At 39.4% G+C, this 67388-nt stretch overlaps 3 protein-coding genes across 3 annotated transcripts; all 3 read left to right on the top strand.

The window, feature by feature from the left end:
• The first annotated feature begins 29416 nt into the window (after positions 1-29416).
• Positions 29417-30346, top strand: LOC100347383 (olfactory receptor 5AK2-like). Its single transcript, XM_002709152.4, has one exon. It carries the CDS (start codon positions 29417-29419, stop codon positions 30344-30346), a length of 930 nt encoding a protein of 309 aa, XP_002709198.3.
• Positions 30347-39798: 9452 nt separating this feature from the next.
• Positions 39799-40740, top strand: LOC100356606 (olfactory receptor 5AK2-like). The gene has a single exon (XM_002708963.3). It carries the CDS (start codon positions 39799-39801, stop codon positions 40738-40740), a length of 942 nt encoding a protein of 313 aa, XP_002709009.2.
• Positions 40741-60251: 19511 nt separating this feature from the next.
• On the top strand, positions 60252-61181 carry LOC100347881 (olfactory receptor 5AK2-like). The gene has a single exon (XM_002709154.2). The coding sequence runs from the start codon at positions 60252-60254 to the stop codon at positions 61179-61181; it is 930 nt and encodes a 309-aa protein (XP_002709200.2).
• The last annotated feature ends 6207 nt before the right edge of the window (positions 61182-67388 follow it).

Here is a 67388-nt window from a genome sequence, read left to right as displayed (position 1 = left end):
TGCAATGTTGTAAAGCAGATATCTGGAAATTATTATTCACCTTATGTAAATGAAGCTATACCCATTACTCTTGGCACCTTTAACAGACTTTCTGAAAACCAAAGTTTTAAATTTTCTGGACTTTTGACATCTCCAGGCATTATTTATCAACTAACAATTGCCCATCACTCCCAGCTCCTGTCAACCACTTTACTATTCTTTGCTTCTATGAGTTAGACACTTTTAGATCTCATATTATTAAAATCATACAGTATTTGTTATTCTGTGATTGGTTTATTTCACTTTGTGTCATGCTTTTAGGGTTAATTCATGTTGCCACATACAGCAGGATTTCTAGTTCTTAGATATTTATTTATTTATTAAAAGATAAGGTGATGAAGAGAAAGGAGAGACAGAGAGAGGTCTTCCATCCACTGGTTCACTTCACAGATGCTCACAATAGCCAGGACTGGGCTAGGTACAAGCTAGGCACCCAGAACTTCATCTAGGTCTCTCATGTGGGTGGCAGGGACTCAAATACTTGGGTATCAAACAAAAGTAGCCAGGACTCTGGCACATACTTGGATATAAGATGCAGGTATTCCAAGCAATAGCTTAAACAATTAGTTCACAACATCCAACCCAGATTTCCATTTTTGAGGCTGAATAATATTCCAATGTATGCATAAATATATACCACATGTTTTTAATTATTTATTTATTTAATTATACCACATTCATACATTGATGGAGATGGAGATTCTTTCCACATCTTGGACATTGTAAATAATACTGTAATGAACATGAAGATACTATATATCCTTAAGATCCTGTTTTCAATTTTTTTTATTAAATACCAGAAGCAGGATTGCTGGGTAAAATTCTTACCAATACTTATGAGCATTGTGAGTATTAATCAATAAATACTGAGCCATACACCTAGTGGGTTTTATTCCATTTAATCCTCATAATAATATCAAGGTAAAGGTGTTATGATTAACTCATTTTATCTTAAATGAAAAACCCAGGAATTAGGGAAGCCAATCAATTTGCTTAATTTCACAGATAGAAGTTGAATGAGTAGTTTCAGGCCCAGGAATATCTGACTCAACATCCAGAGCCCATTAATTCCAAAGTCAAAGATCCAAAATCAAGAGAAATTAATAAGCTCTAAAATATGGGGCATTGGCATTTTTGGAATATGTCTAATAGCTTCCTAGGAGCTGATAGAATGATCATTACAGTAGCTAACCCTCCACCCTAGCACATTCCACCAGAACAGGGACCTGGGCAGGGTAACACAAGAGGAGCCTCTAAGAGTCACAAAAGCAGCCTAGAAATAATTCCATTGACCATCTCCTACTCAATAATCTTTAAAGAGTAACCAGTCAAGGGAAATTTCAGTTGAAGACAGTGAAGGTGAGGTTTAACATTTCAAAAGAGACAGACACAGCATTAAACATGAAAGAACAGCGTGGAGGGATTGATTTGACATTTTGAAGTGGCATTGCATGGATTTAGTCCATGGAAAATTCATCTTCCCTGTGGATATCTTCACATGGCTTTTTCTGATATCCTATTTCCTCTTAGGCCTCACAATTCTTGGCAAAATTAAGCAATGAAAATTTGCCTATTTTTCCAGTTGGGAGTTAATTAGGGGTGACTGGATTAAAAGTCAAGAACCTAGTTTTTAATTTCAGCTCAATAATTTAGTAGTACTTTATAAGGCACTTGGCTGGGTGGCTTACATTATACCACAAGCTCTGCTTCCATAAAACAGGTGTGGTGCGTATTATGTGGCAAATGCATGCATCAAAGCATGGTTGTAATAGTCAAATGGAGGAAGATAAATGGAATGGTTTCATAACCAGGAACACCCATTCAGATTCTGATTATTGTTATTACTCTAATGAGGGTTTCTCTCATCACAGGCCTACCAAAAGCAAGAAAGGCCGTAGAGTCACACAGATCCAACAAATGGAAGGACACCGAATCATTTTAACAATGACAGGGCCAGCTTTCCCCAGATGAAAGGCTTGTGAGTCATAAATGAGACAGTGATTTCTCCTGTTGCAATGAGTAACACCCCCGAGTCACCTTCCACTTCCGACTGTATTAAATCTCCTAGAACTAGCATCCACATCCTGGGCTTGTGCAGCAGTAAAGAGCCTGAGTTTAATGATCCAAACTTCCAGTTAAACACGGTGCACAACTCTCATTGTTGGAAATCTTGCTAAATATACCATGTGTTGCTTAATTGAGGTCTATGAAGGAGTTTCTTAATTGTTCCCTTGTTAGTCATCCACCCTCTTGATACAGTCCTAGAGATGCGGAAAATATAAGGCATTGATGCTAAACTCTACTGAGGGCAGGAATATACGCAGGTGCTTTTTCTTTCCCAAAATTGTTTATATGATTTTGTAGCCAGCAGCATTGAGAGACTATCACAGTGAATACTTATGCAGCCATCACTAGATTTCAACCTTAACATTTTAGTAAATTTGTTTCCTTCTACATCTATCCATCTATTCACTTGATCTACCCATTGGCTTATCTTATTCTTTTGTGTACTTCAAAGTAAATGTCCAGAAATTTTTAATAATAAATTTCAGGTTCTGCAGAAAGCAAGACGTTTCTCCTCCTCAATGAAGAATGGCTGAACATTGTGCACCAGCTTCATATATAAGAGAATATTATACAGTTACTTTTTCTGCAAATCAATTAACTCAGAATCAATTTTGTATTCTTTTTTATTTATTCATGTATGTTTCACTTATATTCATCATGTCCTTTCATCTGGCAACATTTATTGAACACCTACCAGGTGTCAGGCATTGGGCCTGGTGAAGCCATCAAGAGAGGCAGAAATCCTGCCTCTAGTGGAGAAGGCAGTCAACAAACAAGTAAATGGAAGAAAAACCAAGAAAATTACCCGTAAGCAAAATAAACCAGGGGATGTGAAGAGAATGACAAGCAGGAGACTAGACTAGTTTAGGGAGTCTAGGAAAGGTGAATCTGAGATGAAGGCTGAGGAGGCTGCCATAGGATCCTGCTAAACAGGACTATCAGAGTTAATTACAAAGGCCCTGGAGCAGGAACCACCTTCTGTTCAAAGACTACAGCTGCTGTGGAACAGCATTCAAAGTTGTTTCCTCACTATAATTTAAACTTCATTTATTCATACGTGTAGTTTTCCTTGACTTCTCAAGAGCATCCAAATAATTTTCCATTATTTCTACAAACATAGTTTTCTCTGGGAATTCCCAGATTTATCTAACCTGATTAATTCTCTCTATATAAATTCTTGTGACACAGCTGGTCTCTGCCTGTATCACTTAATGGACCATAACCTCCATGAGCACAGTGACCCTGATGCTATTATTCGTCATTTTACCACCAGTCCCAGTCCACTGCATGCAGAAAGTGGGTATTTAATAAATGCCTTAATGTATAACTAATTATTTTGTTAGAGCCATGGCAGATAAGTCTGGAAAGTTAAATGTATTTCATATTGAAAAAAAAAAACATCCAAAATGTTAGTCTGGAAAGTATACACTCAAGGTGTAGTAGACCACATGGGTCTCCAGAGATGAGTGTGAAAGAACCTGTCTTGAGATACTGATTGGCAGGTGTCGCTCCCCCTCTTCATGGAGGAACGACACTGGACCCTGCGCTGTTCTTTTGTCTGCTCGGCCCTTCCTGGGTTTGCTGCTGGTCCTTCCCGGGTTGGCTGCTGGTCCTTCCCGGGTTGGCTACCGTCCCTTCCACCTCCGTGGAAGGACGGTTCCCCCTGCCACATTCCCCACTTCCGCAGGGGAGCGGCACACTGCCGGCCGGCTCTCTCGGGGGCTGCACAGGTGTTCCCCTTAGATGTTCCTGGTGCATGCCGTCTCTCTCCTCCTTTATAGTCCTCCTCTGCCAATCCCAACTCGGCTGCCCACACGCCGAGTACGCTGCTCTCCTCCAATCAGGAGCAAGTCCTACAGTTTATTGGCTGAACTGGAGGCAGCTGTGTAGAAGCTGTTTTCTCCTCTCCCAGCGCCATATTGTGGGAGAGCAGATGCATAGAATAAGTCTTAATTCCAGTAACAGTATAGTCCGAGTTGCTCCCCACAGGCAGGATCTTCAGAGGTAAATGCAACAGCCTTTGAGCTGAGCAGTTGTAGAACTGGAATCAGGTCCCAGAAAGATCTGGGTTGAAAGTACATAACGGAAAGAAAATATTAAAAGAGTAAGTTGCAGGTGGCGAGATCAGACATGTGACTGTTGAAAGAACCTGGGGAAAAAATAATAACAACTTGGTTTGCACATTTCACCCTTCTGTATTGGAGACCGAGTTTTCAGGGTCTTTATGGGTAATTTTGCTCTTTTCAGGCTGCCTTGGAGTACCTAGAGAGTCCAACACGCACCTTTCTCCAAAATCCAAACACCTCAGAGCTGTAACTAGCCTGCTATGGGCCACCACAAAAGCCCCATCCTTGAACGTGGAGTCTTTTTGGAAGTCTACTAAAATAAATTCTTAGTATTCAGCCTCCCATTCCATCTGCCCATATATGTTAACAAAGGACCTTAGCAACTTCACTCTCAACCCTACTACCAAAGTCCCTTCCCTGTACCAGAAGATCCAACTCAACAGCCTTCCAACTGAACAGCCTGACAAACATAAGATGTTCCAGATCAGAGGTAGCTTGTCCAACAGGAGGAGAGAAGTGAGACCATCATTAACTGAGTGGAGAGAAAGGCTTGTGAAACTGAGATACTTCTTCATGAAAAGATATTCACAACTTTAAAGAGAATGCAGAGACGTTGATATTTAAGGAATTCAGGGTGAATCAAGGTGTGAGCCATTTAAATGTAGCTTCAGGATGAGATCCTTCCAAGAATGCTAGGATAGGAATTCATTGTGACACAGAGTCAATTTTGGCATAAGCCTTACACTGTTCTGCTGGTAATTTTATGTAGTATATAAAGCTATTCTACTTTAAGGTAGACTTGTATATCAATAATTCTGATAACTTATCATATGAGTTCTATGATGTCTTTCTTTTCCTACCTTGATACCAATAATTTTTTTTAAAGATTTTATGTATTTATTTGAGAGGTAGAGTTACAGACAGTGAGAGGGAGAGACAGAGAGAAAGGTCTTCCATGCATTGGTTCACTCCCTAAATGGCCGCAACAGCTGGAGCTCTACAGATCCGAAGCCAGGAGCCAGGTGCTTCTTCCCAGTCTCCGATATGGGTGCAGGAGCCCAAGGACTTGGGCCATCTTTTACTGCTTTCCCAGGCCACAACAAAGAGCTGGATTAGAAGAAGAGCAGCCGGCTCTAGAATCAGCGCCCATATGGGATGCCAGAACTGCAAGCAGAGGATTAACCTACTGCATCATGGCGCCAGCCATGATACCAGTAATTTATTAGTTTAAATGTATTTGAATGATTTCTAGTATACTTTAGTATTTTTTTCTTTGACCCAAAGAAGCACCAGTAAGTTCCAAGTATTCCCAGTAAGTTCCAAGTATGAAATAAGATCCATCACTAAGATCTGAAGTGCAAAGTAAGTTGTAGGAAAGGAATGTAAAGAAAACATTGGATATTTTGACTACCACATAATAATCAGCAGATAATTAGATTTTCTGGTTTTCAAATGTTCAAATTATAATAACCAAAATTTTTGATGTGTTGCTTCAATTTTCAGTAGCTAATAAATGTGTATCTAGAGGAACTTATTAAAATCAACCTATTTGGGTTTTTGAAAGAAAAAAAGAAATATTAAGAACTTATATGTGACTGGTCATACAAGTATGAAATGTAAGAGAATAAGCAGAGACACTTTGTAGAAATTGGATCTGTATAATACAGTAATTAAACACTGGGAGAAACTGAGAGACTATACAAAGTTTGGATACTGGTGATTTTAACCAAGGAGGAAAAGCAGATGGAGCAAAATTGAGGATTTGCATTTAAACATCTTTTATGGTATTAAAAGGAAATTCCGTAGGAACATTTTCTCTAATAATCTGCTAGATATCACCCACTTTCTTACAGCAAAATAACTTTGTTTTGATTGTATTTTACATGACCTTTTTGAAGCACCCTTTCATGTCATCATTTTTGAAAACACAGATAAATATATTTCCATACCACAAAAAATTATTTCTGAAACGGCACAAACATAAAATTATAAAGTTTATATGAAGTATGTGGTTAGGTGGAATAGGACACTCATCTCCCACGGTGATCAACCTAGGAACTGTAGCTGTCCCAGGCCCCATATGCGGACAAGGGGATCAATATTGGCATATCAAGATGTCCCAGCACACAGGATGGAAAGTTCTAGTCTACACCATAGAAAGTGAACATGTCTAGATTTTGTTGATAGTCCTACTTGCATGTAGATTATTTAATAATTCATCTGTATCAGTTATTAAAATATTAAGATGCTACAATGTTGGTTGGTAAATCACCACTACCCTAAGTCCTACAATTCCTTCTTCCTGTCAATACATCCCTTCTTCCAGGACTCCCTTCACCCCCATCAATCTACCCTAGAATGTGAGTAGTGGGGATTATTTTCTATAGATTTTAGGCCCTGTTCAATGTACTAAGAGAGCGATTTACTTGCAAAAGTCAAAAATCCTAGTCAAAACCAAATTTAAACTGGGTCTCAGATGATCTGAGCTTGACCACTTCAGCCTGACCCACAAAAACCTCCAATTAAGAGCAACAATCAAAGTCACAAAATGTCAAAACATAATGCCAGAGACAACAAATAATCTGTCTTCTCAGGCCAAAGCATTGCAGATGTTCCTGATAATGGCTGCCCAGTGTCCAGCTGTCATTCAGAAGCTCACTGCTCAGTAGGCAAGTAGGTTCTCACAATAGCCATAAGCTGGTCTCTCCACCTACAACTTCCTCACTCTTCTAATTTGTGCTTTGTGAAACTTCAAGACGAATCTTCCTGGAGTTCCAACCTGAGTGGATGGAATTTTTAAAGCCTATAATTTGGAGTGTTTGCTCATTCAGTGGAAGAAGTTTCACAAGAGTGATCTGGGTCCCCTTCCCTTTAGAACAAATCCAAAACCTTGACTCACACCAAGAAAATTTGACTTCTGATTCATGCTTTATTAAGGTAAAACTTGGTAGAGCTGAAGGGATCTGAAACAAACAGATAAAGAGAAAGCACTCTCATCTACCAATTCACTTCCCAAGTGCCATCAATGGCCAGAGCTGTGCCAGAAACTGATAGCCAGGAATGTAATCCAAGTTTCCCAACATGAGTGGCAGGAACCCAATTATTTGAGCCATCACCACTGCTTCTTGGGATCTACATTAGCCAGAAGCTGGAGCCAGGAGCCAGGAATGGGAATCAAAGCCAGGTGTTCCAACGTGGGACATGGGCATCTTAGACACTAGGCTGGTTTTGGAGCAGCAAGGTATGATGGATTTCTTCGCTGTTATGTTTCCAGAACTCATCATGGCTCAGAGTGGGTGCTCAATAATTATTGTTTTTGAAGGACTATTGTTCTCCCCCTACAAGATGCCAAACACATCTCCTAGTAAAGGCCCGGGGCTGGCTAAAGTATGCCAGGACAAAACTACCAGGAATGTCCTATACAGTAACATTTGAAGAAGTAACATTTGGACTTTTATGCTTTAGCTTCCAGGACTCCAACAGATGACTATGGAGAGGGTGTGTTGCAGCTAAGATGCACTGCAAGCACACAGAATCAATGTTCTGGGCTCAAAGGGGTGACAATTTATGAGAAGATAATACTAACACAGAGTAAACGATAAAAACAAAAACTAAGATGGTCCATATCTGTATCAAAAATAGTGGCAGCGAAAATTAAAATCTGTAAGGAATTAATGCGCTTTTATAGAATAAGCAAGCACTGGTGGCAAAACTTTATCACTTACCAAATTAGACAAGAATGTGGCTAAATTTTTTATCTACTCTGATGCTTTAACAAGTCTGATTGCCAGAGGGACTGTCTGTGCCTACAGTTCAGGCTATTCTTCAACATGCTCTCAACGTTTTATTAATAATTTAGTCATATATATATATATCTTCCATATCAGAACACAAATTTCCTGAGAGTCAAGAACTTATCTCTAGTTATTCACTTTTCCAATTCACAAAGTATAACAGTGCCAGGATGAAACCAGGAACTCCATAAATATCTGTTGAATGATTGATTACTGAGCATCTTCCACTTTTTGAAACAAAATCTCTTGGCCATGCAGAAAGCATAAGGCATCAATCATTTTGGACAATAGATAAATCCAGGAAAAGTGCATCATTATAAATCTGACCTTTCTCTGTCCATGAAACTATTTCAGTGTGCATGAAACTACTGCTAGTTTTTTAAATGATCTCACATTAAAATGTTTTAGGAATTGAGGGCCAAAGCAGAGTCACTAAAATGAATCATAGCCAGGCATCCAGGAAAGGTTCACATTCTTTGTATGATAAAATGGTGTGGTAATAAACACACACTTATTTCAGGTGACAAGGGCCGATGTGGCTTCTTTGTGCTCCCTCAGAGACAGACTACACTAAAAAGGAAGGAATTTGGAGACCAGCTACTCTGTTGTTTTGGTTTTTTGTTTGTTTTTAAGCTGGTTGGTTCATTGTGGAGCACCTGCTCATGTCTAATAAAAGTCAGGAAGAGATCAGCTAGCCTCAGCCTCATGAACTCCAGTAGGTCCCTTTGTTTGTTTAAGCAGCTAAGGGCTAGCAAGAAGAGGGTCTCTTGTTGCTTTGTTTCTGTTTGCCTTTGCATCAGGCTGCCTGGATCATCACCTGCTCCCAGAACTATTGGCTTCTCCATGGATTCTTTGCTCCACGACTCAGCTATTGAGAAGTTCTTTAAAGGATCTGACAGAACACCGTCCTCATCTCATTGGACCTCTCTGCACATCTGTTAGCAGCTTTCCACCATTTTCAGTTTCAAGAAAAAACCTTTAGCAATCCACTTTATGTTTCATTTATACTAAGGATTAGGTTATTTGTTGGTGGCAGGTTTGTTTGGGATTTTACTTTTTTTTTTTAGTAACGTCTTATCTGATTCATCTGCACTTTATTTTTATTTGCTCCTTCCATCTTCTCCATCACAGTTAAATGTCATTGCCATTGACACAATTGGTCAGAACAAGAATCTAAGAGTCAAACTTTATCATCCTTTTTCTCTCACTCCTAAATTCAATCCAAAAGCAATTTCTATAAATTCACCTTCTCAAAGTAGTGCAATTAAGTACCAGTCTCTCCATTTCCCTTTTACTACCTATTCCAAGACACTGTTATCTCTCAATTGGATGAGTACATGGGCCTCATAAATGGTCTCTTGACTTCCTTTTTTACTCTTATCATCTATACTCCAGTCAGTAGCAAGAATAATCTGTCTAATGCAATGATCTGTGCAATGTCACCACCCTCATTTATCCTACTGTGACTCCCTATCACACCTAGAATAAAATCTAAAACTCCTCACCATTACTCTGAAGTCCCTATATAATAAGGCCTTTGCCTGGATCTCCAATCCAATGCATGATCTATGACCCTCAGTCCTTTGGAAAATGAAAGCAAACCAAGTGCATCATGCTTGAAAATTTTTGTGCCATCTTTTTCTTCAATTGGGTTTGTTTTTCCTCTAAGAGATGGCCTCTCAACAAAAAATATAAGGGTAGACTTATCTATCAAAAACCATGTCATATTTACTCATATTTATTCACTCATTTGATCTATGAATATTTAAATTTTACTGGTTCCATACATCATGCAACACCACCCACACAAAAATAAGTAAGTTCGCTTGCCTCCAAGGAGCTCATGATCCAGAATAGTTGTATTTATTTGCTAGAGAAAGAACTGGAGAAATATTTAAGTCCCAATGTGTGAGAGAGGAACAAGGTGCCTATTTCCTGAAACCCAGACTCAAAGGATGAGTATGAATTAAGCAGAAACACAAACACTGGAAATGTGGAAAAAAATCAGGAGGCGAAGGATTTCAGAGACATTGAAAAAAATGGCTAGGTTTGCAAGGAAGCAGAGGTACTTTTTGGTGAGTTTAGAGCAGACAGCAGTGGCAAAATTGTGAAAGGCCTTGCATGTTGGGTCAAGCAATTTGAACCTGATCCTGAAAGACGTGGTGAGTCATGGAAGGAATTTAGTCAGGAAAGATTCATCACAAGCTCCACATTGAAGAAAGATTTCATTCGTGAAATGTAAGACTGGTGAGAAGGAAGACAATTAAACTAAACTCCTGTAATCCTCAGCAGAAGTGACAAAGGTATGAACTAACAAAGTGATTTTGGAGTTGGATGTAGTGAGCACATGGAAGAGAAGTGAAATTAATTGGCTTTAGTAAAGCATTGAAAGACTACTTGAGAAGTCCAAGTATGGCCAATGGAAGGGGACTATAACTTTAGTCTTAGTTGTAATACAGAGAACTTTAATTTCCTCTTAGGCATACTCTAAGATGATGCAAGAGTGATTGTGAATATATATCACATTGTCTTTATGCACTTACACAATGGAATACTATAAAAAAAGAAGGAAATTGGCTGGTGCCGCGGCTTAATAGGCTAATCCTCCGCTTTGCAGTGCCAGCACACCAGGTTCTAGTCCCGGTGGGAGTGCCAGATTCTGTCCCGGTTGCCCCTCTTCCAGGCCAGCTCTCTGCTATGGCCCGGGAGTGCAGTGGAGGATGGCCCAAGTCCTTAGGCCCTGCACCCGCATGGGAGACCAGGAGAAGCACCTGGCTCCTGGCTTCGGATCAGCGTGATGTGCCGGCTGCAGCATGCCAGCCGCAGCGGCCATTGAAGGGTGAACCAACGGCAAAAGGAAGACCTTTCTCTTTGTCTCTCTCTCTCTCTCTCACTGTCCACTCTGTCATAAAATTTTTAAAAAAAAAGGAAATTGTTATTTATGACAACATGTAGGATTTTTTAATTTTTTGCTTGAAAGGCAGAGAGACAGTGGCAGGGAGGGGGGAGAAAGCAATCTTCCATCTAGGGGTTCACTTCCCTAATGGCCACAATGGCCAGGGTTGAACCAGGCTAAGCCAAGACCTGGATGGATGAGTCTCCCATGTAGGTGGCAAGTACCATTCATTGTCTACTTTTCTCCCAGGCACATTAGCAGAGAGTTGGATGATAATCAGAGCATCCAAGATTCAAACTGGCTCTCCAATAAGGGATGCCAGTGTCATAGGCATCAGTTTAACCAGCTGAGCCATGATACCAGCCCCAACGTAGATGAATTTAGAGAATATTATGCTAAGTAAAATATGCCAGGCATACAGAGAGAGAGATAGAGAGAGCAAGAGAGCAAATACTGCATGGTCTAGTGTATATGTAGAATCTTAAAAAGTTGAATTCATAGAATGAGAGAGTAGAATGATGGTACAAAGTAGAGACTGGGAGTGGTGGTTGGCAGAGGAAGAGAAAGTTGGCCAAAGGCTACAAACTTTAGGCTAAACAGAGTAAGTTCTGTTGATCTGTTATGTGGCATGATGACTGTAAGTAATAATAACTCTATATTTTTTTTATAGATATTAACTATTTTTTTTATTGCTACATGGGATAACATATCAAACCTGTAAAAGAATCGATTTTAAATGCTCTCATCACAAAGAAAGTATAAGTATGTATACATGTGTCATAATCACACAATGGTCCTAGAAATATTTACAATTATTATTTGTTAATTAAAAAATAATAAAAATAAATACCAAGAAAACAGAATTACTGAATAGTTAATGCACAAGGTAAAGTGGAACAACTGATGGCAGAGAAACAACACAAGCAACACTGATCATCACTAGCAAGTTTGGTGTGAATTGCTCTTTTGTTACAATTAGCATTTGGCAAGTCAAAGCACAACAAGAACAATGTATGCCACTTTGCAAATATTCAGATAATGGATTCAAATTTATTGAGAACTTCAATAAACATGGATTAAAAAATTAAGTGCACAGTACAGACTTTAAATGAAATGCTGAAGCTGTAGGAAACAGTAAATGAAATGAAAAATGCAATTATTTTAAAAACAGACTTAAGCAAATAAAAGAAGGAATCTCTGAACCCATACCAGCTATTTGAAATTATCCAATCAAAACAGAAAAAACAATTGAATGACGAAAGCCTGAGCATTCATGGATACCATAAAGTGAACTAATATGTGGATTATGAAAGTCTCAGAAGGATAAGACAGAAAGAGGAAGAAAGCTTATTTAAAGAAATAAAGGCTAAAAACTTCCTCTATCCGAGAGAAATACTAGACTTCTGGTACCTGAAGCTCAAAATTCCCTCCCAGACATTCTGTCTAAATACACATTCTTCAATATACTACAATCAAACCATCAAAAAACAAAGTAAAGAAGAATTCAGTATCAGCAAAATGAAAGAGAACCATAAGTTATGAGGGAACCCCATAAAACTCAGTGGAATTTTAGCAGAAACCTTAAAGATCAGGGACAATGGAATGATACCCAACATAATGAAAGAAGAAGAAAAAAACCTGCTGGGAAGAATTCTCTAACTTTAAAATCTGTCCTTCAGAAATGAAGGAAAAACAAGGATTCTCTCAGATCAACAAAGCTGAGAGAGTTCATTACCTCTAGACTTGTCTTACAAGAAATTTTAAAGAAAATTCCTTAAGCAGAAATGAAAAGATGATAATCAGTAGCATGAAAAACATCAAAGTATAACACTCATTGGTACAGTTAATTATGTAGTCAAGTTCAGAATACTCTAACAATATGATGATGGTATATAAATAACTCAAGTATGAAAGACCAAAATATTGAAACAACTACAGTTATAATAAACTTTTAATGATGTGCAATGTAACAAGTAAATTATAAAAACAAAAATATATAAGTGGAAGACAAAAATATAAAATGGTTAAATAGACTATTAGAAAGTTTTATGTAAGAGTCATGGCAATGATAAAACAAAAACCTACACTAGAGATGCACAAGAGAAAGAGAAATAAGTCAAAGTGTTTCATATCAGAAAATCACCAAATCCCAGAGGAAGACAGGAATGGAGGAAAAGGAACCACAAAGTAGTCAGGAAACAATTAACAAAATAGCAACATAAGTCCTCACCTGTCAGTCATTACTTCAAATACAAAAAGATTGACTTCTCCAACCAAAAGATATAAAGTGGCTAAATCTGTGAAAAGCAAGATCCAGTTGTATTCTGCCTACTTTTAGGACACAGAAAACCTGAAACCAAATGGTAAAAAAGAGATCACATGCAAATCAAAAGCAACAGAGAGCTCAAGTGGCTATACTTACCAGATAAAACAGACTTCAAGTCAAAAGCTGCTACAAGGGTGAGCATTTAGCCTACTGGTTAAGACAATGAGATGCTTAGGTCCCACATACCTAGATTTGATATCTAGCTCTGGCACCTGACTCCAACATTCTGCTAAGAAGAACCTTAGAAGGAATAGTGATGGCTCTGTTAAAGTTAAAGAGATTCCCACCAACCTTGTGGGAGACTTGAACTGAGTTCCCAGCTTCTGGTTTTAACCCCAGATGGGTTGTGGGCTTTTGAAGAGTGAACCCACAGATTGGAAAAGAGGAAGAGACAGAGTGACAGATAGATAGGTAGATGCCACATCCCATATTGAAATAGCTGGGGCCGGCACCGCGGCTCAATAGGCTAATCCTCCGCTTTGCAGCGGCAGCACACCGGGTTCTAGTCCCGGTCAGGGCGCCGGATTTTGTCCCGGTTGCCCCTCTTCCAGGCCAGCTCTCTGCTGTGACCCAGGAGTACAGTGGAGGATGGCCCAAGTGCTTGGGCCCTGCACCCCATGGGAGACTAGGAGAAGCACCTGGCTCCTGCCTTTGGATCAGCGCGGTGCGACGGCTGCAGCGCGCCAGCCATGGCGGCCACTGGAGGGTGAACCAACGGCAAAAGGAAGACCTTTCTCTCTGTCTCTCTCTCTCACTGTCCACTCTGCCTGCCAAAAAAAAAAACCAAAAACAAAGGAAAAAGAAATAGCTGGGTCCTGGGGCCTCACTGTGGTGCAATAGGTTAATCTACTTGCGGCACCGGCACCCCATATGGGCACTAGTTCTAGTCCCAGTTGCTCCTCTTCCAATCCAGCTCTCTGCTATGGCCTGGGAAAACAGTAGAAGATGGCCCAAGTTTTTGGGCCCCTGCACCCACTTGGGAGACTGGGAAGAAGCACCTGGCTCCTGGCCTCAGATCAGCAAAGTTCAAATAAATGCAGCCATTTTGGGAGTGAACCAACGCATGGAAGACCTTTCTTTGTCTCTCCTTCTCACTGTCTGTAACTCTACCTCTCAAATAAATAAACAAAATATTTTTTTAAAAAAAAGAAAGAAATAGCTGGGTACCATACCAAGCTCTTGCAGGTAGCAGATGATGATTCAAACAATTGAGTTCCTGCCATCCACATGGGAAACCTGGATTGAGTTCCCAGCTCTAGGTTCTAACCAAGGCTGTTGTAATCATTTGCAAAGTGAACAAGCAGATGAAAGTGATATCTCTCTTTCTCTGTCTCTGTTAGTAGATGCACAACATGTGAATATACCAAAAACACTAGGAACAATGTATATATACTCTAAAAACATAAGAGAATCAATATACAATAATCATGTGATTTCAGTCATGAGGCATAGATGGATTATCAACAGATAGTGTTGAAATAATGACCAGATACTGAATGGGGAACTAGAACTGAAAACTTATTTCATATACTACATGAAAATAAATTGATTCAGTTACTTAAATTTAAAAATTGAAAATTAAAGGCCAGTCCTGTGGTGTAGCAGGTAAAAATTCTCTGTACCTCCCAAACATTTGCCATGTCTTTAAAGACTGAGAAATAAGAAAATCCTGTTGGCTTTCTTATTGAACCATATTAATATAGAATCATTGGGCCGGTGCTGTGGCGTAGCAGGTACCGGCATTCCATATGGGTGTCAGTTCGAGTCCCAGCTGCTCTGCCTTCCAATCCAGCTCTCTGTTGTGGCCTGGGAAAGCAATAAAAGATGGCCCAAGTTCTTGTGCCCCTGTGTCCATGTGGGAGACTTGGAGGAGGCTGCTGGCTTCTGATCAGCACAGCTCCGGCTGTTGTGGCCGTTTGGAGAGTGAACCAGCAGATGGAAGACCTTTCTCTGTTTCTCCCTCTCACTGTCTATAACTCTACTTCTCAAGTAAATAAATATTTTTTTTAAAAAAAAATGACTACACTTTTAAAAAGGTAACATATATAAGCAGATAATTCAGAGAAAAAAAACTATTAGTGAGGCCAGGTATTTGGCCTAGCAGTCAAGATTCATCCCATATGTGGGTGTCTGGATTGCATACCTGGCTCGGGGTTCTGACTCCAGTTTCTGGCTAGGGTAAATCCTAGGGGGCTTGTGATGATGGCTCATGTAGTTGAGTTTGCTCCACACATGGCAGACCCACATTAAGTTCCGGTCCTAGCCTAGGGTCATCGTGGGCATCTGGGGAGTAAACCAGTGAATGGGATGGGAGTGACAGTTTGCTGCTCCATATGGGGACTTCTTCTTTGATCGTAGAGAGCCGACCTCCAACTTGCAGTACAATAGGCAACAGCAGCTCATCCAGGCAAATCCACACATGCTGTGGGCCCCCTGATCAGTCTTAGCTCTTCCTTCTCCTCTATTTCTGGTCCTTGGGAGTAGCTTGCCTGTGCAGGGTCAACTGATGATTCTTGGCCAGGGTGACTGATGGGCTCAGAGGGCATCTGTTCACAGATCCTCAGAAACCATTGCCCTTAGGGGTGAGGATGGACCCCATTCCATCTTTGCACGCTCCCTTTGTCCTTCAGGTTGGAAGTCTACTGCTCCCTCTCCTTTTTCAGCTGAGCAACCTGTTAGGAACTATCCTAGTCTGAAAGACTTGATGCTTCAAGGGTGAGTGCAGTTTTTGCTCCTTTTCTTCCAAACATGGATTAGCTACCCAGCATCACATACTTTCCTTCTTAAGGGGGAAAGCACTGGGACTTCTGCTTAGCCAAAGAAGCACTGAAGTACCCTTCAGTGGGAAGGATCCCCCCACCTCCCCCCATTGAAGCATATGTCCATTTAAAGTGAGTCTTTCTAGGCCAAATATAGGGCCCTGCCACCCTGTGGGAGACCTGGATAGAGTTCCAGGCTCCTGGCTTCAGCCTGCTTCAGCCCTGGCTATTATGGCCATTTTGGAGATGAATCAGCAGATGGAAGATATCTTTTGTTCTCTCTTTCTCTCTCTGTCTCTGTCTCTCTCTCTCTCTATCTCTCTCTCTGTAATTCTCCATTTAAAAATAAATCTTTTAAAAAGTGAGTCTTGAGGCCAGCACTGTGGCTTAATGGGTTAAGCTGCCACCTGCAAGGCTGGCATCCCATATAGGCACAAATGCAAGTCCTGGCTGCTCCACTTCCAATCCAGCTCCCTGATAATGTGCCTGGGAAAGCAGCAGAAGATGGCCCAAGTACTAGAGCCCCTGGACCCATGTTAGAGACACTGATGAAGCTCCTGACTCCTGGCTTCAGCATGGCCCAGTCACAACCATTACAACCATTTGGGAAGTGAACCAACAGATGGAAGATCTCTCTTGCTCTCCCTCTCTCTGTCACTATCCCTTTGAAATAAATAAAATAAACCTTTAAAAACAAAACAAAACATTAAAGGTGAGTCTTTCTCTTCTGGTAAGATGCCCCAGAAAAGGTTTACCTTGGTCACCCCTTAGTCAGACCATTTTGAAAAATGGGACAATGGCCTTCCATGCCTCATGATTCACCCCCTGGGATGTAGCCTAAAGATTTGAGATCAGTTTGTCTCCAGGCCCTGACAAAGAAGCGTGTAGTTTTGGTTTTTAATACGGGCCCCAAAATAAACTCCTGGAATGGGAGGTCTGGCCTATGATTGAGCTCTTGGCTACAAAACTGTCCTTCAGCTGGATCTCTTCTGCCACGGTCATTCTAAATGATCCAAAGTCCCCTACATTCAACTCCCTTTCTTTCTTTTTTTTTTTTAATTTATTTATTTATTTGAGAGACAGAGTTACATAGAAGCAGAGGCAGAGAGAGAGAGAGAGAGAGGTCTTCCTCCTGGTAGTTCACTCCCCAGATGGCTACAATGGCCGGAGCTGTGCCAATCTGAAGACAAGAGCCAGGAGCTTCCTCCAGGTCTCCCACGTGGGTGCAGGGGCCCAAGGACTTGGGCCATTACTGCTTTCCCAGGCCATAGCAGAGAGGTGGATCATAAGTGGAACAGATAGGACTTGAACCGGTACCCATATGGGATGCCAGCACTGCAGGCAGCAGCTTTACTAGCTATGCCACAGTGCCAGACCTTCCCTTACTTTCAAACCTTTATGTCCCTAATGCAAAACCCCACTCTAGTTCCCTCTAGACTGGCTAAGGCCAGGGGAAACCACACTAACTTAGAAAGTCAGGAAGGCTCTGCCAACCTGGCTGTCCATTTTATGAGTCAGGCCTCATCGGACATCAAACAAAATCTTCAAAAAGTATACATGGGACTACAGACTCCTTTCCCCACTTTGCTGGACATGGCCTTCAACAACTTTAGCGACCACAAGGTGACCTCAATGACCAAAAGGGAGAAAAGAGAGAGGGAGGAACAGATGACAGGCCAATACATGCAGCCTCCATCACTAGTTCTTTCCCCACCCAAGGGCGCACAGGCATTCAATGGTAGTGGGACCAAGGCCTGCCTGGGACCCTCGCACTTGCTTCCACTGACACCAACTGGATCACCTAAGTCAAGACTGCCAAGCCTCACCTCTCAGGCCCGCCTGGTTTGTCCGCATCAGGGACACTGAAAGTGTAGCTGTCCTCTCCTTCATGTGAGAGGGACGTACTGCAGCCAACAGCGCCAACTATGAGCTAATCCAGGGAGACAACACATGCCTCTGACTCTTCCATACTTTCCATCTCCATGGCTGAAACTTGGGTCAACTTGGTTGTGGCAGGTGACAAAATAGAGTTCTTTGTTCACCTGGGGGCCATATTCTCTGCCCTTACTCCTTTTTCCATGCCCACCTTTCATTCTTCCTTTCAACACAGATGGTCAACCAAGCTGACCGCCACATCCTCGCTCTTGCATGCATCCTAAGAGAAAATACTTTTACTCATACTTTTCTTATCTTGCCATGACCCGCTGATCAAATGGGACATTAAAATCCTTCACATGCTGCTTTCTAAAACGCCATATGCAATAAACTAACTGCATTTCTTTGTCAATTACTGAGTTTTATCATTGTAATCATGGCCATTTCAAGTCTTTTGTCTGATTATTTTAAGTTCTGATTTTTCTCTGAAAACATTGGCAATCAGATTCAAGTAGAAGACTCTAACATGTTCTTCAATACAGGATTCTGAGTTTTAAGATCACTGGGATAGATAAGAATTAAGAGAACTCTGAGGGAAAAAACTGAAAAATCCATAAAACTGCTGGTGGAGCACAGACAAGACTTGATTACATGAAACTAAGGGAATTAGCAAAATTTATAAATTTATACATTTTCTTCAAGATATTTTCATTCTGTTTTTAAATATTTCATATTCTAAGTTCAGGAAAACTTTTCTCTGTGCTTTCCATTGCTTAAGCATCTTAGAAAGCATAGCTTCATAAACAGAGATAAAAGTGATGACCTTTTCCACCCTACTAAATTCTTCTAAAATTTGGAAATGTTTATGAGAATATTTGATTTTTCTGGCAATGTGATTGTCTTCGTGAGTTCAGTAGGAATCAGTTTCCTCACAATAGGATATAGTTGGAAACACGCCCACAATGCCTGGTTTAAGGATTTCCAAACTTGCAGAGAGGAAATAAAGTTTTCATTCCTTAGTATGTCCTGAAACTTCAAAATATTAATCACTATAGTCTAAAAAAATCTAAATCTGCCTTGGATTGGCTTCTTAACTTTGAGTGTTTTCCAAATCTAAGATAATTCTATGGGAAAGCAATTTTTGTTACTGTACTTGTGTTGTACTAACAGTACTCTATACTTTGTGTGTCTGTGTGGATGCAGTCTGTTGAAATATTTATTTAGTATATACTACGTTGATCTTTTGTATATAAAGATAATTGAAAATGAATCTTGATGAATAATGGGATGGGAGAGGTAGTGGGAGATTGGATGGTTGCAAGTGGGAGGGAGGTTATGGGGGGAAATTCAAAAGTTGTACTTTGGAAATTTATATTTATTAAATAAAAGTTGAAAAAATAATCAACAAACTAAAATCTACCTGATTTTAAAGTGTACCTGTTCATTTTTTTTGTCTTAATGATTTATTTTTTATTTTAAATGCAGAGTTGCATAGAGACAGAGGAGAGAAAGAGATCGAGAGAGAGAGAGAGAAAGAAATATTTTCCATCAGCTTGTTCACTCCCAAAAGGCCACAATGCCCAGAGCTGGACCAGGCAAAAGCCAGGAGGCTCTGCTAGCTCTCCCACATGGGTGCAGAGGCCCAAACCCTTGGGCCATCTTCCACTGCTTTTCCAGTGCAATTAGCAGAGAGCTGGATCAGAAGCAGAGCAGCTGGGACACAAACCAGCACCCCAATAAGATGCTGATGGTACAGACAGGAGCTTAACCCACTACACCACTGCATTAGCTCCTATTCATTGTTTTTATGCTTCCTAAGAATTTGTGAGTCTGGGATTACTATATACTTAATCAACCTTTCCTGCTGTAGTTACATGAACAGTATTTGTAGTCTGTCATAATATGTCTGCTTTTAGATTCTAACCCTGTTCATTGTTTTTAAGAAGCAAACTTGATCTGTCACATTCTTGTTAGTTTTGTTATATTTTGTGCTTCTTATCTGTCAGAATTCTACACAAGTACAATTCCCAGACAATGTGGACCTGGCTCTTTGAGAAGATGAGTTGTGCCTACAGAACAGATAAAGTTAACAAAGGACTCCAGGTAAAGTCAGTCTAAGAGCCACTCCTTCTAAAACTTCTTTGTTGCTCAAATGTGGCTGAAAGGATTTTTGACATCAAATACTTCCCTCCCGACATGAGACTGGATCAACAAAGAAGTCAAATCCAACCTGGAAATGAGAGACAATAAGAACGTAGCTGCAGGATGATTGTCAGCAGTGTGCTCAGAAAAAGATCTTGATCACAGGGACAGAATAATAATCAAGATGGAGTCACTGGTGTCAACTCTAAACAAAATGAGATAAAGCCAAGAGGTCATGAAGGAAGGGATCTTATATGACTGGTTGACAGTAACTGCTACAAAATACTGGGCTAGCATTGCACCTTCTACAAAGGAACCCCATTTCAAAAGAGAGACATTTTTAAAGGATCATTTCTTAACATTAATTTTAATTAATTATACCAATTTTAATTGGTACTTTTAAGTACCAATACATCGAAAAGAGTATAGAAATGAAGCCATAAGCATGAGAATGTGTTCTTGGTAAGGTAAATTAAGGAAAGAGAATTTTTGGATAAAGAAAGGCAGTGTATTGAAATTTTTGTCCTAAAGTAGAATGATTGGATTACTCTAAACTGGCAAGGGAAAGATAGAACAAGTAATTGAGGGAGTATAAGAACATTGTAAAAAGATTGTGGGGGGCTAGTGCCATGGTACAGTGGACTAAGCCTCGGCCTGTGGCGCCAGAGTCCCATATGGGTGCCGGTTCAAGTCCCTACTGCTCCTCTTCTGGATTGAATCACCCTCTCTTTCCTGAGGCTCCACCACCTGCTGGATTCCTGCAGCCAGACCCTGAGACACCCAAAACCCTGGCGGACCAACAATTTTAGGGAAGCCAGTGCAATGTCCCTGTCCAACAGGAAGCAGTCATGGAAAACGAAACTTTCACCCAAATGGTAAAGATTTGTAGTTGTCAATTCCTCTGGGAGAATGTGCAAGGTCACTCTAAAGTGCTGGGAGAGTCCCAAAGCTAAGTAAGGTGCAGGCTCCCCAGTTCTGCTCATAAACACAAATCTCTACCTGGAAAATCTATTTCATTATGGGAGAAGAACTTAGCCTGAGAAGGTCAGCTACAAGTATGCCTCTAGATTGTAGCCTATGATGCAGCAAACAGCCCCTGGCTGTGCTGCCCATTCTTCCCTTGCCATGTATGTCCACAGTGGTCAGCTTCTAGCTGTACTGCCATGCTGCTCCCTTGCAGCAAGTTCAGTGAATCTCACTCTGCTGGCTCTGACTGCTGTAGTGAATTCTTTCACCACCTGCCACTCTAGCCTCAATCAGTCGCTTCTTGCAACAAATATTATGAGCAATGCAAGCTGCAAAACTATGTGAATAATACATTACCACTTGGGAGGCTGGGGGAGTTTTAAAGAATATAATTTTAAAAGTTTATTTGTTTTATATCAAAGGTGGACAGACAGATCTCTTACCCACTGATTCACTCCCCAAATGCCTGCAACAATATGTCTGGGCCAGAGTGAAGCCAAGGACCAAAACCTCCATCTTGGTTTTCCACGTATGTGGTTGGAAGCCAAATACTTGAGCCATCGGTCTGCTGCCTCCAAGGGTGTATATTAGCAGAAAGAAGGACCAGAACAGAGGAACTATTTCCACCCAGCCACTACAACCTGCGATGCATGCAAGTAGCACTTTAACTCACTGTGCCATTGATGCCTGCCCCATGAATAGAAATGTTAACATGAATTTAAAGGCAATACAAAGCTTATATCTGAATTAAAAAAAAAAAAAACAGCAAGAGTTAGCAACAGTGATATCTGAGTAAGGAAATTGGCATTGGGAGTCAAGGGATGGATTGAGCTCATGTCTTTTGTTCTGTGCACTTTCATAGTTCTAAATCTCTAACAAATGAATGGCTTATTATACATTAAAATATCAGAGGCAAAGAGGCATGGAGTCAGGAAAAGGGGCTTGAAGGGAAGGAGGAAGGAAGGAGAGAAGGAAGGAAGGAAGGAAGGAAGGAAGGAAGGAAGGAAGGAAGGAAGGAAGGAAGGAAGGAAGGAAGAAGGGAGGGAGGGAGGGATAGAGGGAGGGAGGGAGGAAGAAAGATATTTTTTCAATAGCAGGGCAATTCCCAAAAACAAAGCAAGTAGTCCCTAAGGACAGTAACACAAAAATATGTTTTCAGCAGAGAATAATAAATGAACATTGTTTTCCTTATTCAGTCTCAGCAGGGAGAGCCTCAGACTCTCCCAAGAGTACTGTTCCCTCAGGCCCCAGCTACAAACTTCCTGATGGAGAGGAACTACTCACAGAGATCTTGGTTGGCAATCAGCCTGCACCAGTTGCAGAAAGACAATCTGGAGCAATCTCTGATGTAAGTAAAACAAAACAAATCCCATTTTCAAAGTCAGCTGTTTTAATGCAGTGTGTGCAGGAAGCAGCGAAGTGAAGGGGCAAGACTAGGAGATGTTAGTTCATCACTGGTAATGGAACAGAAATGGTGTGTGGGACTTGAATCCCACTGAGGGATGTCTGAAGAATGTAAACTAGCAAGTAATTGAATGAATCAACCAACTGACTGAACAAACAATATATTCCTTTCATGTCGTACTTGTATGTGTTGTATTCAGTGCCCGCCCTGGGCAAGGAAACACATAAATTTACTGGTTTCACCTTCACATCATTTCAAAGCAGGTGCTACTTTTTCCTCTTCTTTTTTTTTCTGGTTTCATTCCTTTTTTGCTTTCAATTTTGCAGAAAGATGCAAAGATGGTACAGACAGTTCCTATGAAAATTTTCACCCTATTTTCCCTCAATGGTTACATCTTATGTAATTACACCATGACACAAAAACCAGGATTTTTGATATTGGCACAGTCTTGTGTATGACTCTATGTAATTCTACATAATTTTCTCACTTGTGTAGATTCATATAATAACCATTGTAATATAAATACAGACCTATTCTGTTACATAATTCATATTTAATACAGTGCTCCCTCACACTACCCCTTATACGCACACAATCTCTTTCCACTGGAAATCACTAATCTTTTCTCCCACTATATAATTGTGTTATTATGGTAGAGTTATACATGAAATTATATAATATGTAAACTTTGGAAATTAGTATTTTTCTTTTATGCTAAAGATTTATTTTATTTATTTGAAAGGCAGCATTACTGAGTGGGAGAGAGAGAGATTTCATACCTTAGCTTACTCCTCAAATAGCTGCAACAGCCAGCATTGGGCCAGGCTGAAGCCAGGAATTCGTAACTCCATCTGGATCTCCCATATGGTTGGCAGGGACCCAGTGATGTGGAACCATCATCAGTTGCTTTCCCAGGCCATTAACTGGAAGCTGGATCAGAAGTAGGGCAGCCAGGACTTGAACCAATGCCCATGTGGGATGCAGCCCTCATAGGCAGCAGCTTAACCAGCTGCACTACAAGGCCAGCACTCAGTTTGTCGTTGTTGTTGTTTCTCAGCATGATATCATTGAGATCCATCCAAATTGTTGCCTGTATCAACAATATATTCCTCTCTGTTCTTAAGTAATATTCCATAGTACATGAGGATGCCCCAGAACTTGCTTAACCAGTCACTTTTTACCATTTTGGTTGTTTATGATTTGAGGCTATTAAAAATGAAGCTATTATGAAAATTTATTTACAGTTTTTTTTGTAAACATAAGCTTTGTACAAACATAATTGTCCAAGAGTTCACGGACTAGGCTGTATGATGAGTGTCTGCTTAGTTTCTTTAAACACTGTCAAACTATTTTCCAGAGTGACTCCATCCATTCACATTCTCACGTGTAATGTGTGAGAAGTACAATTACTCTGCATCATTGCCAACACTTGCCATTGTCACTACTTTATTTTCATCATTAATATGTGTGTTGCAATGGTATTCCATCAGGCTCTTAATTTGCATTTCTTTAATGATTTGGATATTTTTTCATGTGCTTGTTTGCCATCCATAGAGCTATCTTAGGGAAATGTCTACGTCTTTCACCAACATTTTAACTTGATTTTTTTTAATTTTGAGTTTGAAATTTATTTATATGTTCTAGGTATAAGACCTTTGTCAGGGCCAGCGCCGCGGCTCAATAGGCTAATCCTCCGCCTTGCAGCACAGGCACGCCGGGTTCTAGTCCCGGTTGGGGCACCAGATTCTGTCCCTGTTGCTCCTCTTCCAGGCCAGCTCTCTGCTATGGTCCGGGAGTGCAGTGAAGGATGCCCCAAGTGCTTGGGCCCTGCACCTGCATGGGAGACCAGGAGAAGCACCTGGCTCCTGGCTTCGGGTTAGCGCGGTGCGCTGGCCGCAGCGGACTGGCCGCAGCGGCCATTGGAGAGTGAACCAATGGTAAAGGAAGACCTTTCTCTCTGTCTCTCTCTCTCTCACTGTCCACTCTGCCTATTAAAAAAAAAAAAAAAAAAAAAAAAAAAAAAAAAAAAAAAAAAAAAAAAAAAAAACCTTTGTCAGATATTTTTTAAAATATTTTTAATATATTTTTCTCTAATGCCATTAATTTCTCTAAATCAGATCTTTAACCAGAGCACAAATTTAGAAATTTCTGAAGCATTGTGCCTCCAGGTATGAGGAGGCTTCAAAAAGTTCATGGGAAATGTGCATATGAAAAAGCTATGCTCCAATTTCAAAAATTTTTGCACAAAAATAAATATCTTTTAATTTATTTTTCCTTAAACTTTCTGAAGTACCTTGGTGTCCTGAGCATGTATAAAATATCTTTGTAGTTGGTTATTTTCTTTGTGGCATTCATTGAATTATGTAAATTTTATCACACAAGAAACAAAATAATTCATATTGAATCAACCCATCCCCAATGTACAGATTCTGTCTGTGGGTTGAGAATCGTGATGTTTGCCCCAATTTTCTTAGCTCTTTTTGTTAACTTTTTTAAAAATTTTTATTTAAGGTAAACAAATTTAATGTATTTCATATGTGCAGATTTAGGAACATAGTGAACTTTACACCCTACCCCCCTCCTACCCACGCTCCCATCATACCTCCTTGCTCTCTTATTTCTTCTCTTAATTTTTACAATGATCTACTTTCAGTTTACTTTATACTCATAAGATTAACCCTAAACTAAGCTCAATAAACAGTAAGAAGAAAAAATCACTGTTCCTCAACAGTAGAGGACAAGGGCTGAAAACAATTATCAAATCTCAAAAATGTCAATTTCACTCAAACATATTACATTTTTGGTACCTTATTGGTTACCACAGATCAAAGAAACGTATATTATTTGTCTTTTGGTGACTGGCTTATTTCACTAAGTTTAATAGTTTCCAGTTGCATTCATTTTGCTGCAAAAGACAGAGTTTCATTCTTTTGTGCTGTTGAGCAATGCTCCATAGTGTATATATGCCATAATTTCTTTACCCAGTCTTCAGCTGATGGACATCTGAGTTGATTCTATATCTTAGCTATTGTGAATTGAGCTGCAATAAACTTGAGAGTACAGATCACTCTTTCATTTCCTGATTTCTTTTTTTTTTGGGGGGGGGGGGGAATTCCCAGGAATGGGGTGGCTGTGTCATATGGTAGATCTATATTCAGATGTCTAAGGTATCTTCATACTGTGTTCCATAATTGCTGTACTAATTTACATTCCCACCAACAGACTATTAGGGTACCTTTTCCCCCAACATCCTCACCAGCATTTATTGTTTTCTGATTTTTGTATGAGAGCCATTCTAACTGGGGTGAGGTGAATGAAACATGTCTTCATAATATCATATCATCCATTTCCTTTGAATTCAGAATAATTAAAGGGAAATTGATAAAGCTTATGTCATTGTCCTATCAAGACACTAGTTTGAACACACCCTATCTATCATAGCTTCCTCTGATAAATGCTTTTACCCTCTGGGTGGACACCTCATTGAAAGGGCTCCATTTCTTCTATTTTATAACAAATTGACCTGAGAAAGAAACTTGGGGGAACTTAATACTTCTCAGTCCTTGTTAGAGGTTGAATTGAAACCAGTTGTTCCTTGTTCCATTACTAGAGCTACCCTGATAGGCTTGTTTCTAGATAGATTTGACATAATCAAGGGACCCCACATCAACAACAGTCATAGAGTGCCACGTCCCATCACTAAGGGTACATTCTTCCTGACCATCTGTTGAGCTCCTGGTACAAATAAGGGAGCACTTGACTCATGTGTCGGGTAGTGAGTTTCTTTTCCTCTTCTTTGGGCAATTTCATTCATTACACAGTATTTTAGATGCTAATGTATAAAATCACATGAAAAATAATATATTTAATCATGATATAATCCAATATTAAAATAAATCATATTTTAATCCCTTATGTATCCTTGAATCATTACTTTCAACTTATTCTCCATGAAAGTGGCGGTACTAAATATGTATATAACATTTGAGAGTTAATTTGTGCATTTCAAAAATGATCTTTCTTCCTTGTAGTTTCTGCTTCCCAGGAGGGGTCTTTTACCCTTTCTTTGTTCTTCAGGGTTCCGGTAAGCATTTTTTGCCCCTTCGTGTTGATAAGCCATGATTTCTGTTTTCTTTGGTATTCTACTGGCCTGTAAGTTATAACCAAAGGTTACAACCTGTCATTTGCTTCTTAGAAGGCTCCCAACCAATATCAATCTTTTAAAAATCCCCATCAGCCTTCTTATAGTATGCTTGCTAATATCAGTATCCTGAAGATTCTGCAGGATCAATTTAATTGATTTAAGCTTTCTCTATTGTTGGTCCAATATTTGTCTTCTTCCATTTGATAAATCAGTAATCACTCACCAGTATACTCTCCAGGAAGAAATTTGTACTGCTGTTATATCTTCATTTATTTATGCCTTTTAAAAAGAGCTCTCTGTTGTACAATTGCAATGATAGTTGTTTAAAATAGCAAAGTTGTAAAGAAAAAAAATCCCTAAATTTGAGTGATTATAACAATAGAAATGCTCAATCACATAAAATCCAGTGGAGGAAGGGCTGGGCCTTTTTATGTCATAGGTGGGCTAGGCCTGAGGGTGAGGGTAGGGGCCACCAGCAAAGGTGAATTCCTCCATACTTGTCTTTCATGTGGCCACCTGGCCTCCAAACCTGGGGAAGAAGGCAGGGGTGTGATGTCAGGACAACAGAGTGAGACCAAATGAAGATTCAGGGACAAGGAATAAATTCTATCATTTGTTCTATCAGCTAGTATTTGCAGACACTATTCTTGTTTATGTGATCCCTTTGGTTCTTAGTCCTATCATTATGATCAATTGTGAACAGGAATTGATCACTGGGACTAGTGAGATGGCATTGGTACATGCCACCTTGATGGGATTGAATTGGAATCCCCTGGTATGTTTCTAACTCTACCATTTGAGGTAAGTCGGCTTGAGCATGTCCCGAATTGCACATCTCTTCCCTCTCTTATTCCCACTCTTATATTTAACAGTGATCACTTTTCAGTTAAGTTTCAGCACTTAAGAAGAATTGTGTATTGATTACAGTATTCAACCAAAAGTATTAAGTAGAAAGAACAAAAAAAAAAATACTAAGAGGGATAACATATCAAGTTGCTCATCAACAGTCAGGGTGAGGGCTGATCAAGTCACTGTTTCTCATAGTGTTCATTTCACTTTAACAGGTTTCTTTTTTGGTGCTCAGTTAGTTGTCACCTATCAAAGAGAACAAGTGGTATTTGTCCCTTTGGGATTGGCTTATTTCACTCAGCATAATGTTTTCCAAATTCCTAACAGGGATCACTTTTCAGTTAAAATTTAAACACCTAAGAATAATTGTGTGTTAATTACAGAGTTCAACCAATGGTACTAGAACAAAAAAAAAATACTAAAATGGATAAAGTATTACATTGTACATCAACCGTCAGGACAAGAGCTGATCAAGTCACTGTTTCTCATAGTGTCCATTTCATTTCAAAAAGGGAGAGAATGATCCAACATGGGAAGTGAGATACACAGCAGACCCATAGAATGGCAGATGTCCTAAACAGCACTCTGGCCTCAGAATCAGCCCTTAAGGCATGCGGATCCATCTGAAAAGCCCATGAGAGTATTTCAGGCATGGAAAGCCAAGACACTCTGGGGAAAAAAAAAAAAAAACCTAAATGAAAGATCTCTGTGAGATCCCAGTGGAAAGAACGGGTCATCAAAGAAGGAGGTACCTTTCTCTGAAGGGAGGAAAGAACTTCCACTTTGACCATGGCCTTGTCTAAAAATTATCAGAGTCAGTGAACTCAGGGGGCTTCCATAGCCTTGGCAGCTCATGACAAGAGCCTATGGTGATTACTGATGCCATAAACAAGAGTGTCAATTTGTTAAGTCAACAACAGGAGTCACTGTGCACTTACTCCTCATGTAGGATCTTTGTCCTTAGTGTGCTGTACATTGAGATTTAATGCTATAACTAGTACTCAAACAGTATTTTTCACTTAATGTTTCTGTATGGGAGCAAACTGTTGAAATCTTAATGTATGCTAAACTGATCTTCTGTATATAAAGAGAAACGAAAATGAATCTTGATGTGATTGGAAGGGGAGAGGGAGTGGGAAAGGGGAGGGTTGCAGGTGGGAGGGACGTTATGGGGGGGAAGCCATAAGCTGTACTTTGGAAATTTATATTCATTAAATAAAAGTTTTAAAAAAATTCTATCATTTGGGCAATGAGCGAGATTGGCTGAGGCTTGTGTCTTTGCTCCATCAACACTTACAGGAAAAACTGTCTGATGTTGTGATATTGTGAAATATGAAAGTGCTATGTGTTCCCACTCCCTGGCATACAGCCTTGGTAATTCTAGGAATCTTGAGAGTGGTAAATGTCCTTTTGTTTGCTAATGATGGCTGGCAGCCCCTCCAGGCTTCCTCCTGTACAGGAATAAAAGGATTATCTGGCTTGAGAAGGGAATCCCATAGGTAGGGGTTTTATAACAATAGTAATAGAAACACATTATGAAGCCTTCAGACACATGGGGACTGTGAACACATCTCAGAACAGTCTTCTGGTTGACTAATTTGAAGACCTTGAAAAGGATAAAATGATTAAAATAATAAATGTTTGAGAAAAATATAGGTTTTAAAAATACAAAATCATATTTAAATATTGCCCTAAGGAATACTTCTTTATTATTAAGTAGGTACTTAAATACCAATTTAAATATTGCACAAAGGAATGCCTGTTTAACACAATGGAAAAGTACTCTAGATACATAAGCATCTATGTTTCATAGAATCTACTTCACACAATTGTGAAATATATTGATCTAGATTTCTTAGTAGCATACATTATCATTCTTCTGTGAAATTTCATTAACTTTAAAATGAATCCATGACTCTCATATAACTGTATTTATGGTGGTTTCCTTTTAAGGAAAAAAAAAAAAAAAAACAGAAAAAAAAATTTGGAAAGCAAAAAACTATTGTATTTGTCATGAAAATCCAACTAAAAAGAAACACTTAAAATGAATCTTTTTCTCTTAGCTCTTTTCCAGATTTTTTGGCAGTCATGACACAAGGAAATGGCACTGAAGTCACCGAATTCTGTCTTCTGGGATTTAGTGCCCAAAATGAGCTTCAGTTTGTCCTTTTCACCATATTCCTTGTGATCTATGTGACCTCCATGGTGGGTAACACTGGAATGATCCTACTCATCAAGATAGACTCCAGACTTCAAACACCCATGTACTTCTTCTTACAGCATTTGGCTTTTGTAGATATCTGTTACACCTCCGCTATCACTCCCAAGATGTTACAAAACTTCGTAGTAGAAAATAAAATTATATCATTTGGTGGCTGTGTAATGCAGTTATTGGTTTATGCAACATTTGCAACCAGTGAATGTTACCTCCTGGCTGCTATGGCAGTGGATCGCTATGTAGCCATCTGTAAGCCACTTCACTATCCAATAATCATGTCTCGAACAGTCTGCATCCACTTGGTAGCTGGTTCATATGTCATGGGCTCAATAAATTCCTCTGTACACACGGGTTTGACATTTTCATTGTCTTTCTGTAAGTCCAACAACATCAATCATTTTTTCTGTGATGTTCCCCCAATTCTCACCCTTTCTTGTTCCACCATTGCTATGAACATCATGCTGCTTGTTGTTTTTGTGGGATTCAATTTGATGTTCACTGTGCTGGTCGTCATCTTCTCCTACATATACATCATGGCCGCCATCCTAAAGATGTCTTCTAGTGCAGGGAAGAAAAAAGCCTTCTCCACCTGTGCCTCCCACCTGACAGCAGTCACCATTTTCTATGGGACTCTCTCTTACATGTATCTACAGCCTAATTCTAATAATGCCCAGGAGAATATGAAAGTGGCCTCCATATTTTATGGCATTGTGATTCCGATGTTGAACCCCTTGATATACAGCTTGAGGAATAAAGAGGTAAACGAAGCTTTAAAAATGATAAGGAAAAAATTATTTTAGATTGAAACCAAACTGTTAAAACTTAGCCTATCAATGTATCAAGTGGAGACATTTTACCACAAGTTACTACTTCCAAAACTGAAAACATGTTCAACTATTAAACCTGAGCTACCCCCTTTCAGTAGATAAAGTCTTAGAATGTGGGGGATATACCAAGAACCCCTTCTGAGACCCATTTTCTCTGGAATATAGTTTGAGAAACTATCGTACACTTCCCATGGAAAAGGGCTTTGTTGGGATTACTTAAAATATTAAGAAATATGTATAAACAGCATAAATATCTTAAACATTTTTAAATATGTTGTTAATGATTAAAATCTATATTTGTGTTAAAACCAATATTAAAATTATAATTTATTACTTTATACTCATTAAAATGTTTCCTAAATTGTCTATAATGCAGCCCCTCATGAATTCTGTTCAGAATATGGCATATATCAGAACTTAAAATCAATATAATGGTTTAAAAAACTCATAACTCAAGCTATTCTTTCCATCCAACATTTATGTATTTGTTGCATTCCTTGCTACTTGAAAATGCTTATTTCTGCCACTAGTGATCCTCTTTAATATCATTCCACTTCTTTCTTATCTCTTACCTCGGGAAAGGGAATGCCTACATTTTCCATTTATTACTCCAATAGAGAAAAACTACAAACAGATGGATCTAAAAGCCTAGCTATTGTTAATTCATTTACAAAAGACATACAATCATATCTGCTTATTGTTATTAAACTACAATAATTCAATAGGAATTTAAGTAGAGGCCAAGAGCATTTTGAGTCAAAAAGACAAACAATGTGAGGGCTTTGCACTGTAGTGCTACAGCAGGTTAAGCAAGAGCCTGGTGCCTGCATCCTATACGGTCACCAGTTCAAGTCCCAGTTGCTCCAGTTCCTATCCAGCTCCCTGATAATGGCCTGGGAAAGGAGTAGAAGATGGCCCAAGCAGTTGGGCCTCTGCACCCATGTGGGAGACCCAGAAGAAGCTCCTGGCCTCCTGACTTCACACTGGCCCAGCTCCAGCAGTTGCAGCCATTTGGGAAGTAAACCAGCAGATGGAAGATTCTCTCCCCCCCCCCCAACTCTGTCTTTCAAATAAATAAATAATTTTTTAAAAGTATTTGGTACATAGATTGTATGTCATATTATAATAATGTAGATGCAGGGTCAGGGTCGGCACTGTGGTGTAGTAGGCTAAGCTTCTGCCTGTGATGCCAGCGTCCCATATGGGCACTGGTCCGTGTCTCAGCAGCTCCTCCTCTGAACCAGCTCTCTGCTATGGCCTGGGAAAGGAGTACATGGCCCATGTGCTTGGGCCCCTGCACCCACATGGGAGACCCAGTAGAAGCTCCTGGCTCCTGGTTCCTGGCTTAGGATCAGCTCAGCTCCGGCCATTGTAGCCATGTTGGAAATGAACAATCGGGGTGGAAGACATTTTTCTCTGTCTCTCCCTCTCTCTGTAACTCTACCTCTCAAACAATAAATAAAATCCTTAAAAATTATGTAGATGCAATGAAGGAAAGAATTTGTAGTCATTTTTATAACCTATCACAGCGTACTAGAACAAACGCTTTTCAACTGACACCCTGATGAGGATATGATTCATTCATCCTACCATAGGTATAAATGTGGGAAACAATCAATCAGAATCTCTGTTAAGACAAGGGTCTTTCACGTTTTTGTTCATTATTATATCCTCAATACCTGTTGTCAAGAATTCATTAACTACTCATTAAACAGTTGCTGAATGAGTGAAAAAAAGAATAAACACAGCAAACTATAATGTGTCCACCAAATGAGGAGGTATACTAACCACACTGCAGTACAGTGAACTTCTCATATGGTAGCCTGTGTTTTCTAAGGATTATTGGGTCAAGTACCTGTTTCTAAAATGTTACAATGGAGACTCAAGTCCTCAAATGAAATTTGTTGTCACTGATTGCAAAGATTGCTACCTTATAAAAATATTGATCTAAACTCTGAAGGAAGATATATGGCAACACACATACACAGTTTGGGACAGGAATGACATGAAGAGGAGGATACCTACTGCTACAGTTTGGGTATGATTTGAGCGTGCCCCCCACCCCCCACCCCCCGCAAAGATTTCTGAATTGGTTGCTTGGTACTCAATGTGGCAGTGTCAAAAGGTGATGGGACCTTTAAAAGTTGGGACTTGGTGAAAGGTCCTTAGGTCATTAAACACATCACCCTCTGAAGGGAGTTAGGTAATTCTTATGGGACCCTGAGTTAGTTCTCCTGAGTCATTATAAAAGAGTGCCTCCCTCTTTCTGACTTCTTCATAGAATAGAAACTCACTCCAAAATAAGAAATGGGAATAAAGGGATGGTGGGTCCCATGTACATTCAAAACCTAAAAAGGTGAATTATACAAGGTTCTAAGTCTCAAGAATAATTCTTCTTGTCTGCATATACCCTCGAAGCCCACCGTGGCAGAAGTCCTACAAGGTTTGCAAAATCACACCTTCCATTCAGCAGGGCATTGTCTATGCTGTAGTTTTCTTCCTTAGCCCCAACCATGTTTCTGTTCTCTGCTGGGGCAGGGACCACACCTCCAAGGTCCTTCCTGGAAGTTCTACCCCCACAGCACCTCTGGGTATTGGTCCCACACTCTGAGGTTGAGATAGAAGCAAATTTGCCCCTTTTCTGGGCTCATGAATGTTGAGCTTGTGGTGGCAGTGGCAGCTTTGATGATATCTGAATTGCCTTCAGGGCTGTTCTTCCCTTCTCTTGAAGAATGCCTTGTGTTTTATCTGAATAGCTTCATGGTTCTGTCTGAAGGATCTAAGGAATATAATGTCTTTCATTTAGTCTTAAGTAGTAGAGTTTCTACTGGAATAAACCAATCTCTATTCCTGGTTTTTATTGAGATGGTTTTGTTGAGATGCTTATGTTCCTGGTTCACAGCCATGCTAATCTGTTTATCTACTAGGTCACTATGCCACACCCTGAGTAGTCTCTTCCTGTCCAAATGCTTTCTCATTTTTGCAGTATGCGTAGGCTGAAAATTTTCTAAATTTTTAAGTTCTGATTTGTTTTTGCTCAATTCCATCTTCATTTTTCTCTACTCACACTTTACTATAACCAGCTAAGATACCCCAAACCACACTCCTTCAACAGTTTGTTTAGAAATGTCAACTGAATATCTGTTTTTATCATTCAATGTTCCCACAAAGGCATTGAACATGAACACAACTCAGCCAAGTTCTTCACTTTACAACAAGCATTACCTTTTCTTCATTGGTCAATAACACTCATTTCCATCTAAGATCTCATCATGAGGGTTCATGTCATTCCATTCATGATTATTTACATTTTATATAAGAAGTCTGAGATCAGGGTTGCAGCATGGTCAGGTTCTGATGAGGGATCACTTCTTGGTTGCAGACTTCTGACTTCTCCTTATGTTGCCAGAGACAGCTGAATCAGAGGTACTTGTTTTTGTGTAAGGAAAGGATTTCAGATGTGAGACAGAGAATAGCACCGAGCAGACTAGCAAAGCTTAATGAAGAAAACACACCTGACAGGCCAGGTGGGAACTGAAAGCCCAACCTGCTTTAGACTGGAGTTTTTACAGGTGTGGGTATGGTTGGGCCCACACTTTCTCTCCCCCACCTCCCTCTTCTGGAATATTGCTGAGTAGAGGGCTTTCTGGTTGTGAACTTCCTCCCAGAACTTTATCAGCACCGTATTATTGAATCTAATATTCCTCCTGGCCCAGGGTAGGGAATATTTTCCTAGGCTGCCCATTGGGAGAAGGCTGGGACCCACCTAACAGGATTATAGAACCTGAGCAAGACTTTGAATGTGTAAATGTTGGGCTGCTTCCAAGGGGCGCTTCTACATTTCTTTCCTAATTCAACCGCATGCACACACACACACACACACAAATCCCACATTTTCTACAGCCCATCTCATAATGTAAGCTAATGTCTACCTTGCTACCTAAAAATTATATCCTCACAGAGCAGAGTTGAGAGGGAAAACAAGTTGTCTTATAATGGCACAAATTCCATTCACTGAGGGCTATTCATGACCTTATCTAATCCTGATTAGCTCCCAAAGACCCCACCTCCTAATATTATGCCATGGCAGTGGGGGAGAGAGAACAGGATTCCAACATATTAACTATGGGTGGGGCATAAACATAAATTGCCAATCATAAGAGTGGCTGTGGAGGCTTCCAAATTTGCAGCCATTGGTCTAACAGGATGGCCTTGTGGGCCTCTAACTTTTGCTTGGTGTCTGAAGTTCATCAGTCCTGTGGGAACCATTCTCCTCAAACTGTGCAGTTTGTTAGGCTTTTTGAAGGTGACCATTCCAGGCAGCAGAAAAAGGGAGCAGGAAGAAAGAAATATACAAGAAGCAAATGCAAGAATGAGTGAACCGCCTAGCTGCTTTGTACTCTGGGAAACTGGAACTCAGTCACACCAGTACTTAAATAACTATGCAGAGTGTCCCTTGGAATTGTCCCTCTGCAGGACAGGAGATTGAGACATTTATTCAGCTCTCCTCACACATTGGCTGAAGGCTTGCCAAAGATGTTAACACACCCACACATCTACGCTGACACCAACAAGTGGTCTTCCATGGCGTGAAAGATATTCCTGAGGCAGAGAAGCAGAGAGATGGTAGAGGAGATGGGCCACTTGTAGGCAGAGAATCTGTGTGCCATAGTTGCTCTGAAATTAAATAGCAGAGGAGATGTGGTGCAAGCATAAAGATTCCACTACTCTGTGTTACAGAGGTCAAGCCAATAAGATGTACTTAGAAACCTGCTGAGGGATTTATGGAAAGTTTTTGTTTTCTTGATCAAGGTTATTTATATATCTATATCTATATATATATATATATGTATATACATATACACATATGTGTGTGTGTGTAAATTATATAAATATATGGTAACCACTCTGCACTTATCTCTTTTTTTCTTCTTTGAAAGGTATTGTGATGTCTAGTATGTCTGAAGACTTAGACTGAGGCAACTGGCATATGGGAAAGACTAAGCAAATCACAAAATACTAGTCTTGACTTCCAAACTATTGTTGCAAATGGAAAACAAAGCCAAAGTGAGATGAGTTTCCTTTTAACAGTTGAACACATTCCTAACTGAGACATTAGTCTTGCTCTAAGGAACCTTGAATGTCAATTCACCCTCTTATGGTTGCTTGTTAATCAAAAGCAGATTTGCTGAACCAAGTTTTCTCTTTTCAGATCGATTGAAGATTTAATCCTAGAAATTTTAAAGTCAAACAGATTTGAAGTATCTTTTTCCATACATGGTTATAATGAAATATTCTGATGTTACAAAGTACAGCTGGAAGAAAGGATGTCCTATGTAGAGCTGATTTCAGAAATAAATATTTTTAAGAAATAAGGAATCAAGAGTAAATTTTTTCTTTAAATAAATAGATAATGAGTAATGTGTTAATTTAACATATGGTCACATAATAGTATAATAGTATCTCTTTTTCACAGTAGGGACAATATGCTCTTAAGTTATAATTTTCTTTTTTCAGGAAGCTATGTGTTTTACTGATTTTAGTAATAAGCATAATTAGCTAGTCTTACGCATGGACACATGAAAAGGTGCTCAAACTGCTTCATAACAAGAAAAAAATTAAATAATAACCAGGTAAAATAAGAAACAAAAATCCCTAATTACAGTAACACGAAAAAAAAATTGTCCTCTCTAGAAAGCTTAATATTTTGTCAGCATACAATAACTGGTGAGCATTGTTTTTTCAGTCCCACCACAGCCCATGAGACTTCAGATTCTCAAGAGGGTACTGTTGCAGCAGGCCCCAACTATAAACTCCCTGATGGGGAGAAACGCTCAGAGAGACCTTGGCTGACAATCAACCTGCACCAGTTGCACAAAGAGAATCTGAGATCAAATATGGCATAAGGAAAATGAAGCAAATGACATTTTCACCATCTTCTGTTTATCATGGCAGTGTGTGCAGGTAAGGCTGGGGCAAAGAGAGCCAAACACCCAAAATGTTCCACCCAAGACCAGAAGGAATAATTTCATTGCTAATGATGTAACAGAAGTGGAGTGAGGAATTTGAATCCAGCTGAGTGTTGCTCAGGAATGATATGAATGAACAGAAATTGAATGATTGATTGAACTAAATAATGAATATTATTTACCTTTAATGTATTTTTTACACATGTTATTATGACCAAGTGTTGACTGCACATTCAATATTAGCCCAGGGCTTGAGAGTTTACATAAATCAGCTCAACTGAACTTTACATTACTAGAAAGCTGGTTTTTAATTATTTTTCTTCCTCTTCCTCTTCCTCTTCCTTTCTAAAACAGTTAAGACTATCTTAAATTGGAAAAGGTAAAGATGTCTATTAGTTTAATGATTTCTCTCTCTCTTCACTCCAAAGGCCAAATATAACCATTACAATTTAGTATGTATCCCTCTTGAATTTTCCACAGTTAAAGAAAATGAGAGGCCGGCGCCGCGGCTCAATAGGCTAATCCTCCACCTAGCGGCGCTGGCACACCAGGTTCTAGTCCTGGTCGGGGCGCTGGATTCAGTCCCGGTTGCCCCTCTTCCAGGCTAGCTCTCTGCTGTGGCCAGGGAGTGCAGTGGAGGATGGCCCAAGTCCTTGGGCCCTGCACCCCATGGGAGATCAGGAGAAGTACCTGGCTCCTGCCATCGAATCAGCACGGTGCGCTGGCGCAGCGGCCATTGGAGGGTGAACCAACGGCAAAGGAAGACCTTTCTCTCTGTCTCTCTCACTGTCCACTCTGCCTGTCAAAAAAAAAAAAAATGAGAAAGAAAGTAAAAGTGAAAAAAACATTTTTAAACAGTCCACAACCTACATATTATTCCATAATATGCCTTGCTTGTTTTGCAAAATGACGTTTCTTTCCTAATATATAAGTGTATATGATATGCACATATATCTTCAACATTTAGATCTACTATAATCTATTTAACCCTGTTTGCGAACTTTTGCTATTATAATGTTGCAATGAAATCATTACCTTCACTTTCTTTTAAGTTCCAACTTGCTTTTGTCTTGTTTTTAATTTTTGATCCTATTCACAATTGCTATACAAAATACCCTGGAATCAATTTATCTATGTATGTGAAAGGGCTCTACAAGGAAACTTGTAAAGCACTAATGAAAGAACTTGAATCAGACACACAAAAAGGAAAGACCTCCCTGGTCTCATGGATTCCTTACCCTCTAAGTAATTCTCTGATCTCCTTTTCAAAGAGGAAGAAACTAAGGCTGAAGGGGTTTTTCCCTTCATCTTTCTGAATTGCTGGAACCAGAATTCAAGTCCATGTTGGCCTGTTTCCTTGCCACTGCACAATACTGAGTATAATCAAAGCTGCAGAAATGCTGGGACTCAACGGAGGTTAGCCATGTTCAAATACTCAGGTAATTGGCCATCTTATCTGTAGTACTCATTTGATGAGAAAATACTCTCTCTTCATAGATGAAATAAAGAATTCGGAGTGAACTTCCCATAACAGATGCTCCGTATGTGTGTATGTGTATGCCTCTCGTTTCTCTGTCTCTTGAAAAATGTACCCTATAATGTCAGATCATTTTATGTGAGTCACAATGCCTGAGTCGACGTGGTGAACTTCACTTCCCTATCCATATTCTAGTTTAAGTACACCCCCAGTCTACTCTAACTTCCTCTGACAAGTGCTTTTAACCACTGAACAGAAGCATCCTTGAAAGACCTGCATTTCTTCTATTCCTCAAGAAATTACAGAAGGAGGCAACTTACACAAACTTGCTGGCCCTTAGCCCTCACTAAATGCAGAATTGAAGAGCATGCCTTCTTGTTCCATTGTTACACAGTTATCCCATTCTGCCTATTGCTCCAGATTTTCAAAAGAAACAGAGAAATCCATAGTAGCAACAGACTTTATTTCCTATACTCCCAGCACTAAGGGCACATACCCACCTAAACCTGACCATTCCATCTCTGGAGCTGTATTCAGCTCTGGCTGGAATTACTGATATCTAATTAAAGGAACCACCATCGAACGTCTGTAACTTGTTTCTATTACCTGGTGCTTCATTTGAGATGTTTATCCATGTAGATATCGTGGCAACACTTTACTCATTCTTCCCTGATTTGTTTAATAGTATTTTTCCTATGATAAGCAATGCTTCTATGAACATTCTCACGTGTTTAATATATATTTGTAAATATACACATTCATACAAATACACATGGATGAACTTCAAAAAGTTCATAGAAATGAAATTAAAAGATGTTTGTTTTGTGCAAAAATTTCTTGAAATTTATGCATAATTTTTCCATAATACACATTTTCATGAACTTTATGAAGAGACTTTATACATTCTATGTACATAGGTGTTTTCTAGAATATGTGCCTATGCTGGAAATTCTGGACTGTGCAGACACATACTTAATTTTACAAACATGTCCAAGGTTATCTTCAATATGACTGTACTACTTTACCTTCCCACCACATAGATGAGATAAGAGGTAAGTATGGAAAGTGATATGAATTGGAATATTCTGATAACGTTGTTGCCTTGTACAAAAAAATCGGTCTGCCACAGATTGGAAAATTTAAAAAGAAAGATTCTTGATCATAGATACTTTGATAAATACCTTCATAGAGGAATGTACATGACCATGAGTCTGTGATTGAACAAGCAGAGTTCATAAGGAGGTGAAAGAGGTAAAATGAGAATATGGAACTAAGTAGTAGCAATATAAATATCTGGATATGTTAAGATTTTCAGATATAATAATTCATATTTAGACAAAGAGAAATAATACATATAATATAGTTTAAAAAGCATAACTAAATAAAAGTATTGTTTTATATGTTCCTTAATTGATACATTTATAAAATGAGAATACATCTAATGGTAATTTCTCCAAATTATAAATAATATTATCTTTTTTTAAAAAAAAGGTTTCTTTATTCTGAAAGTCAAAGCCACAGAGATAGAGGGAGAAACAGAAAGAGGGATATCCTCTATTCAATGATATACTCCCCAGATGGCCACAATAGCCAGAGCTGGGCCAGGCAGTCAGGGGCTAGGAGCCCCGTCTGGGTTTCCCACATAAATAGCAGGGACCCAAACACCCGGGCCATCCCCCGCTGCTTTCCCAGGCTACCAATGGGGAGCTGGATAGGAAGCAGAGCATCCATGATGTGAACCAGGGCCCACATGGGATGCCAGCATCACAACCTCTACCCTCCATATCACAATGCTGGCCCTAGATTATATTACCTTGAGTATTAATGCTTAACATGTAAAATCCAATTCAACCATGTCTAGGAAACCAAATATGGTACCGATTCTAAATCCAGAGTTAGAAAAGTCATAATGGTCTTACTTTTTTCTGATTTTGTTCCTTTGTAACTTTTCAGCTAATATTTAATCTTTGCTAACAACCATGGAACCAAAAAATGGCACTGAAGTGACTGAATTCATTCTCCTGGGATTTGTTGGTCAACACCGATTTTGGCTGATACTCTTCATAGTCTTTCTACTGATCTATTCAGCTACCTTACTAGGCAATGTTGGGATGATCCTACTCATCAAGACTGACTCTTCACTTCACACCCCTATGTATTTTTTCCTCCAACATTTGGCTTTTGTTGATCTTTGTTATGCCTCTGCTATCACTCCCAAGATGCTGCTGAATTTTGTATGCAAAAACAAATCCATCTCATTTACAGGATGTGTGGTACAATTACTGGTCTATGGGACTTTTGTAACCAGTGATTGCTACATCCTGGCTGCTATGGCAGTGGACCGTTATGTGGCCATTTGTAACCCACTTCACTACCCAGTTGTCATGTCTCGGAGGTTCTGCATTCAGCTGCTAGTTGGTTCATATGTCATGGGTTTCCTAAATGCTTCTGTAAACACAGGTTTCACTTTCTCATTGCCATTTTGCAAGTCCAATGCAATTAATCACTTTTTCTGTGATGTACCTCCAATTCTTGCCCTGTCATGCTCCAGCGTTGACTTCAACATCATGGTCCTGACAGTCTTTGTAGGGTTTAACTTGACATTCACCGTGTTGGTGGTCATGTTTTCCTATATGTATATTCTGTCCGCCATCCTGAGGATGTCTTCTGCTGCAGGGAGGAAAAAAGCCTTTTCCACATGTGCCTCCCATGTAACAGCAGTCACCATTTTCTATGGGACTCTTTCTTATATGTACGTAAATCATGGAACCAATAGGTCTCAAGAGCAAGAACAGGTGGCATCTGTGTTTTATGGTATTATGATTCCCATGTTAAATCCCCTCATCTACAGCCTAAGAAACCAAGATGTGCTAGAAGCCCTAAAACGGATAGGAAATAAGCACTTCTATTGTAAAATATGATTCTATAGGCCGGCACCACGGCTCACTAAGCTAATGCTCCGCCTGCGGCGTCGGTACTCTGGGTTCTAGTCCCTGTTGGGGCACTGGTTCTGTCTCGGTTGCTCTTCTTCCAGTTGAGCTCTCTGCTGTGGCCTGGGAGTGCAGTGGAGGATGGCCCAAGTGCTTGGGCCCATGCACCCACATGGGAGACCAGGAGGAAGCACCTGGCTCCTGGCTTTGGATTTCGTAGCTCCGGCCATAGTGGCCATTTTGGGGGGTGAACCAACGGAAAAAGGAAGACCTTTCTCTCTGTCTCTCTCTCACTGTCGAACTCTGCCTGTCAAAATATATATACATATATATATACATATATATATATAAAATTCTATATTATCATGATTCAATAAGAGAGCCAACAGGGCAAATGTTTGGGAGGTACAGAGGCTTCCCTTAATTATCAACAGAATCTGAAAGATACTAAAAACCTTCTCAACTTCTTGAATAAATCAGCTTCTCTTCATGTGTTTCTTAAGAAGAAAATATCTGAAAAGACATCTTTGATATTGCCTTTGTACTTTTTGACAAGGCATTTCTGAAATATCTGTCATTTAAAAGGTAAAGAGAAATGCATAATCAATATTGTGTAAGCAGAGCATAATGACTCACCAGGAAAAAAAAAACTTTAACTTCTCTTGAGAAGAATAGCTGTTGTTATTTCTGTATTGCCAATCTATTTTATTATTGTGAAGTAAACTTTGAAAAACCATTTCTTTGGATAATATGTACAGGAAGGAAGAAAGGATAAATAAGTAAATCCTCATAGATATTGAAATATTAGAGGTTAATAGCCCTCTTTTCTCTGCAGGTTCCCTAAAGATTAGTAAATTGGCAGAGGAGTCAGGATGGTGTGGAACATGTTAATTTTATCACTGGTAATTATAATTCAAATTTCCAGCTGTGCCTCCTGAAAAGTGTGTATCTTAAGAAAAAAAAATCCAATAAATGGTTTAGTGGTACAGAGTAGAGTCACTTGCCCAGAAACAATGCTCAGTTTCCAAAAATTAGGGAAAATGCAAGACTCCACGCTTTTATCTAGAATTCAGATATGAACCCATAATCTGATATTTTCACCATTCAGTGGGGAAAGAAAAATATCAAGCACACATGCATCCCATAGGCAGGTATTGTAAACAAAAAGTCTGAAATGACTTGTTCCATTTGATCTCCCAATCTCATTTGTCAGTTAAACCATGGAGAGGGGCTATTGAGAAAATTGACAGGATGGAGCTCACGGATTTTTCCAACATTTGCAGAAGATCTAAACTCATTAACTGAGGCAGGAACAGTGGGATAGGGAGCCAATTATAACACAAATAATACCTGGAGATATCAGATAGTAGCAGCTGATGGAGCAAGTGGCACTACAGGAGAGAAATCCCAAGATTAGGAAATTCTGATCTTATTCAGCATTGCTGAACCTGTCCATCCTCCCTTATGTTGAGAGAAACCTTATTTCTACCCTAAAATCTAAACAAATCTGCAGATGGAAAAGAATAACCCTAATCTTCAACACTGCAGACCATCTGCAGATCTGCCACTGAAGCAAACATCCTGAAATGGAGTGCTGTTACTGCCTTTGCTGTGAAATAATGTGACATATTCATGGAGAATCTGTGTACCAAATAGCTTTACTAAACACAGAGTAGGAATAAATAAATGGGGAAAAGAAACATGGTAGTAAGTGCTAATCTCTCTTTCAGTTCATGACAGATCAAATTTAGAGAAAAAATTATGTAGAAAATTGAAAAAGCATTATTTGACATAACAAATAGCATGATTGAAATTCATGTATAGCAACTCTATTTTGTCAAAAATCCATTTATCAGATCAGCCTGGAGACAAATATTTTGCTTTATTTTGCTGTTGCAACACACATAATACATACATGAGGACAATCTCAATAATGGAGTATGGGGTAAGGTTTTTTACAAAAAATAAATTTTTCTGAATGAATTTAATTATAGGCTAGGGAAAAGGGGAATCCCCCTAGATTTCCATCTCTTGGAAATTTTAAATTATTTATTTAAAATTTATTTTCATATGTCTATACAATAACATTTAACAAAACTATTATAGAAATATATAATAAACTACAAGTGGTGGTTTAGATATAGTAGTCAATAAATATAACTCTATAAAGACAAATGTTAATCAAGTATACAATTCTAAGAGATGAGAAAATAATCTTAAAAATGAAAGAAGGAAACTTATTTTTATAATCAATTAACTTAAAATTTCATTAAATAACAAAGCCAATAAATATAAAAACTCAGTGTTTGAAGAAAAATGCAACCATAAAATGAAAAATCATTATCTACATTTTTAAGAAGAATAGTACTGGGGAATAAAATGGATGAGGAAAGAACACTTAGTTCAACAATATGGGAACAAATTAGAGAACCAGAAAGGATGAATTATTTTTCTAAGGCAATATGGGTTGCCAAAATTACTACAGAGGCATTGAAGCGTAATTGCCACTGAAATAATGAAGCTGTGAAAAGGTAACCTTTTTCTCCCAACTGAAGCACTACTTTCTGAAGTTAGGCAATTATTATGGGGCGGGCGCTGTGGCACAGCGGGTTAACACCCTGGCCTGAAGCACCAGCATCCCATATGGGTACCAGTTCTAGTCCTGGCTGCTCCACTTCCAATCCAGTTCTCTGCTATGGCCTGGGATAGCAGTGGAAGATGGCCCAAGTCCTTGGGCCCCTGCACCTGTGTGGGAGACCTGGAAGAAGCTCCTGGCTCCTGGCTCCTGGCTCCTGGCTTTGGAGTAGTGCAGATCTGGCCGTTGTGGCCATCTGGGGAGTGAACCAGCTTGTGGAAGACCTCTCTCTCTGTCTTTACCTCTCTCTGTAACTCTGTCTTTCAAATAAATAATAAACTAAATATTTAAAAAAATAATTATTATGCACCACAGAATACCAATGCTACTTGAATTGATGAAGAACATGGGGAAAGAATCTTTATGGAGCAAGCTAACAATGGCAGCTAAAAAGAAAACTACAGCCCAATGTCAAATATTAATACAGAAATTCAAAGTAAAAATACAGAACCAGGACAAAAACAGCAATATAGTCAAAGAATAACACACCAAAATCCAGCTCATTTTCCTGTAAGAGCATAGGCTAATTCCAAATGAGAAAATCTCAGAAAACACTACAAAGTATTAATGAATTTTTAAAAAGTGAATCATATAACCATCTCCATAGAGACTGAAAAATATTTATTAAAATCAAATCCTAGTGTTGGCCGGCGCCGCGGCTCACTAGGCTAATCCTCCGCCTAGCGGCGCCGGCACACCGGGTTCTAGTCCCGGTCGGGGCGCCGGATTCTGTCCCGGTTGCCCCTCTTCCAGGCCAGCCCTCTGCTGTGGCCAGGGAGTGCAGTGGAGGATGGCCCAGGTGCTTGGGCCCTGCACCCCATGGGAGACCAGGAAAAGCACCTGGCTCCTGGCTCCTGCCATCGGATCAGCGCGGTGCGCCGGCCGCAGCGCGCCGGCCGCGGCGGCCATTGGAGGGTGAACCAACGGCAAAAGGAAGACCTTTCTCTCTGTCTCTCTCTCTCTCTATCCACTCTGCCTGTCAAAAAAAAAAAAAAAATCCTAGTGTTTAATGAAGGCGAAAATATCTCAACCCAAGACTTCATCAAATTTATAGGAAAGCATCAAGGCTTTCCTTTTAAAGTAAGAATCAGGAAAAAGATGACCTTGTTCAGAATTATTCTTAATAATACTCTGGTACTACCAATCAAAGCGCTTAGATTGTACACATGGATAAGAGGAATGTAAATTAGAAAAAAATATTACTCTTTGAAGATGACATGATTTTGTTTCTGAATATCCCAGAAGAAACCACTCTAAACAACAGAGGAATTCAAAAATGTGTATAAACGAAAATTGGAAGTTCATATATCTTCAGACTAAATAAAAGCATAACAAGTCAAATTCAATAAAAGAAAAATCAACCTTCTCTATATATTCATAAAAAGTGGTCATAAATTTTATACTGTTTATAATAGCATTCAAAAGCCTGAAATAGAGATAAATTTAACAACATATTATAAGATCAGTTTGATAAAAAATGGCAAACATTTCTGAGCAATATTAAAGAAACCTATATAAGCAGAAAAAAAATTATGTTAAGGATTGTACAATCCAATATTGTTCAAGAAACAAGATCAAACTATAGCTCTATGAAAGAGACAATTTTTTCTTTAAAGACACACACAGGGTTTGGGACTGTGGTGCAGTGGATTAAAGCCCCAGCCTACAGTGCCGGCATCCCATATGGGTGTCGGTTCTAGTCCCAGCTGCTCCACTTCCAATCCAGCTCTCTGCTATGGCCTGAGAAAGCAGTGGAGGATGGCCCAAGTCCTTGGGCCCCTGCACCTGTGTGGGAGACCAGGAAGAAGCACCTGGCTCCTGGCTTTAGATCAGCTCAGCTTTGGCTGTTGTGATCATCTGGGATGTAAATCAGTGGATGGAAGACCTCTCTCTCTCTCTCTCTCTCTCTCTCTCTCTCTCTCTTTGGCTCTACCTCTCTCTGTAGCTCTTTCAAATACATAAAATAAATCTTAAATGGGGGGGGACACACATAGACTGAAAGACAAAGATGGAAAAATGATATTCCATGCAAGAAGGGCTATAGCTATATTATAGTTATATTAGGTAAAATATACTCTAAATGAAAAACTGCCTCAAATGACTGAGGTCAGTATATAATGACAAAGGGGCCAACGCAACAAGAAGTTGTAACAATTTATCTATGCACCCAACATCAGCACACATCATTATATAAAACACACAACCACAGAAATGTAGGAGGAAATTGACAGTAGTATAGCAATATTAGGGCACTTCAATACCTCACTTTCATCAAGACAGAAAATCAATAAGAGGCATTGGACTCAAACTATTCAATAGAACAAATGGACCTAATGGACAAATAGAGAACATTCCACCAACAGCAGCAGAAGAGATATTTTTCTTAAGTACATACGGCATATTCTCCAGATCAGATCACACATGAGATCTTTTTTTTCTTTTCAACTTTTATTTAATAAATATAAATTTTCAAAGCACAACTTTTGAATTATAGCAGCTTTTTCCCCCATAACCTCCCTCCCACCCTCAACCATTCCATCTCTTACTCCCTCTCTCATCCCATTCTTCATCAAGATTCATTTTCAATTATCTTTGTATACAGAAGAATAACTTAGTATATACTAAGTAAAAATTTCAACAGACTGCACCCACACAGACACACAAAGTATAGAGCACTGTTTGAGTAGTAGTTTCACCATTAATTCTCATAGTACAACACACTAAGGGCAGAGGTCCTACATGGGGGGCAGGTGCACAGTGACTCCTGCTGTTGATTTAACAATTGACACTCCTATTTATGACGTCAGTAATCACCCAAGGCTCTTGTCATGAGCTGCCAAGGCCATGGAAGCCTCCTGAGTTCATCTGCTCTTATTTAGACAAGGCCATATTCAAAGTGGAAGTTCTCTCCTTCCTTCAGAGAAAGGTACTGCTTTCTTTGATGGCCCATTTTTTCCACTGGGATCTCACTCATAGAGATCTTTCATTTAGGTCATTTTTTTTTTTTTATTTTTTTTTTTTTTTGCCACAGTGTCTTGGCTTTCCATGCCTGCAAAACTCTCATGGGCTTTTTAGCCAGACACACATGAGATCTTACATGTAGAAAATCCTTAGGACTCCACCAACAAACAAGTTTGTGTGTGTGTGTGTACACATATATATGTGTGTATATATACATATATATATGTACATATGTATACTGTTGAAACTAATAAACAAATTCAGTAAAGTTATAGGATACCCAATCTACATTCAAAAACCAGTTGCATTCTCTACACTAATAATGAGCTATCAAAAAAAGAAATTAAGAAAATAATCCCTTTACAATACTATCCAAAGCAATGAAAGATTTAGACATGCATTTAACCAAGGAAATGAAAGATACGTTCACTAAAAACTTTAAAATGTTAAAAAAAAAAACTTTAAAATGTTGATGTAAGAAGTTGAAGAAAATACTAATGAATGGAAAGCTACCTATAGGCACGTGCAAAAAAAAATGGCTTCTTGCTGACATCACACAAAAAGAAATAGCTTTAAATGAAAAATTGTCTCAAAGTAAATTAAAAATATTTTCTCACATTAGTCTACCTTCATTCCTCATTTTATATTTTTATTTATATAAAGGGAATAAATTTCAAGTATTTCATATATATAGATTTAAGAGTATAATGATACTTCCCACACTAATCCTTTCTTCCCCGCCATGCTCCCACCCTCCCTCCTCCTTTCTTTCTTATTTTTTCTTTTAATTTTTGTAATGACATACTTTCAGTTTATTTTATGATCACAAGATTAACCCTGCACTAAATGGAGAATTCAACAAGTAGTAGGAGGTAAACCACTGTTCCTCATGAGTATAGATAAGGGCTGTAAACAATAATCAAATCTCAAAATGTCAATTTTGCTCATATACCTTAAACTTTTTGTACTCTATAAATCAGCTACCACAAATCAGAGAAAACACATGATATTTGTCTTTTGGGGACTGGCTTATAGAACCCAGTTGCATCCATTTTGTTGTAAAAGACAAGATTAAATTCTTGTTATGGTTGAATAGTATTCCATTGTGTATATCTACCACAATTTCTTTATCTGGTCGATGGATATCAAGGTTGATTCCCTATCTTAGCTATTGTGAGTTGAGCTGCTACAAACACGGGGCTATAGGCTGGCGCCATGGCTCAATAGGCTAATCCTCCACCTAGCGGCACCAGCACACCGTGTTCTAGTCCCGGTTGGGGCGCCGGATTCTGTCCCGGTTGCCCCTCTTCCCGGCCAGCTCTCTGCTATGGCCCAGGAGTGCAGTGGAGGATGGCCCAAGTGCTTGGGCCCTGCACCCCATGGGAGACTAGGAGAAGCACCTGGCTCCTGCCTTCGGATCAGCGTGGTGCGACGGCCGCAGCGCGCCAGCCGTGGCGGCCATTGGAGGGTGAACCAACGGCAAAAGAAGACCTTTCTCTCTGTCTCTCTCTCTCACTATCCACTCTGCCTGTCAAAACAAACAAACAAACAAACAAAAAGCAAAAAAAAACAAAAACCACGGGGGTACATATAACTCTTCAACATACTAAATTACCAGGAGTGTAGCCATAGGGTAAATATATTTTCAGATTTCTGAGGACTCTCGATACTGTCTTCCATAGCAATTGTACTAGTTTACATTCCCACCAACATTGCATTAGGGCACCCCCACACACACATCCTGTGCCAGGATGATAGTCATTCTAACTGGGGTGGAGTGAAACTTCATTGTTGTTTTTATTTGCATTTCCCTGATGGCTAGTGATTCTGAGCATCTTTTTGTGAGTCTGTTGACCATTTGTTTTTCATCCTTTGAAAACAATGCCTGGTCATGTCCTTACCCCATTTCTGAACTGGGTTGTTTGTTTTGTTATTGTTGAGTTTCTTGAGCACTTTATATGCTATCTAGACAGATAAGAAGGTAGATAGAAATAATTCAGTATTTCAAAAGAAGAAAATCCTATCATTTTTGACAACATGGACAGACCTGAAGAACAATATGTTGAGTGAAATAAGCCAGACACAACCAATACTGTATGATATCACCCATGTGTGGAGTCTAAAATAGTCAAACTCCTAGGGACAGAGAATGGAATTGTCATTGTGAGGGGCTGAGTGGGGTGCAGAATGGGGAAATAAGGATCAAATGGTACAAAGGTTTGGTTATACAATGCAGGTTTTAGAGATCTACATAATGCATAGTAGCAATAGCTACCAATATAGTATTGCATACTTAAAATTTGCTAAGAAACTGGATCTTACAGTAAATGCTCTTACCACAAAATTAAGAAGAGGAAGAAGAAGGTGGAAGAGGAGGAAGAAGAGAAGGGAAGAAGGCAGAAGGAATTTGGTGAGGTTATTTCTGGCCTTAATGGTAATTCTACACTGCTTTAAAGTAACTAGGGTTGAAATTTTTTTTTTTTTTATTTTTGACAGGCAGAGTGGACAGTGAGAGAGAGAGACAGAGAGAAAGGTCTTCCTTTGCCGTTGGTTCACCTTCCAATGGCCGCCGCTGCAGCCGGCGCACCGCGCTGATCCGATGGCAGGAGCCAGGAGCCAGGTGCTTTTCCTGGTCTCCCATGGGGTGCAGGGCCCAAGCACCTGGGCCATCCTCCACTGCACTCCCTGGCCATAGCAGAGAGCTGGCCTGGAAGAGGGGCAACCGGGACAGAATCCGGCGCCCTAACCGGGACTAGAACCCGGTGTGCCGGCGCCGCAAGGTGGAGGATTAGCCTATTGAGCCACGGCGCCGGCTTAGGGTTGAAATTTGATGTGCTATTTAGAAAATGTTGTCTTAATTTGGAAATTTCTAAGGGTTATTTCAAAATGTAAGTCAAGGAAAGCAATGAGGTTTTAGCAATGCATATATTTAGTAAATATTTTGAAAGTCTTAAATATGTTTAAAAACTGCAGCATCTCCTTTTAACAGTTTTTATTTAATTGGTGACTCAGTTTTATAGCCAGCTCCAGTAAACTATTTTCTCTTCGCTATTTCTGACTCTGTTAAAAGTGTTCCAAATTATGGGATGATTCCATGTACTAATGCTTAAGTTTTTATTTGTGGTTCTTGAGATGGCCAAAGAGACAGATTTTGTGTTTTGTTGAAGTAATCTATTGTGTTATTTTAATGTCTCTGTTAAGTTCTGATTGTTTAAAAATAGCTGAGTTTTTTATTAAGAGTTATGGTTTGTTTGAATATATACTCATTCTAAAGCATCTGAGTAATCACTTTGTAAAAATGATCAAGCCTGGTCTATCTTATGTCATGATATTAAGGTATCCTATTTCAACCAGATATTTTAAGCTTTCTTGGCATCTGTGACAGGCATTCAAAAAAATTAAAAGTTCCCAATTCTTTGGACTTTTTTTTTTTTTTTTGACAGGCAGAGTGGACAGTGAGAGAGAGAGAGACAGAGAGAAAGGTCTTCCTTTGCCGTTGGTTCACCCTCCAATGGCCGCCGCGGCCGGCGCGCTGCGGCCGGCACACCTCGCTGATCCGATGGCAGGAGCCAGGAGCCAGGTGCTTTTCCTGGTCTCCCATGGGGTGCAGGGCCCAAGCACCTGGGCCATCCTCCACTGCACTCCCCGGCCACAGCAGAGAGCTGGCCTGGAAGAGGGGCAACCGGGACAGAATCCGGCGCCCCAACCGGGACTAGAACCCAGTGTGCCGGCGCCGCTAGGCGGAGGATTAGCCTAGTGAGCCGCGGCGCCGGCCCAATTCTTTGGACTTTAATATTTCCTGTTAGGCCCCTGGAAATATTAAAGGATATATATTTTTTTCATCTTGTAGAGACACCAACTAATAAGGGTATTTGGATTATATTAAAGGTACTGTCAAGATGTGAAGTGGTACTAAATTTTAAGTTATGATCATGTAAAAAGCTGCTGATACAAATGTCCAAAAGTTAAAAAGTCTAATGATCTTGTGTTACCTGACATGATGGTTATCTCAATGAAAAGGCCCAGAGGCCTAAAAGGCAAGTTCTATAAAATCATACAAGTGCTTTCTAAAATACTGTGTGGAGTACGCAAGTGTTTCTTCTTGTAGTTTTATGAGTTTATAATTTTAAACATGGCTATTTGAAGCCTTGTCACCCACAAGTTTGTATTCTCCAAACACTAAAAATCAGATTTACTGCTCATAAAATTAAAACATTGTTGGTCCTGTGTTTAAGGACATCTTCTTTTCCCTGACCTCTATTATATTCAATACCTCAGGACAGTTTTGTAAGCAGACAAAGCCTATAATGGACTACAAATTCCAAGTTAGAAAATGTATTGATATTTCATGTTACTAAGAGCAGAAAGTAATTCTAATAGATTGATGGTAATTATTAAAAAACTGATTTTAGGAAACTATTACTGAAACTGCTTAATTGTTCTATCTTCTATGTTGCATGTGTGTACATATTGTATGTCTACATGGAAAATTTATTTATTAAGAACTCTGTTTTAATTGGCTCATAGATAAAAGATTGTTCATAAATTTAAACTGGAAAATAATCAGATACTTTTTTTAGTTCATGTGACCTAAATGTCTGTTTCCAGATATTTTAAATTTAGTAAAAAGAAACTAAAAATGTTTAAGTCATTGATATGTTTGTATATGAATTTGTCAGCCAAACAAGTTACACTTGTGTCAGGTATTTAAGAAATGCTTCCAAACACATATACTCTTGTCTTGAAATTTATAGAAGGAATTGGAGTGTCTAGTAAATGTTTTCGTAAGTTGTTATTTAACAGTTAAAATTATTTGCCAAGTTTTTACTTGATATTAAGTTATTGACAAATGACCTGGAAAGCCTGACTTGTTCCCTCACTAATCTATTCTCTTCAAGATTGGAAACTGACTTTATACTGAAAGACTTTCCAGGATGTACAGTTTGATCTTTAGAGCTTGTAAAAGGGATGGCTAACATTTTTCAGTAATAATAGCATAACCAAAATGAAAGCTTAAATTATTATTTCACAGCTAGGTTTACTTTATCAAGGGCACAGTGAACAGGCAAAACACCTCTTTTCAAACCAAATGAAGGGAGAGAAAGTTTTACTAATGACTTAAAATTGTATAGATAAGGTGGTCATCATGTTTGATGTTAAAGTGAGGACATAGCTTTCCTCATGAGCATTGTCTACCTCACAGAAAAATCACTGTCAGAACATGTCTGTGACTACAGATTCCTACTTTAGGCCACCAAAGATTAGGAATGGAACTGAGCACCCCTTGACTTCATCCTCTTAAAGCTTTCCTCTGGTCTGCTTTAACAAAATCCAGGAGGAAGAGTAAGCTAGCAGCAGAAGCAATGTAAAGATAGGGGGCAGGCCAATTATTGGCTGTTTTACGCATTGATCTGCCATCAAGGAGGACCAACAGGCCAGTCCACTGCATTGATTTTCAATGTGGAAAGCCAGGGATTCAGCAGAAGTTAGCTTATGAAGACCCCTGGTAGCTCTGCCATCTAAGAGTTGGGTCGCTGGAAAGGTTAGGTAGGAAGTCAGAAATGGAGCCTATGTGTGTATGAGAAAGGCCTGAAGACCAACACCCACTGCGGAAGCTCCAGAATCCCAGCATCTTGCCCTTCAAAGTCCTGCCCAGATCCTGCTGACCTTCTGGAAGGTCCTGCCCCTTCTACCTGGCCTGATAAACATCCTTCCTCTAAGGCGTGGCAATGCCAGCCAGGCTTCCCCTGTCTGATAACTTCAGGGGAAAAACTCAGAGAGGAATTTTTTTGTGTTTATACCCAACAAGTCCTTTGTTCAGGAGAAGAAGGAGAGGGGGCGGGGAAAAGGTGGGAAAGCAAGACCCATCCCCTTAAAAGCCCCAGCCTAAATGTGAACTAGGCACTCTCTCTCAGGTTCTGTCTGCAGAAGTGCCCATCTGTTCTTACAGATGTCTCTACCCCAATAAACCTTGCTATGTTGCTTTCCCCTGCTCTCAGTCTCATGCCTGAATTCTTTCTTGCATGAAGACAAGGACCCTTTGCTTCTCTGGTAACAGAAACAGGACTGCCTTGGAACCAAAGGACTCCCAGGTCAGAGCTGCAGGCCTTGTTGGCCCTAAGCTGAAAATCCCTTCACTGGGCCCAGCTTCCAAAGTAACCACCACTGTTGAGGGGATGGCCAAGTAAGGTCAGCCACCTTGCAGGCAGAACTGCAAATTAACTAAAAATGTTTTCCTTTTAGAGATGTCACCTACCTTTTCTTCAATCCAGCTCTCCTCCCAGGCCAGCTAGGTAATGGAAGTCAACAGAATGCCTTCCCTAAGGAGGTTCATACCTCCCTTATGATGTACCCCATGTGAAGAGAGATAGACAGGTCAGGCTTAATAGCTGACCAGGCCTTACAGCCCACCTGATTGCTATCAGGCACTTTCTGTCAAGTTCTACTTGCCTCTCAATGGGAAAACTCCCTGTTGGTTTAGACAGTACCTCTCCTAGGTCCTCTAATAATGACTCTGTCCTTGTTTCAGACCCTGTGAGTTTAAACTGCTCGTTAGATTCATTTTCTCCAGACTTGAAACAGTGCAATTCTTGATGGTTATGCACATGAAACTTCAGATGGAAGCAGTTTCTGCAAGCTGGTACTGTTGTCTCCCTCAAGAAGCCACCTCCTGCTGGAACCCTGCCTTGACTCCCGTTCCCAGCAACACCCCTTTTCAGGATGAAGCAGCCAGAGCGATCCTTGCCCAGTTCCCCTTACAGAAGTTAGGGTCCATTCTTCTGGGAGGAGGGAGCATGCTAGGAATCAGATGGGTTAATAGGCAGTCAGGGTAGTCCCGCATGAAATTGGGAATGCAAAATGCTTCTCCCAAAAAGGTTATTATTATTTTTTTTTTGACAGGCAGAGTGGACAGTGAGATTGAGAGACAGAGAGAAAGGTCTTCATTTTCCGTTGGTTCACCCCCCAATGGCTGCTGCGGCTGGCGCGCTGCGGCCGGCGCATTGCGCTGATCTGAAGCCAGGAGCCGGGTGCTTCTCCTGGTCTCCCATGCGGGTGCAGGGCCCAAGCACTTAGACCATCCTCCACTGCCTTCCTGGGCCACAGCAGAGAGCTGGACTGGAAGAGGAACAACCGGGACAGAATCCTGCACCCCAACTGGGACTAGAACCCAGGGTGCCGGCGCCACAGGCAGAGGATTAGCCAAGTGAGCCATGGCACCAGCCAGGCCCCTGGACAATTTAACAATGTGATTTATGATGGATGCATTGGTGCTTGCCATGTCATTTCCAAATCCAAGAGAACTACAGACAAAGGATGTTTCACCAACCCTCCAGAGACTGTGGGAACCAAATATTAGCTGCATGAGCAACATGGGGTCAAGTGTCAGATGCTGCAGGTCTCGGTGAAATTCCTGGGTTGGCGACTCCATGAACTTTGCCACATGTTCACGTGCAATTGAAGATGATGGAAACTTCATGTCTGAATCCCTCCCAGACCTCGGCCTTGCATCTCCTCTTTGCTAATTTAATCTGTATTTTTGGCTATAGTAAATCTATAATTGTATGTATGGTGCTTTCTTGATGTATTAGTGAATTCAAGTTCTATAACAAATAATATTTAGTCTGTATAACACATCAACAAACAGTCATTTCTCACAGTTTTGAAGACTGGAATTATTTCACTGTTGCCTTCCAAAATTCATGTCTTCATATGCAAAAAACATTCATTCCATTCCAACGACCCAAAAAGTCTTAATACATTGCAGCATCAGTTCTAAATTCTAAATTGTCACCTAAATATCATCTAAATCAGAGATGGATGTGACTCAAGGTACAGCTTCCCCTGAGGTGAAATTTATCTCCTGCTGTGAACCCATAAAACTGGTGAGACCAGCCCTGTGGAGTAGGTTAATCTTCCTCATGTAGTGCCAGCCTCCCATATGGGCACCAGTTCGAGTCCTGGTTGCTCCTCTTCTGATCCAGCTCCCTGCTGTGGCCTAAGTCCCTGGGCTCCTACACCCACATGGGAGACCTGGAAGAAGCTCCTGGCACCTATCTTTGTACTGGCCTAGCTCCCACTGTGGAGGCCATTTGGGGAGTAAACCAGCAGATGGAAGACCTTTCTCTCTGTCTCTCCCTCGCTCTGTCTGTAACTCTACTTCTCAAATAAATAAATAAAATCTTAAAAAAAAAAAAAAAAACTAGGCAAGTTAGATGCTTCCAAAACACAATCTGCCAGCTGGACCCACCCTTTCAGGTCCCCTGGCCACTGGTCCCATATTTCGGTGGCTCTGCCACCCAGGCATGTGCACTCTTGAGCCTGTAGTGGCAGTGGCAACTCTGATCATTTCTACATTGCTTTAGGGGTCCTTCTTCTTATATCCCAAAGAATACACATGTGCCAAACAATCCCGTAGTTCTGCTTTGCAGGGTCTGAGCAGTCTGACAGACGTCACTTTGTTTCATTTACTCTGTTTTCTTTAGCCTTAGCTGGCAGTACTTGTGCTAGCAAAATCCCATCTCCATTCCTGACTTTTATTGAAATGCTTAAGTTTCTTTTTCTCAAATGATCACCAGGCCATCACCTTTGTGTTCTCTTCCAAACACACTCTCTTATTTTTGTAGTGTACATGAGCTGACTAATTTTCCCAATCTTTAAGTTCTGGTTCTTTTTTGCTTAACAATTCCATTTTCAAGTCATTTTTCCTTTCTTGCATTTTACTATATAGTGAGGAGGCTTTTACTATATAGTGAGGAGGCTCCAGGCTACTTCTTCAATGCTTTGTTTGGAAATCTCAGGAGCAAAATACCCAATTATATTGCTCACAATTTCCTTCTTCCACAAAACCCTAGAACATGAACTCAAGTAACATAAGTTGCTTGCTGCTTTATAATAAGGATGCCCTGTTATCTTTTGCCTAATGATAAATTCTCATTTCCAGCTGAGACTGCATCAGAAAGACATGTTCCTATCAATAATTTCCATGTTCTGTTCATGGTTACCTAGGTATTATCTTAGAAGCTTCAACTATAATCTCTTCATTTCTTAGAGTTTTTCAGAAAACTTTGTTTATTACTTATTGAGGTGACAGGGATTATGAGTTATACCTAAACATAGGTTCTTAGATTTATGAAAATATGGGCAATATCATTCATAACAAGGAAAAATGCAACTGCTCTCTAATTAGAAACCTCTTTCAAATTATAAGCAGTAAGTCCCTAATGACAATAATATGGGGGAAAATTGCTTTGCCCAATTCCATCACATCTCAAGAGAGTGAACATTTATTTCTCAGACCCCAGATATAAGCTCCATGCAGGGGAGGAACCAGTCAGAGAGACTGGCATCACTTGCAGAAAGAGAAACTGCAGGCAAACTCAGGTATAGAGAAAACAAAGCAAACGACAGTTTTCAACGTCAGCTATGCATTTCAGTGTGTGCAGGCAATGGTGGGGCAAAGGGTCAGAGCCAAAGTTCCAGAATGTTCTACCCCAAGACCAGGAGGAATCACCTCATCCCTGGTGACCTAAAGGAAGTGGAGTAAGGGATTTGAATGTAACTGAGCAGTGCCTAGAAAGAATGTGAATGAACAAATGATTGAATAAATTAAAGGATTAATATTACATGTGCTTAATGTATTATTTGCATGTGTTATTTAGGCTAATTTTTGAGAATCCAATCAACACCGACCCCGTGCTGGGAAATTTACATCAACCAGCTCATTGTCAACATCCTATCAGGATTCTAGCTTAACTGGACCTGTTCTAACTTCCTCTAACAAGTACTGCTTTTTAAATAAATATTTTTTGCTAATTTTAAATTTACAAAACCTTCAAATATAGTACTGTATCTTCACTCAGGTTCACCTGTTATAAATATTTTTCATTATTATGCTACTTTTGCATTTGTGGACATGAATTTCTCTAAAATATAAGCCTGTACTGGAAATCCTGGACCTTAGAAAGGTGTATGAGTATGTGTAATTTTACTAATGTTTCCAGGTTTGTCTCCAACGTATCTGCACTAATGCACCTTCACAGCAGAAATATATGAATCTCTGTGAAAGCATGATCACCAAAATTTGGTATTTTCAGTTGTTGGGAACAACTTTTATTTCAATGAAGCATTAATGCATAATTACCCGATTACTTCTGAGTTACATACGTTCTCATATTTCTACTGTTCTGTTCCATAAACATTTGACTTATGTTTCTTTCAGTATTTTCTTAAGATTGATTTATAAGTTTTTCCATGCCATGAATGCTGTTCCTAGAAAGGTAGAACCACAGTTCTGATTGGTGGATCTAGAACAACCTGGTGAGCTCTGCTCAGCCATTACCCTCCAGGATGCTGAAGCCCATGCTCCCCTCCACTCCAGAGGCATGACCAGTCACAGCTGCTGAGACTGCTTGAGTAAGCCCATCTCCCTGTGGTGTGCATCACTTAAGAAACCTACAGTCTTCCCTCAGGCGTCTACAGGTGATATGTTCTCCATCTATAAACTTTCTTTTATATCTCAGCTATTTCAAAACCTAAGGAAAGAAGAGAATAGGTATTTTCTAGAACTTCCTTTGACCTCTCCAGTCATTTAATACATGGCTGGATTTTGTTAGTGAATGTATGTTTTTAATATGTTTGCTTCTATATTCTCAAGTGAGTAGAGTTACAATTTTCCTTTCATGTGTGTGTGTGTGTGTGTGTGTGTGTGTGCGAATGTTATATCCACCTCAGGAAATGAATTGTGGAATGCTCTCTTTAAAAAAAAAATATATATATATATATATATATATATATATAAACTTAGTTGTTCCACAAATGTTTGGAATTTCTTTTCTATAACATAGTTGAATCTAATGTTTTGGTGAGTCGATTCTAAAATAGAAAATCAAATCATTTAATGGCTTAAAAATATTTAATATTTGGCCCAAACACATATAACCCAGCTACTATCAATCTCTATGCTTAGCTCTTTTTTAAAAAATAAATATTGAAAACACACAAAAAATTTATCAAATATGTGTGATATAAAGCATCATATTCCAACAACCCACTGTAAGAAACAGAAACATTTTATTCTGCATTTGTGTTTCTGTAAAAAAGAGCTAGAGAAGGGAACAGACTTCATTTATTTTTTAGAAGAACTAACCATGAAGCAAAAAACACACCAGTTATTTTTTCAAACTTAATAATTTCTGGTCTGTAAAGGATTCTATAGACAAAGTTAATAGACGACGGAATGTTTGAAAACCTTTGTCAACAATTGACAAGTGACTCAAATTTAGGATTTTAAAAGAGCATTTATAAAGCAACTCAGTAGAAATATTTGCAAAAAGATATGAACAGAAATAAACAGAAAAGTAGACAGGCTTTGAAATTTTTTAGATTATTGGACAATGATCAATTTCATTTCTAATTACAGGGAAAATAAAAATGAAATACCACATTAGATCTCTTTCCTTGAACAAAATAAAATAAAATCCCAGTAAGAAACTGAGGATATAAGAATCTGCAAGCACATTTAGTAAGATTATACACCACAAAGATCTATTATGAAAAGTTAGCTGAAAATACTCGGTCAAGTTAAATGAGTCAATAATTTTTCCCCTAGGAAAAATGCCACAGAGAAATCTTGACACTGGGCTGTCTGTATTGGTGACAAGTTATAGACAATCCACTCTCTAAGACAAGGAGAGCGCACAGATAAATGAGGAAAGAAAGACTCCACAGAGCAGAGCTACTCAGAGTTCGGTGTGCGGACCGGTATCAAATCCTAGATTCTGTGTTACCAGGATATAATGAAATCAATTCAAAAGTTGAAATCTAATACTGAAAACTATTATAGAATGTTTTAAATGCTGAGATCTTTTATTCATTTTTATAAAAATATTGGATCAAAACAGATTGGAAATTTGTGGAAGGATAAAATCATTTGTGGCTATTTGGATGAACATTTCCCTGGTGGACTACACATGTCCATCAGTTATAATCCCAGGGCAGATAGTAAAGAGGAGAAGAGACTAAAATGAGAATATAGAAATAAGTTGAAACAAGGTCATATAGAGCCCTAAGAAGAAGTCAAGATTTTCAGATATAATATTAGTATTTAAATAAGTTGGGGTATTTAGTTAAAATATAGAGCTTGAAATAAAAGATAACTAAATAAGAGTATGTTTTCTTACCTCTTAATTGGTGCATTCATAAAATGCTAATCAGCTTGTACCCTGGGACCACAGCTTGTGTTCCATGGGAATTTCTCCAAACTGTGTATGAAATTATCTAAATTGGGTATCAAGTTTCAGCCCTTAAAATTCAAGTCAATTGTGTAAGAATGATGTTGCAGCTATTTTTTATGTCGTTCTACTTTCTTTTTTTAATGTAATTTTTTTAACAGGCAGAATTAGACAGTGAGAGAGAGAAAGATAGACAGAGAAAAAGGTCATCTTTTCCATTGGTTCACCCTCCAAATGGCCGCCACAGCCACGTCACTGCGTTGATCTGAAGCCAGGAGCCAGGTGCTTCCTCCTGGTCTCCCATGCGTGTGCAGGGCCCAAGCACTTGGGCCATCCTCCACTGCCTTCCTGGGCCACAGCAGAGAGCTGGGCTGGAAGATGAGCAACTGGGACAGAATTCGGTGCCCCGACCAGGACTGGAACCCGGGGTGCCATCGCTGCAGGCGGTGGATAAGCCAAGTGAGCTGTGGCACCGGCTAATGTGATTTTTAAATTTTGTTTAAGGAATACAACTTCATGCATTTAATATATACAGATTTGGGAAGATGATGCTTCTTCCCCCCACCTCCCTCCCATCCGCATTCCCCCTTTTCTTCCTCCAACTTCTTCCTCTCCCATTCTTATTTTTACAGAGATCAATTTTTAGTTAATATTTATACTCATAAAATTAACCCTATACCAGGTAGAGAGTTCACCAATTAGTATGGAGGAAAAAAAAAAAGAACAAAAACAAGCAAACAAGAAAAACACTGTTTCCAAGAGTCAAGGCAAGGGCTATTCAAATCATGGCATCTCAAAGTGTCAGTTTCAGTCCTACAGATTACATTTTAAGTAGTCTATTAGTTACCACAGATCAGAGAGACCATATCAGATTTGTCCCTTTTGTGACTGGCTTATTTCAGTAAGTATAATGGTTTCCAGTTGCATCCATTTTGTTGCAAATGACAGGATTTCTTTTCTTTTACCACTGCATAGTATTCCATAGTGTATATATACCATAATTTTTTATTTAGTCTTCAGTTGTTGCAAACTATTTTTAAATTTACTTTATGTAAGTGAAGTTGAACATCTTTTCATTTGATTATTATTTATATCCCTTGCCTGTTTTCCTGCTGGACTATGGTCTTTGTACTTGTTATTTGTTGAAGTGTTTATTCAGTACAGCTTTAAGCCCTTAACTGTAATGTAAATTAAAAATATTATCTTAAAAAATAATAAAGTAGTAAGTTAAAAAATAAAGTAGAGAAGGGAGTAGATCTGCTAACAAGTTTCACATTTAGTAGTCTTAGAATATAGACACAAACAGAGATTTATATTCATTTTGTTTGTTATATTGGGCCTTGGTAGATCAGTGTGATTACCTAGTCTACTTAAGAAGTATAATGTTTATATAAATCATTATCATGAATCTGCTCTTATAAATTTTTTATGAAAAAATGAATGCCCTTAAATATGTTCTCTTTATATTAATAAAAAAAAACTTATGTGAATGTTCTTGAAGTTGTATGTTCAATAAAGTTAACCCTTAAAAATAAAGTATATGCTGACCTCCCTAAGGAGCCACATATTATACAAATTCTGGAATAAGATAAAGGATCACAATGATCTTAGCTTTCCTTATGGTTTCCCTATTTGTTCTTCACAGTTTTTCAGTAGACATTCAATCTATGACAACCATGGAACAAAATAATGGCACTGGAAGGACTGAATTCATTCTCCTGGGATTTGCTGGCCAGCACGAGACTTGGCCTATCCTGTTTATGGTATTTCTAGTGATCTATGTGACCTCCTTGGTGGGTAATATTGGAATGGTCCTACTCATCAAAATTGACCCTTGCCTTCATACCCCTATGTACTTTTTCCTCCAACACTTGGCATTTGTGGATCTCTGTTACACCTCTGCTATCACTCCCAAGATGTTGAAAAATTTTGTAGGGACAGATCATTCCATCTCATTTATAGGATGTATGGTACAATTACTAGTCTATGGAACTTTTGCAACAGTCGACTGCTACATCCTGGCTGCCATGGCAGTGGACCGTTACATGGCCATCTGCAACCCACTTCGCTACCCAGTTGTCATGTCCCAGAAACTCTGCATTCAGCTGCTAGTTGGTTCATATATCATGGGTTTCCTAAATGCTTCTGTAAACACAGGTTTTACTTTCTCATTGAAATTTTGCAAGTCCAATGCAATTAATCACTTTTTCTGTGATGAACCTCCAATTCTTGCCCTTTCTTGCTCCAATGTTGACTTCAACATCAAGGTACTAACTGTCTTTGTGGGTTTGAACTTGATATGCACTGTGTTGGTGGTCATCTTTTCCTACCTATATATCCTGGCTGCCATCCTGAGGATATCTTCTGCAGAGGGGAGGAAAAAAGCCTTTTCCACATGTGCCTCCCATCTGACAGCAGTCACAATTTTTTATGGGACTCTCTCTTATATGTATCTACATCATCGTACCAATGAATCTCAAGAGCAAGAAAAAGTGGCTTCTGTGTTTTATGGCATTATTATCCCGATGTTAAATCCTTTGATCTATAGCCTAAGGAACCAAGATGTGATAGAAGCCTTTAAAAGAATAGGAAAGAAATGTTTCTAATGTAAACATCAATTTCTTACTATACATGGTTCATCAAGAAATCCAACAATGTTTCTCTTAATTTTCAACCTCAGAAGATGCAGCAAATATTTATAGACACAAAAGCAATACCTAACTATACCAATAACATTTGAAAGCTGTGGAAAAATATCTCAACTGATTAAACAAATGAACATTTGTGTTCTTAAAGAAAAGCTTTCTGAAAAGATGTTTTTGTAATACTTCTTTTGTACATTGTGATAAATTTATTTTAAAATATTTGCCATCGGGACCAAGTTAAGTAGCATAACACCCAGCATCCCAATGGGCACTAGTTCAAGTCCCAGCTGCTCCACTTCACATCCAGCTCCCTGCTAATGGCCTGGGGAAAACAATGGAGTATGGCCAAAGTGCTTGAGCCCCTGCAACCCACTTGGGAGATCCGGATGAAGCTCCTGGCTCCTGGCTCCAGTCTTCAGTGCGGCCAAGCTATGGCCATTGTAGCCATCTGTGGAATAAAGGTATCTCTCTCTGTCTCTCCCTCTCTCTCTGTAATTCTTTCAAATAAATAAGCAATCTTTTCTAAAATCTGCCATTAAAAATAACAATGAAGCAGTGAAGTTCATCCAAGAGAAATGCATAATAAATGTTTTATTATTTCCATTAAATAGAGTGCAAGAACTCACCAGAGGGAAAATATTTTATCTTCTCTTGGGAGCTACTGTACTCTTGCTATTTCTCTATAGCTAATCTATTTGTTAGTGTAAAGTAAAATTTGACAGATCCTTTCTTTGGATAATAGGTGCAGAAAAGACAATGAAGAAAGAAAGAACGGGCAAATTTTCCTAGACATTGGGGAATTAGGGATCAGTATTCTTTTTTTCCCTCCAGATCCTTTAGAAATTAGGGAATTGGGAATCAGGAAGATGTGGAGTGTTCAATTTTATTATTGGTAACATAACTTGAATCTCCAGCTATCTCCCCATGCTGGCATACATCTTAAGAAAGCTAAATCCAATGCAGTATTTGATGGTACATATCAAACTAATTTACCAAGAACTGTAGCCTTGTCCCGCCCGGTGTCCAAGAATGAAGATTGATGCAGGTCTCCAGACTTAAATCTGGAAGTCAAATATAGGCTCAGACCCTAGTATTCTAGTATGTGCATATATATATATATATGTGTGTGTGTGTGTGTGTGTGTGTGTACTTTTATGTCTATGTATATGCATTATATCTGTGGGTAGATATTTATTTAGAGATACATACATGCATGCATATATGTATTTATATCTATATATTATATATGTTTGCATATAAATTAAACACACACCCATCCAGCTGAAAACAAAAAGGCTTGCTCCAGTTCTCCTCCCAGCAGCATTTGTCAGTCAGGCCACAGGGAAGATTTAGGAGGAAGATTGACAAGATGGACTTTACTATCTTTCCCAGTGTTTCCAGAAGTTTCAGATCCATGGCTAAGGCAGGAACTGTGGGAAAGGGTACAAATCACAGCCCTATCAGTACAAAGAAAAACCAGACAGTACCAGTCCATGGAGTAGGGTGAATTAAGGAAAGAAACCTCAAAATTAGGAAAAAGAAACTGGTCTTAGTGGTCACATTGCTGGTGACCTGCCCATGCCCAACTCTGTGGAAACAAACCTCATTTATACTCTGAAATGTAAACAAATCTCCTCTAGAAAGGACAGTCCAGTCTTTATTTACTACTTTGGACTCTCCCTCCAGGGAGGGAGATATTTCTAGATTTCACTATTTAATCCTTTCACATTAATTTTGTGTATAGTGGGAAGAAAAGTTTGGGATTCATTTTTTTCTCCATGGTTATTCAGTGTAGCATCAAATTTTTGAAAAGACAATCATTTAGTCATGGAATTTACTTGGTATTTTTGTCGAAAATCAATTACCATTATATGTTGATTTGTGTTACTCATTCTCTATTTTGTTCCATTGGTTAATAAGTCTTCCCTATGTTAGTAACAGAATGATTTATTTGCAGTAGTCTTATAGCTATTTAGCCTCCAAATCATATAGTGTCATTGCTCCAATTTGGCCTTTGATCATCACTGGTTATTAAAATGTTTTAAAATTGATTGTGGTGATGGTTGTGCAATTATGTGAACAAACTAAAAACCATTGGATTATGTACTTTAAATGAGTGAATTCTATAGTATATTAATTATATCTTACTTTTAAAAAAATATCTCAGATATGAGGGGCCTGTGCCGTGGCTCACTTGGCTAATCCTCCACCTGCAGCACCGACATCCCATATGGGCACCGGGTTCTAGTCCCAGTTGCTCCTCTTCCAGTCCAGCTCTCTGCTGTGGCCCAGGAGGGCAGTGGAGGATGGCCCAAGTCCTTGGGCCCCTGCACCCGCATGGGAGACCAGGAGGAAGCACCTGGCTCCTGACTTCTGATCGGCGGAACGCACCGGCCATAGCAGCCATTTGGGGGGTGAACCAACGGAAGGAAGACCTGTCTCTCTATCTCTCTCTCACTGTCTAAAACTCTACCTGTCAAGTAAAAAAAAAAAATCTCAGATATGAAATATCAGATAAATGGCATGAGCAGTTCTAGAGATCCAATAATATAAAACATGAGGGCTAAAGTTAATAAGATTAAATTTTATTGAAATTTTTAAGTAAATAGATTGAAGCTGCTTTTGTCACAGAAGTATGTAAGATGGTAGGCTAGTTAAGCTACTTACTATAATATCTACTTTACTACCTATCTATATATACTAAATATTAATATATTATATTATATCTATATGTTATATAGATATTATCTACATACACATATATATCTATATATAATATCATGTTATAAACCTCAAATATATACATAAAATTTATTCAAAATAAAATCAAATCAGCACTAAAAAGTGACCCAAGAATAGCCAGTGATGGAAACAATTATTACACTGAGCTCGATATGTTCAAAAACACTGAGTAGAAATGTAAAAGATGAGATGAAGAAAGCATCAGTGTCTGATGCTTTAAAAATATACTTCATGCATGTAGTGGGAGAGATCACTGGGGAGCCCACATAAATTATCTTAATTTGGGTGATTTTTATTTTAGGTGATTTTTATTTCCTTGTTGAGCCTTGTTATAATTCTACACACATACACGTGCTTTTTTCCAACACTTATTTCTGCAATATCTACAGATCACGATTACCTCTCGTTGCATGACTATTAAGCACGTGAAATGCGGCTAGTCTAAATTGAGATGTGCTATGAATAGAAAAGCCACACTGGATTTCTTAGCCTAGTAAGAAAAGAGAATGTGAAATATCTTCTTAATATTTTTATGTTGGGTACATGCTGAAATAACAATATTTTGGCCCTGTTTAATTGAATAAAATTTTCCATTAGAATCAAAAAAAATATTTATATATACTTAATGCAATTAATCATGCACAAAAGGTTAGACATGTGCAAAAGAAATAATTAGTGAATGTGAAGTCATAGCAGTGGAAACTATCCAAAAGAAAAACAAATAAATTAGAAAGATAAATGAAGGGACATCAATGAGTTGTGGACCATTTCAAGCAGTTTTATGTATGTGTAATTTGAATCTCTGAGGAGGAAGAGAAACAAGGTTGACATAAAACATGTTTTAAAAAATAATAATGAGGGACTGTAAGATGTCAGAATAGTGACAATGCAGTCTGCTCTACCCTAGGCGAAAATAGCAGGAAAAAAAGTGGAGAAAGTGAATTTCAGGGGAAAGTTGCAGGGAAAGCCGCAGTGGAGAGTCTGTGGAAGCAGAAGAGACACTGTGGATCTGTGTGGAAGGTGCAGATGCTCAGCAACCAGTATGGGCACACCGAACAACCCCAGCAGCCCTGAGCTAGAGAAAGTGACAGCTCTGGTGAGCAAGGTGAGGTCAGACTGCACGGGCCCATGCCAGTGTTGATAGAGCCAGAGGGAGAGCCTAGGGGACTACCCTGTCTTTGAGTCCAGCTCAGAGTCCTGAGAACAGGGCTCTTGCTCACCCAGAAGGGAAAAAAAGTAGCATATCTCTGCCTCCTCATCTTCCCCCAACAACAGCGCCCTGCAACCGGCTGTGAGAGGACGTGCACTATTTTGGATATACCTAGGTACAGCTGCTACAGCTCTCGTGTGCACACCCAGCAACAGGCAGGGACAATCTCCATCTTGTTGGCAGGAGCAACCACAGCAGTTCTGGTGCAATTGGCAGGGTCGGTCTCCACCTTGTCACCAGGGCAACCAAAGCAACTCCACTGCACCCACCCAGCAGCACTTGGAGCGAGGGAGCCGTTGCAGCATAAGTGCTGCCTGCAGAGACCCTTGTACATGGCAGCAGGATTGTGAAACGAGTAGGGCTGTAGCCGGCGGGTATTGTGTATGCATGTGATCCGAGAATTTTACCAGAGGGAAAAATCCATGGTCTCCAGTGACTTTGAGTCTGGCTGGAAGGACTGACAGGGGCTGGGCATCCACATATGACTGAAGAACCTCTCCACGTCTCAACAAAGCACGGGCTCCAGGACTCAATCCACCTAGGCAGAGCACCCAGGCTGTGGGCTTTGGGAACCCCTCCACCTCTCTGTGAATGGGACAAGCTAGTGTGTCAGATGGATCCTCTTGTACCTCATGAGCGTAGGAGCCCTGAGTGCTAAGACTGTGAGAACACTGTGACAGCATGAGAGTGTAGCTGGGTCTCTGGGCAATCACGGTGAGCACCTTCACATGCTCAGAGCTCCCTGATTGGCTGGGCTGGGTCATTGCAGTGGGATCCGGGCTCACACTGAGGACTGCACAGATCCTTGGTGCAGTCCATGTAGAAGCACGAATGAGTATTATACCCACTAAAGGCTAACACCCAGAGATTAATCACCTTGGAAGAGAGGAGGTGAGGGTGTGATCAAGCCAACAGAGGTGACTCTACACCCTCTTCTGTTAACAAGAAGAGATCTACTATGCCAAACTTGGGTGTCACCCTTGATATTCACCCGACCCTGGAACACTGACCAAAGCTCCCTGACCACACCCAGCTCACACCTCTAGCTAATCACTGAAAGAGCAGACATTCCACTAAGCCACAGAGGATAGTTTAAAGACAAAAGCCATCAGAGGGAAAAAACAACAAGTATTGCCACAAAAGCCTAAAAATAAACACAGAAACTCAAGAAACATTAAGGAAGACAACATAAACCCCCAAAGGAACTCAACAACACTTCAATATTACAATGTAAAGATGAAGAGATTGATGAAATGCTTGAAATGGAATCAAAAGATTAATCACAGGATTATTCAGAAGCAACCAAAATCAAATCCACGAATTAAACAAATCCATACATAACATGAATGAAAATTTTTCCCATGAAATAGAGATTTTAAAGAGAAATCAAAATGAAATATTAGAAATAAAGATTCAATAGACCAAATACAAAATGTACTGAAAAACTTTAACAACAGATTTGGTGAGTCAGAAGAAAGAATATCACAGTTAGGAGACAAATCTCTGGATATTTTACAATCAGACCAAAAAAAAAAAAAAAAGAAGAAGAAATTAGAAAAATTTAAAACAATGTTGGAGATTTATGGGATAGTATCAAATTACCCAACATGAAGACCTTAGGAGTTCCTGAAGGCATGGAGAGGATGGATTAGAAGTTCTTTTTAGTGAAATAATTACATAAATCTTCCCCAATTTAGAGAAAGAAAGGGATGTTCAAGTACAGGAAGCAAATAGAAAACCTAACAGACATGACCAGAAAAGATCTTTACCATTCACATTGTAGTCAAACTTTCCATGGTAAAACATAAAGAAAAGATACTAATTGTGCTCAAGAGAAGCACCGGATTACTTTCAGAGGATCTCCAATTAGACTCACAGCTGACTTCTCAACAGAAACACTACAGGCTAAGAGAGAATGGCAAAATATCATCCAAGTCTTAAGAGAAAAAAAACTGTCAACCCAGAATACTGTACACTGCAAGGCTCTCATTTAAGAATGAAGATGAAATAAAGACCTTCCATAACAAACAGAAATTGAAAGAATTTGCCACCACCCATCCAGCCTTACAAAGTATGCTTAAGGATATACAACATGCAGAAACAGGAACATCACTATGAAAGGTGAAGGCAGAAAATCTCCCAGTAAAAGTACAAAGAAAATCCTAAGAAAACAACAGGAATATTTGTGGGAAAATGGCAGGCCAAGTCATTTCTTA

The sequence above is a fragment of the Oryctolagus cuniculus genome, chromosome 1 (genome assembly GCF_964237555.1).
Source record: "Oryctolagus cuniculus chromosome 1, mOryCun1.1, whole genome shotgun sequence".
Lineage (NCBI taxonomy): Eukaryota > Metazoa > Chordata > Mammalia > Lagomorpha > Leporidae > Oryctolagus > Oryctolagus cuniculus.
The sequence above is the reverse complement of the archived record's forward strand: the minus strand, read 5'-3'. Positions and strand labels throughout refer to the sequence as shown.

What these genes read in the sequence shown, in the direction of transcription:
- LOC100347881 (XM_002709154.2), top strand. Translation starts at nt 60,252, where the DNA reads ATGGAACAAAATAATGGCACTGGAAGGACTGAATTCATTCTCCTGGGA.
- LOC100356606 (XM_002708963.3), top strand. Translation starts at nt 39,799, where the DNA reads ATGGAACCAAAAAATGGCACTGAAGTGACTGAATTCATTCTCCTGGGA.
- LOC100347383 (XM_002709152.4), top strand. Translation starts at nt 29,417, where the DNA reads ATGACACAAGGAAATGGCACTGAAGTCACCGAATTCTGTCTTCTGGGA.